The sequence below is a fragment of the Phyllobates terribilis genome, unplaced genomic scaffold (assembly GCF_046119375.1).
Source record: "Phyllobates terribilis strain yellow unplaced genomic scaffold, ASM4611937v1 Scaffold_3__8_contigs__length_932513732, whole genome shotgun sequence".
NCBI lineage: Eukaryota > Metazoa > Chordata > Amphibia > Anura > Dendrobatidae > Phyllobates > Phyllobates terribilis.
This window is the reverse complement of record NW_027362763.1, coordinates 585,923,199-585,995,287: the sequence shown is the minus strand read 5'-3', so window position 1 is coordinate 585,995,287 and position 72,089 is coordinate 585,923,199. Positions and strand designations below refer to the sequence as shown.

General features: G+C 44.2%; 1 protein-coding gene across 1 annotated transcript; it reads left to right on the top strand.

Moving 5' to 3' along the window:
- The first annotated feature begins 30,070 nt into the window (after window positions 1-30,070).
- IRF2BP2 (interferon regulatory factor 2 binding protein 2) lies at window positions 30,071-55,315 on the top strand. Its single transcript, XM_073671464.1, has 2 exons — window positions 30,071-31,284; window positions 54,199-55,315. The coding sequence occupies exons 1-2, from the start codon at window positions 30,435-30,437 to the stop codon at window positions 54,915-54,917; spliced, it is 1,569 nt and encodes a 522-aa protein (XP_073527565.1). The 5' UTR covers window positions 30,071-30,434; the 3' UTR covers window positions 54,918-55,315.
- The last annotated feature ends 16,774 nt before the right edge of the window (window positions 55,316-72,089 follow it).

Genomic DNA, 72,089 nt, shown 5'->3' with positions numbered 1-72,089 from the left:
TACAACCCATGGGACTGTAGCTAATTTCTCTGGATGTGGACTGCAGAGAAAACTTGATGAAAGGCTGCAATAAAGGATACTTTGAATGGTGGATAAGCAACCCTGATCAAGTCCCAAAGAAATTCAAGCTGTCCTGCAGGCTCAGGGTGTATGATTGTCAGCGCGAATTATCCATCAACATTTGAATGAAATGGAACGCTGTGGCAGGAGACTCAGGAGGACCCCACTGCTGACACAGAGACATAAAAAAGCTAGACTGCAGTTTGCCAAAATGTACGTGAGTAAGCCAAAAACCTTCTGAGAAAGTGGACAGATGACGCCAAGATATAGCTTTTTGGAAACTCACATCATTCTACTGTTTACAGAAAACTGAATGAGGCTTATAAAGAAAAGAACACAGTACGTACCGTCAAATATGGAGGAAGTTCAAAGATGTTTTGGGGTTGTTTTGCTTTCTCTGGAACTGGGTACCTTGACTGTGTGCAAGGCATCATGAAATCTGAAGATTACCAAAGGATTTTGGGTCGCAATGTGGTGCCCAGTGTCAGAAAGCTGGGTAGGTCATGGGTCTTCCAGCAGGATCCTCAATGACCTCAAACATACTTCAAGAAGCACCCAGAAATGGAAGGAAACAAAACACTTGAGAGTTCAGAAGTGGTCAGCAATTAGTCCGGATCTAAATCCCATTGAACATCTGTGGAGAGATCTTAAAATTGCTGCTGGGAGAAGTCACCCTCCAAATATGAGAGACCTGGACAGTTTGCAACAGAAGAGTTGCCCAAAATTCCAGTTGAGAGGTGTAAGAAGCTTGTTGATGGTTATAGGAAGCAATTGCAGTTATTTGTTTCAAAGGGTGTGCAACCGAATGTTAATCTACTAATCAGTCTCCCTCTTACTAAACTCTCCCCTCTACAATCTGTCCTGAATGCAGCAGCCAGGATCATATTCCTCGCCCACCTCTACACCGATGCCTCCACCCTGTGCCAGTCGTTGCATTGGTTACTCATCTGCTACAGAGTTCAATATAAACTCATATAAACTCATCACATTCACCCACAAAGCACTACATGCTTCAGCACCACCCTACAACTCCTCCCTCGTCTCAGTCTACCAACCTATCCGTGCCCTCCGTTCTGCTAATGATCGAAGCTTAACATCCTCAATAATCCGAACCTCCTACTCCCATCTCCGACTTCTCACCTGCTGCGCCACTCCTTTGGAACGCACTACCGAGAACAATTCGATTAATCCCCAATACCCACAGTTTAAAGTGTACCCTAAAAACGCATTTCTTTGGAGTGGCCTATCACCTTACCTCACTTATCTAACTATCACTGTTCTTCCCATACAAAATTTCCTTCCAAATCAGGACCCTCGTATCATCTGTTCACACTCTCCATATACTTCATAGACCTCTGTGTCTGTACTTGTTCATATATAGTTCATATATTGGTTGGCGACTGGTTCATTCAGCATTATGTGATTGCACTATTTATAATATTGATGGTTGACCATGTAATACAAGCAATTGTTACCATCCACCTTTTGTGACTCCCCTATTTCCTCATAGATTGCAATCTTGCGAGCAGGGTCCTCACCCCTCTCAGTATCTGTTAATTTATGTGACTATTGTTATTCTGTAATGTTTTTTATTGTCTGTACCCCCTCTAAAATGAAGTGCTGCGGAATATGTTGCCGCTATAGAAATAAAAATTATTATTATTATTAAATACACACAAAGGAAATAAAGATGTGTATAACAAAACATGTGTGATTGCAATAATTTATTGGGAGAACTACTTCATTTTCTGGAACAATTTCAAGGGTGCCAACACTTTCAGCCATGGCGCTTATATATATATATATATATATATATATATATAGTAGATCGGTTCACTCAGCTGCTCATAGAGGTAGACACAGGAATTCTGTGTGAATTTTCTATTGGTTTATTTAGGTACAGCATCCATGGATGGCCCACTGAGGGAATTGAACTCAGTAATTGACAAACCGCTGAACTCATTTTCTTAGACTCTCTTGTAACAGGGGTAGTGCCACAGGATTGGAGGATAGCCGATGTGGTACCGATATTTAAGAAAGGTAAGATCCAGGTAACTACCGTCCGGTAAGTCTGACATCAGTAGTGTGCAAAGTTTTTGAGGGCATCATAAGAGATGACCTACAGAGTTATATCACAGAGAATCTACTATATAATCGGCTTATCCCGTCTGTCTGTCCGTCCAGGAAATCCCGCGTCGCTGATTGGTCCGGCCGCGGCCAATCAGTGACGCGGGATTTCAGAACAAGTCGGGAGATAGCAGGGCTGACTCTGCCCATGTGGTCATGTGACTCACCAACTGCCCATGACGTACTGAACATGTTTTGTCAGTCACAGTGTGTGATGTACTTCTGTCATGTTTAATGAATACGTTCTGTCAGTCACAGTGCGACATAGTTCAGTCACGTTTACTAAACACGGTCAGTCAGAGTGTGATGTACTTCTGTCACGTTCAGTGAACACGTTCTGTCAGTCACAGTGTGACGTACTTCTGTCACGTTTCATTCACCGTGGTACGCAGAACAGGAGACCCCTGGCTGCAGCTGCAAAGAGTCGTGATGTAAGCGGAAGCAAGAGCCAGCTGCAGCCGGGGGAATTACGTGCTGGCTGTGCGTGGTCAGCGATGTTGTCACAAGCAGTAATGAAAACATGACGTAATTACAAAATTCATTAGGGGCCCCGGGGGGATACATTGTGGGGTTAATTTAAAGTAGTGCATAACCCATTTAAACACTGCTTCGCTGATTAGTCGCGCCCGGTCGGCCGCATACATATTCTAGAATACCCGATGCGTTAGAATCGGGCCACCATCTAGTAATATAATAAATGGGATATAGTCAGCAGGGGGTGCCACCGGAATCTGTGCTAGGACCGATTCTTTTCAACCTCTTTATTAATGACCTTGGGGATGGGATTGAGAGTAAAGTGTCAGTTTTTGCTGATGATACCAAACTATGTAGGATATTAAAATCTGATCCTGACATTACGATATTGCGGAATGATCTGGATAACATGACTGAATGGGCAAACACTTGGCAAATGAGGTTCAATGTAGATAAATGTAGAGTAATGCACCTAGGATGGAGTAATCCTATTGCTGCATATGCATTACATGGGAGTATACTCGGGACAACAGAACAGGAGAAGGACTTGGGTATTCTGGTTACAAGTAAACTGAGCAGCAGTACTCAATGTCAAGCAGCAGCCGCAAAAGCAAACGAGATTTTAGGATGTATAAAAAGAGAGATAAAATCCTGTGATCTCAACGTATTGTTACCCCTTTATAAATCACTGGTGAGGCCACATCTAGAATATTGGATCTAGTTTTGGGCTCCACATTTTAAAAAGGATTTTCAGAAGTTAGAGTCAGTTCAAAGGTGGGCAATGAGATTATTACAAGGGATGGAAGGCCTCTCATATGATGAGAGGTTGAAAAAGTTGAGATTGTTTAACTTAGAAAAACGAAGCCTCAGAAGGGATCTCATTTAAATGTATAAATATATGTGTGCTCAGTACAAAGGACTAGCACATGACTTATTCCTTTCAAAGACCATACTGTTACGGATCCGGGTGGTGGTACCTCTGTGCTGCGGTGCAAGGAGGACTTTCTCTATAAAAGGCACCTCCTCCAATATGGAGATGCCCGTGCAAGGTTGTTGCTCTGTTATACTTACTTTGCTTCAGCCGTCAGGTCCTCTGCAAGTCAGTCGTGTCCGCCAGTCTGTTCTTCAGTCCAGTCCGCCAGTCTGACTACTTTCCATCCCGACAGTCTGCCTGCCTGCTTACCTGGAAGCACCTGCCTGTTACCTGCCGTGTCTGCCCGCCTGCTTACCTGGAAGCACCTGCCTGTTACCTGCCGTGTCTGCCCGCCTGCTTACCTGGAAGCACCTGCCTTTACCTGCCGTGCCCGCTTGCCTGCTTACCTGGAAGCACCTGCCCCTTACCTGTTGTGCCCGCCAGCTTGCCTACCCGGAGCACCTGTCTGACTATCAGCCGAATCAGCCTGCCTGTCTACCCGGACCACCCGTCAGCCTGCCTCCTGTACTCATCTGCTATACCGGTCAGTCCCTGCCTTCTGACCCCTGGGAGTCACCTGCTCTCATACAAGGACTGGTCCAGAGTAGCACCTGGTCCCTCTGCTGTCGATTGAGCCGCCGTGCGACCTTGGTCAGTCCGAGTTCATACCTAGTTACGCCCCTCTGGTCTCTCCTTGCACCGCAGCACAGAGGTTCCACCACCCGGATCCGTAATAGTTTGCACGAGCCATGGAACCCGGTGGCCCCCAGGTTCCTTCGCTGGCTGACCTGTACCAGGAGGTTTATCGTCAGAGATCCCAACAGGAAACCATCCTGACCTACCTGCGGTCTGTCAACTCTCGCCTGGACACGTTGTCAGTCCCACAAGTGTCCGACTCGAGCTGAGCGACACCCGCTCCGGCGGCGCCTCAGCCTACCAGTACTACGGTATCCAGCTCAGGACCCCGGCTATCTGCGCCTCCTCGTTATGGGGGTGACCCCGTCTTATGTCGGGGTTTTCTGAACCAGTGCACGCTGCACTTTGAACTACTGGCACAACAGTTTCCCTCCGACTGGGCCAAGGTGGCGTTCATCATGTCTCACCTCACCGGGGAAGCATTGGCATGGCTAAACCCTCTATGGGAGAGAGGGGATCCCCTGGTATCCGATCTTCCGGCTTTCCTCACTGCCTTCCGGAAGGTCTTCGATGAGCCCGGACGAAGGACTTCTACTGCCTCCTCATTGCTCCGTCTCCGCCAAGGGAGTCTCACCATGGGCCAGTATTCCATACAGTTCCGTACCCTCGCTTCTGAGCTTGCCTGGAACAATGAGGCCCTGGTGTCCACCTTCTGGGAGGGTCTTTCCGGACGGATCAAGGACGAGATAGCCGGCCGGGACATTCCTACCACACTGGATGACCTGGTGTCACTAGCTACCCGGATTGATATCCGTTTCCTGGAACGAGCTAAGGAGACTACCCGGGAGAGAAGATTTCCTCGTCTTGCTCCTGCTTTCCAGAAACCTGCCTCCCAACCAGCAATTCCCCGGGCACGCTCGCCCGAACCCATGCAGATCGACCAGACCAAGATGGTCAAGTCTCGCCAAGAAACACGCCGTGCCGAGGGGAGCTGGTTCTACTGTGGTAGTAAGGAGCATCTGATACGTTCCTGCCCTGAGAAGCCGGGAAACTCCGGTGTCTAGGACCACTCGGAGAGGTCATCCTAGGCAAGAGTAAATCCTCTCCGTTCTTGACTCTATCCGTTTCTATTTCCTGTGGAGAGAACCGCTTTTTTGAAACCGCCCACCTGGATTCCGGAGCCGCTGGGAATCTCATTTCTCAGTCCCTTGTAGAGAAGTATCAGATTCCTACCAAACCTCTGGCTGAACCATTGGCAGTCGCTTCCGTGGATGGAAGACTCCTTCCGGTGACCATCTTGCTCGTCACAGAGCCTGTAACCCTTCAGGTAGGAATGTTGCACTCGGAGAGGATCTCCTTCCATGTGCTATCTGGACTCTCTCACTCCCTTTTGCTAGGTCTACCCTGGCTACAGAGACATGAACCCGTTCTGAATTGGCGATCTGGTGAGGTGCTCCGTTGGGGGCAGGATTGCCATGAGACCTGCCTGGTCCCGGCTCGCCCAGTTAGACCTCCGTCAACTCCGGCTAATTTACCTTGTCTACCGGCACCTTACTGGTCCTATGCAGATGTCTTCAACAAAATGGAAGCAGAGACACTGCCACCTCATAGGCCATATGATTGCCCTATCGACCTGGTACCCGGTGCCACTCCACCCCGTGGGCGTATCTACCCCTTGTCGCTGGCCGAAACCCGGGCCATGTCGGAGTACATCGAAGAAAATCTGGCTAGGGGATTCATCCAGAAATCTACCTCCCCGGCTGGAGCTGGATTCTTCTTCATAAAAAAGAAAGATGGTTCACTACGCCCCTGTATCGATTATAGGGGACTTATCCGGATAACTATCAAATATAAATACCCCCTGCCACTCATCTCAGAGCTGTCCGACAGCCTTAAAGGCGCGAAGATCTTCACCAAGCTCGATCTTCGTGGGGCGTATAACTTGGTCCGGATGTGCAAAGGAGACGAGTGGAAGACAGCATTCAATACCCAGGACGGCCACTATGAATACCGTGTGATGCCCTTCGGCCTCTGTAATGCTCCAGCGGTCTTCCAAGAACTAGTTAACGACATCTTCCGTGAACTCTTATATTCATGCGTGGTGGTGTACCTGGACGACATCTTGGTCTTCTCTCCGGATCTACCCACACACCGGAGGGATGTTCGTCAGGTCCTGCTTAGGCTCAGGCAGAATCACCTATACGCAAAATTTGAGAAATGCCTCTTCGAGCAGACCTCTCTTCCGTTCCAGGGCTATATTATCTCTAAGACTGGTCTACGGATGGGCCCTGAAAAGGTCTCTCCTGTCTTAAAGTGTCCCCGACCAGAGGGGTTGAAGGCGATTCAGCGATTCCTGGGCTTCGCTAACTATTACCGCCTCTTCATCCCGCATTTCTCTTCCAGAACTGCACCCATCTCTGCGCTCACCCGTAAGGGTGCTAATCCTAAGGAATTGACGTCCGAAGCGGAGGAGGCCTTCCTCTCCTTAAAACTAGCCTTCTCTTCTGCCCCGATGCTGCACCGTCCAGATTGCAACAAACAGTTCTTTCTGGAGGTTGATGCTTCCTCTTCCGGAGCCGGAGCGGTGCTCACCCAGAAATCTCCGTCCGGGAGAATGGTAACCTGCGGCTTCTTCTCCAAGCTCTTCTCCTCGTCCGAGCGCAAATATTCCATAGGAGACCGAGAACTGCTAGCCATCAAATTGGCGCTGGAGGAGTGGCGTTACCTGCTAGAGGGGGCTCTGCACCCGGTAGTCATCTACACTGACCACAAAAACCTGGCATATCTACAAAATGCCCAAAGACTCAATCCGCATCAGGCCTGGTGGTCTTTGTTCTTTGCCCGTTTCAACTTTACCCTACATTACCGCCCTGCAGACAAGAACGTTAAAGCCGACGCTTTGTCCTGATCCTTCCTGTCTTCCGATCAACAGGAGGAGGCAATGCATGTCACCGATCCCTCCAAAGTGATGAATGTGGCTCCCTTGGACCTGTCTCGTCTCCCACCCGGTAAGACGTTTGTAGCGGTTCCGGGTCGTAAGAAGGTTCTTCACTGGGGTCATTCATCTAAACTAGCTGGCCATGCTGGCCAGAGGGGGACCTTCCTGCTCATTACCCGGCATTACTGGTGGCCTTCCCTGTGCAAGGATGTTGTAGACTTCGCCACGGCCTGTTCATCCTGTGCCCGCAACAAGGTTCCAAGACGTCTTCCAGCCAGCCGTCTCCTGCCTCTTCCAGTACCTGCTGCCCCCTGGGAACACATTGCTATGGACTTTATTACTGATCTCCCTGTTTCTGCCGGTTGTACTGTCATTTGGGTGGTCGCTGACCGCTTTTCTAAAATGGCCCACCTTATCCCTCTGCCTGGTCTCCCTTCTGCATCTGTGCTGGCTAAGGACTTCATCCATCACAACTTTCGTCTCCACGGCCTACCCCTCCACATTGTGTCTGATCGAGGGGTCCAGTTCACTTCGCGCTTCTGGAGAGCTACGTGTAAGCTGTTGGATGTCACCCTGGATTTCTCCTCTGCTTATCATCCTCAGTCCAATGGCCAAGTGGAACGTATCAACCAGATCCTTACCAGCTTCCTCCAGCACTTCGTCAACGCTCACCATACCAATTGGGTAGAGCTCCTACCATGGGCCGAGTTCTCCTATAATAACCATGAGAGCGAATCTTCTTCCAAGTCCCCGTTCTTTGTGGTCTATGGTCAACACCCCCGGATTCCGTTTCCCGTCTCCGCTTCAGCGGACAATCCTGCCGCGGAGTCTCTGATCAGCAAATTTTCCACCATTTGGGAGGACACTAGATCCGCACTTCTTCAATCTTCCGAGCGGATGAAGAGACATGCTGATAAGAGACGTCTGGATCCGCCTCAATTCCATCCGGGAGACAAGGTTTGGCTCTCCTCCAAACATGTTCGTCTCAAAATACCCTCCTATAAGTTGGGTCCACGGTTCATTGGTCCATTTGAAGTCCTCAAGCAAATCAATCCAGTGGCCTACAAGTTAAAACTCCCGGCCACCTTACGGATTCCCAACTGCTTCCAAGTATCTCTCGTCAAACCGGTTGTTCTTAATTCTTTTTCCGACGATCCCGGTACCTCCCCAGCTCCGGTCTCCGCTGAGGACATCTATGAGGTAGAGAACATTCTGGCCACCAAGAGGGTAAGAGGAAAAACCTTTTTTCTGGTGGATTGGAAGGGGTTTGGCCCAGAGGAGAGAACTTGGGAACCCAGGGAGAACATCCATGCCCCGCTTCTTCTTAAATTTTTTTTTTCAGGCCTAAAAAGATGGGGCGTAAAGGGGGTGGTACTGTAGCATCGGCGTCTCTGCCCCCTGACAGTCAGAGACGCCGTCCCCCTTACCACCGCGCTCCTGGCAAGGCGTCTTCCGGTCCTCCTGCTGCTGCCGGCGCGCGCAGCTTCCCTCAGCACTATGCCGTCCTAAGGAGTCCCCGGCCAATGGCCGGAGGACTTCTCATATAAAAGGCACCTCCTCCAAAATGGAGGTGCCCGTGCATGGTTGTAGCTCTGTGTTCTAAACTCTGCTTCAGCCCTCAGGTCCCGCTGCTAGTCTGACTACCAGTCCAGCCCGCCAGCCTGACTACCAGTCCAGTCCGCCAGCCTGACTACCAGTCCGGTCCGCCAGCCTGACTACCAGTCCAGTCCGCCAGCCTGACTATCAGTCCAGTCCGCCAGCCTGACTACCAGTCCAGCCCACCAGCCTGACTACCAGTCCAGTCCACCAGCCTGTCTACCTGTCTCCGCCAGCCAAGTACACTCTCCAGCCTGACTGTCTGCCTACGGACCAACCCGCCAGTCTGTCTATGGGCCAGGCTTGCCTGCCTACCCGGAGAACATACCAGTTACCTGCCGTGCCTACCAGCCAGCCTACCTGGAGGCTCCTGCCAGTTACCCGTGGTGTCTGCCAGTCAGTCTTCCCGGATCACCCGTCATCTGCTATACCGGTCAGTCCCTGCCTTCTGACCCCTGGGAGTCACCTGCTCTCATACAAGGACTGGTCCAGAGTAGCACCTGGTCCCTCTGCTCAGTCCTTCCCTGGTTCACGGAGTCGATTGAGCTGCCGTGTTACCTTGGTCAGTCCGAGTTGATACCTAGTTACGCCCCTCTGGTCCCTCCTTGCACCGCAGCACAGAGGTTCCACCACCCGGATCCGTAACATTAAATTAGACAAAATATTACACCTATAGTAGTACATTTAATACACTAATAGTAATGACATAACTAGTACCATAATTAGGTTTGATCCAGGGTTCTTGGACTGATCGCCTTTTCTCGGGGTCAAAAAGGAATTTTTCCCCGTGATGCAAATTGGCTGAATGTGTCCTGGGGTTTTTGCCTTCTTCTGGATTAACAGATTTAGACATAGGGATTTTAGTAATACCATTATTAGAATCATAAGAGTAATACAAAATATAAAACTAATTAAAAAAATGATAAACGGGCTCATTTTTAATTGTAATAGTGCAGCAATATTACAAATGGTAATAATACATTTGTGAGGACTAGTCCCAGTAAGTTAGTAAGTTAGTGTAGTGTTAGTGTAGGGAGTACAACTGGGGGAGAAAAGTTGAACTCGATGGACCTAGGTCTTTATTCAACCTATGTTACTATGTTATAAACCAGGGCAGGGTTAGCAACTTAAACACAGCCTTTCTGGCATAATGGGAATACAAAACATAATGTGTACCACAGTCCATTTGGTTGCGGAGATCATTTTAACACAAACACTTCTATGGAGCTGTCGCATCCAGACCCACCGAACACATAATGACTAAAAAAGCTGGCTATTTATCCTCTAGATCCCACCCTGGGGTGGAGATATGGTGAACAGCCTCCCACCCGCTCTACAGCTGTTCACATAACACCTAGCCCATTAAAAAAAGGCTGAATAACGCCTCTCAGCACCTAGTGTGCTGGAGTAAACGTATAGGTTTCAAATCACTGAAAATAATAGCCTCAGTGAAACATATCTCCCCTCCAGTACTTTGCTAGTGACTTTGTCACAATATACTGGCCCACATGGAAGCAAGTGAATCCCCAGACGGGTCCCTGTGAAAGAGAACTAATGTTCAATATTAATGTACTTGATTCAATATTTACAGAGGAAGCCATCAACTAATCATTCATTATAAAAACTATTCAGTTTATAAAGATAGAAAGATTATATAGAAGCATATGTAAATCTTTGTACTAGGGTAAGGTTGTTTTTGCATGCAGCTGAACTGTGGACCTGTAGATTCAATGTTACTGGTGGACCCTTGCCACCCCAGTCCCACACTGTGTCTGTGTATATATATATATATATATATATATATATATATATATATATATATATATACAGTACAGACCAAAAGTTTGGACACACCTTCTCATTTAAAGATTTTTCTGTATTTTCTTGACTATGAAAATTGTAGATTCACACTGAAGGCATCAAAATGATGAATTAACACGTGTGGAATTATATACTTAATAAAAAAAGTGTGAAACAACTAAAAATATGTCTTATATTCTACAGTAGGTTCTTCAAAGTAGCCACCTTTTGCTTTGATGACTGCTTTGCACACTCTTGGCATTCTCTTGATGAGCTTCAAGAGGTAGTCACCGGAAATGGTCTTCCAACAATCTTGAAGGAGTTCCCAGAGATGCTTAGCACTTGTTGGCCCTTTTGCCTTCACTCTGCGGTCCAGCTCACCCCAAACCATCTTGATTGGGTTCAGGTCTGGTGACTGTGGAGGCCAGGTCATCTGGCGTAGCACCCCATCCCTCTCCTTCTTGGTCAAATAGCCCTTACACAGCCTGGAGGTGTCTTTGGGGTCATTGTCCTGTTGAAAAATAAATGATGGTCCAACTAAATGCAAACCGGATGGAATAGCATGCCGCTGCAAGATGCTGTGGTAGCCATGCTGGTTCAGTATGCCTTCAATTTTGAATAAATCCCCAACAGTGTCACCAGCAAAGCCCCCCACACCATCACACCTCCTACTCCATTCTTCACGGTTGGAACCTGGCATGTAGAGTCCATCCGTTCACCTTTTCTGCGTCGCACAAAGACACGGTGGTTGGAACCAAAGATCTCAAATTTGGACTCATCAGACCAAAGCACAGATTTCCACTGGTCTAATGTCCATTCCTTGTGTTCTTTAGCCCAAACAAGTCTCTTCTGCTTGTTGCCTATCCTTAGCAGTGGTTTCCTAGCAGCTATTTTACCATGAAGGCCTGCTGCACAAAGTCTCCTCTTAATAGTTGTTGAAGAGATGTGTCTGCTGCTGGAACTCTGTGTGGCATTGACCAGGTCTCTAATCTGAGCTGCTTTTAAACTGCTATTTCTGAGGCTGGTGACTCGGATAAACTTATCCTCAGAAGCAGAGGTGACTCTTGGTCTTCCTTTCCTGGGGCGGTCCTCATGTGAGCCAGTTTCTTTGTAGCGCTTGATGGTTTTTGCAACTGCACTTGGGGAAACTTTCAAAGTTTTCCCAATTTTTCGCACTGACTGACCTTCATTTCTTAAAGTAATGGTGGCCACTCGTTTTTCTTTACTTAGCTGCTTTTTTCTTTCCATAATACAAATTCTAACAGTCTATTCAATAGGACTATCAGCTGTGTTTCCACCAGACTTCTGCACAACACAACTGATGGTCCCAACCCCATTTATAAGGCAAGAAATCCCACTTATTAAACCTGACAGGGCACACCTGTGAAGTGAAAACCATTTCCGGTGACTACCTCTTGAAGCTCATCAAGAGAATGCCAAGAGTGTGCAAAGCAGTCATCGAAGCACAAGGTGGCTACTTTGAAGAACCTAGAATATAAGACATATTTTCAGTGTTTCACACTTTTTTGTTAACTATATAATTCCACATATGTTAATTCATAGTTTTGATGCCTTCAGTGTGAATGTACAATTTTCATAGTCATGAAAATACATAAAAATCTTTAAATGAGACGGTGTGTCCAAACTTTTGGTCTGTACTGTATATATATATATACAGTGGGTATGGAAAGTATTCAGACCCCTTTAAATTTTTCACTCTTTGTTTCATTGCAGCCATTTGGTAAATTCTAAAAAGTTCATTTTGTTTTCTCATTATAGTACACTCTGCACCCCATCTTGACTGAAAAAAAACAGAAATGTAGAAATTTTTGCAAATTTATTAAAAAAGAAAAACTGAAATATCACATGGTCATAAGTATTCAGACTCTTTGCTCAGTATTGAGTAGAAGCACCCTTTTGAGCTAGTACAGCCATGAGTCTTCTTGGGAAAAATGCAACAAGTTTTTCACACCTGGATTTGGGGATCCTCTGCCATTCTCCTTGCAGATCCTCTCCAGTTCCGAAAGGTTGGATGGTGAACGTTGGTGGACAGCCATCTTCAGGTATCTCCAGAGATGCTCAATTGGGTTTAGGTCAGGGCTCTGGCTGAGCCAGTCAAGAATGGTCACAGAGTTGTTCTGAAGCCACTCCTTTGTTATTTTAGCTGAGTGCTTAGGGTCATTGTCTTGTTGGAAGGTGAACCTTCGGCCAAGTCTGAGGTCCAGAGCACTCTGGAAGAGGTTTTCATCCACGATATCTCTGTACTTGGCCGCATTCATGTTTCCTTCAATTGCAACCAGTCATCCTGTCCCTGCAGTTGAAAAACACCCCCATAGCATGATGCTGCCACCACCACGTTTCACTGTTGGGATTGTATTGGGCAGGTGATGAGCAAAGCCAGGTTTTCTCCACACATACCGCTTAGAATTATCACCAAAAAGTTCTATGCTCGTCTCATCAGACCAGAGAATCTTATTTCTCATAGTGTGGGAGTCCTTCATTTGTTTTTGAGCAAACTCTGTGCGGGCTTTCATATGTTTTGCACTGAGGAAAGGCTTTCGTCGGGCCACTCTACCATAAAGGCCCGACTGGTGGAGGGCTGCAGTGATACTTGACTTTGTGGAACTTTCTCCCATCTCTCTACTGCATCTCTGGAGCTCAGCCACAGTGATCTTGGGGTTCTTCTTTACCTCTCTCACCAAGGCTCTTCTCCCACGATTGCTCAGTTTGGCTGGACGGCCAGGTCTAGGAAGACTTCTGGTGGTCCCAAACTTATTCCATTTAAGAATTATGGAGGCCACTGTGCACTTAGGAACCTTGAGTAATGCAGAAATTCTGTTGTAACCTTGGCCAGATCTGTGCCTTGCCACAATTCTGTCTCTGAGCTCCTTGGACAGTTCCTTTGAGCTCATGAGTCTCATTTGGTCTGACATGCACTGTGAGCTGTGAGGTCTTACATAGACAGGTGTGTGCCTTTCCAAATCAAGTCCTATCAGTTTAATTAAACACAGCTGGACTCCAATGAAAGAGTAGAACCATCTCAAGGAGGATCACAAGGAAATGGACAGCATGTGACTTAAATATGAGTGTCTGAACAAAGGGTCTGAATACTTATGACCATGTGATCTTTCAGTTTATGGTTTTTAAGAAATTTGCAAAAATTTCTACATTTCTGTTTTTTTTTTCAGTCAAGATGGGGTGCAGAGTGTACTTTAACGAGAAAAAAAAAGAACTTTTTAGAATTTACCAAATGGATGCAATGAAACAAGGAGTGAAAAATTTAAAGGAGTCTGAATACTTTCCGTACCCACTAATAAATGTGAACTGTAGTTTGAAAATATGAGTCATGGAAGTGATGATAAAAATCTTTCGTTATAGATTACATTAAGCTGAGTGACATAGCAAAATGACAGCAAAGTCTTTTAGAAGTATGAGTTGTTTGCTGCTTATGCACAGCCATGTTTGTATTACCCAAGGCTACAGTTTTTAAACAACCCCTCACAGTTGTAAAACTACATTCATTAACTCAGCCAGCCCATGGAAAATCTGGCTGCGGAGAAGAGGACAGAGTGTACGTGACTAAACCTTTAAACTTCCTCTTTCATAAGACATCACATGATAAACAGCAATTACAATTCCTGCCTTGTGTATTGCATCTGCACATTTCAGAGGCATTGCCTCACCCAGGAGCCTTGCTCATAAAGGCAGAGCTGCGACCTCTTTGGAAGGGATCCAATTTCATCTCACAGAGCTTGTTGTAACATAACAACAAAGGTCGTGTTTACCGCCTTTACATGATTAAATACTGCAAACTAGGCAGAGATGTCAAATTCCAATAACTTCAACCACACAGGGTCACTGCTTCTGGGTCAAAGAAAAGGATGAAGGAAAGTCAAACTGTGCACAAAATGTTAACTCCTTAACTACAATGAGGTCACTGGGAAGAAGGGTTGAGGAAATAAAATACATTTTAAAATAAATGAGTGTAAGGAAAAAAAATTGTATGTAAGAGTGAAATCTGTAGCGTTGCCGCCACGTAACAAGCATCCACAGCATGCTCATTTGCTCTTGATGATTTTGTCAGCTTCATGAAGATTTGGGTTAGAAAACCTTATTCATATGTATTGTACTGTAAATTACTGTGAATTTGTGGTATAGGATCAGAAGAGCAAATCTGCAGCAATGCGGCAGTGTCAGAACTGATAGTATAGAAAGATTCAGGTGTGCGAGTTACAACTATTGAAGCAAACTACTAGGTTAAAGGGTCATTAACCCCTTTATCCCCGAGTGTGGTTTGCACGTTAATGACCAGGCCAATTTTTACAATTCTGACCACTGTCACTTTATGAGGTAATTACTCTGAAACGCTTCAATGAATCCCACTGATTCTGAGACTGTTTTTTCGTGACATATTGTACTTCATGACAGTGGTAAAATTTCCTCAATATCACTTGCGTTTATTTGTGAAAAAATCAGAAATTTGGCAAAAAAATTTTAAATTTCGCAATTTTCAAACTTTGAATTTTCATGCCCTTAAATCAGAGAGCTATGTCACACAAAATAGTTAATAAATAATATTTCCCACATGTCTACTTTACATCAGCACAATTTTGGAACCAAAATTTATTTTTTGTTAGGAAGTTATAAGGGTTAAAAGTTGACCAGCGATTTCTAATTTTTCCAACAAAATTTACAAAAGGGGGCCACATGTGACGCCATTCTAAAAACTGCACCCCTCAAGGTGCTCAAAACCACATTCAAGAAGTTTATTAACCCTTCAGGTGCTTCACAGGAATTTTTGGAATGTAGAAGAAAAAAATTAACATTTAACTTTTTTCACAAAAATGTTTTTGAGCCCCCAATTTAGCATTTTCATAAGGGTAACAGGAGAAATTGCGCCATACCATTTGTTGTGCAATTTCTCCTGAGTAAGCCGTTACCCCATATATGGGAAAAAAACACTGTTTGGGCACACGGCATGGTTCGGAAGGGAAGGAGCTCCATTTGACTTTTTGAATGTAAAATTTGCTTGAATAATTAGCGGACGCCATGATGCGCTTGGAGAGCCCCTGATATGCCTAAACAATGGAAACCCACAAGTGACACCCTTTTGGAAACTAGACCCCTCAGGGTACTTATCTAGATGTGTAGTGAGCACCCTGAACCCCGAGGTGCTTCACAGAAATTTATAACATTGAGCCGTAAAAATAAAATTCTCACATTTTTCCCACAAAAATGTTTTTGAGCCCCCAATTTTGCATTTTCATAAGGGTAACAGGAGAAATTGCGCCATACCATTTGTTGTGCAATTTCTCCTGAGTAAGCCGTTACCCCATATGTGGGAAAAAAAACACTGTTTGGGCGCATGGCAGGGTTCGGAAGGGAAGGAGCGCCATTTGACTTTTTTAATGTAAAATTTGCTTGAATAATTAGCGGACACCATGCCATGTCGTGTTTGGAGAGACCCTGATGTGCCTAAACAGTGGAAACCCCCCACAAGTGACACCATTTTGGAAACTGACCCCTCAGGGAACTTATCTAGATGTGTGGTGAGCACCCTGAACCCCCAGGTGCTTCACAGAAGTTTACAACATGGAGCCGTGAAAATAAAAAAAATTAACTTTTTCCACAAAAATGATGTCTTAGCCCCAAATGTTTTATTTTCACAACGGTAAGAGGAGAAAATGGGCCGCAAAAACGTTATGCAATTTCTCCTGAGTACGCCGATACCCCATATGTGGGGAAAATACACTGTTTGGGCGCACGGCAGGTTTCAGAAGGGAAGGAGCACTGTGTGACTTTTTGACCGCAAAATTGGGTGGAATTAAGAGTGGACGCCATGTCGCGTTTGGAGAGCCCCTGATGTGTCCTAAACAGTGGCAAACAATTGGCCCCATTTTGGAAACTAGACCACTCAAGGATATTATCAAGGGGTATAGTGAACATTTTGAACCCAGAGGTACGACATGGAAATTGATAACATTAGGTCATCATACTGAATAAGTTGTCATTAGTCTTGAGCGCAAGTGCTCGCTACTTGAATTTGCATTGGGTACTCAGGTATGCACCATGTATCGCGGGTGCTTGAGTGACATGCTCGAGTCCCGACCCTGCATGTTTCACAGTTGTGAAAAAAAAAAATATGTGGGTATCGCCGGTGCATGGCAGGCAATCCACGCGAGTTTTTTTTGGCCGCGAAGCATATGGGGCGGAGATTTGAACATGTCACTCGAGCATCAGTGATACTCGGTGCATAACCCAGCACCCAAAGAAAACACAAGTAGCGAGCACTTGCGATCAACACTAGTCGCCATATCGTCATCATTTATTTTCTTTACTTTTGAAAAAATTCCAACCCCGACACAACCCTAACCCTAGCACAACCCTAACCCTAGCCCGCACACTAACCCTAGTATAATCCTAACCCTAGTACAACCCTAACCCTAGCACAACCCTAACCCTAGCGCAACCCTAACCCTAGCGCAACCCTAACCCTAGCACAACCCTAACCCTAACACAACACTAACACTAATACAACCTTAACCCTATCACAGCCCTAACCCTAACATAACCCTAACCCTAGCACAACCCTAACTCTAGCACAACTCTAACTTTAACCCTAGCACAACCCTAACCCTAGCACAGCCCTAATCCTAGCACAACCCTAACCCTGGCATAACCCTAACCCTAGAATTTATTTTTTACGCCGTTTCTCGTAAGGTATAAGTGATTAGATGTCTTTATTCTTCGGGTCGGTGCGATTACAGCAATGCCACATCCATATCGGGTTTTTATGATTGACAGCTGTCACACACTAAAAGGCGCTTTTTTTTGCAAAGACTAGTTTTTGCATCACCATATTTTGAGAGCTATAATTTTTGCATATTTTGGCCGACAGAGTCATGTGCTGGCTTGTTTTTTGCATGATGAGGTGACGTTTTTATTGGTACCATTTTCAGGCATGTGACATTTTTGATCGCTTTCTATTCCGATTTTTGGGAGGCAGAATAAACAAAAACCAACAATTCAGGAATTGTTTTTTGTTTTTTTTATGCCATTCTGCGTATGGTAAAATTCATAAGGTAGATTTATTCTTCGGATCAGTACGTTTACAGCGGTATCACATTTATATATTTTTTTATGTTTTGGCGCTTTTACACAATAAAAACTATTTTATAGAAAAAAAAAATTTTTTTGCATCGCTTTATTCTGAGAGTTATAACTTTTTTTTTTTTCGGCTGATGAAGCTGTATGGTGGCTTGATTTTGCGGTACAAGATGACGTTTTCAGCGGTACCATTTTTATTTACATTCGTCTTTTTGATCGCGTTTTATTTTTTGTTTGGCGGTATGATGATATAGCATCGTTTTTTGCTTCGTTCTTTATTTTTATTTTTTACCGTGTTCACTAAAGGGGTTAACTAGCAGGACAGTTTTATAGGTCAGGTCGTTCCGAACGCGGTGATACTAAATATGTGTACTTTTATGTTTTTTTTTTTTTCAGAATAATATTTATTCATGAGTAGAATATATATATATATATTTTTTTTATATTTTTACAATTTTATTTCATTTTTTCACTTTTTGATACTTTTCTTACTTTTACATATTGTCCCACTATGGGACTTTCACTTTTTGCAGTCTGATTGGCTGTATAGCATAGGGATGCAGCAGCATCCCTGCGCTATACAGCCTGTCAGCGCTGCACAGGGAGAAGCTACTTTGATCGCGCAGTGCGCATGATCAAAGCGACTTCTTGCTGTTTGCTGACCTGGATGTATTCAAGATGACATCCGGGTCACCATGACAACCATCGGGGCCAGGTAGAAACAGCGTGGGACGCCGGAGAGGAGGTAGGTATCGGCGCTTACCTCCCCTTGCTCCCGGAATGCTGCGATCGACTTCGATCACAGTATTTCGGGGGTTAATGTGCTGGGAGTGGTGCGGGACCGCTCCTAGCACTGGGTGTCAGCTAAAGGGTAAAGTGATTTTCATGCGACTATGCGACTTTTCAAATTTTGGTGTTGATATTATCCATATGTTTATACTGTAGATAAAATATAATAGGTATATACTGTATTTATATATGCTATTTCTTGAAGGGATAGCTTTCGAATTCAAAAATGTTAATGATTATTTTATGGCAGTCTGTAATCTATAATTTGACACCATTGCCCTGATTTTACAAAGCAATTGGCGTATATTGCTGTGAATGGTCGCAAAATTGTTGTGCCATGCAGAGTTGTGCAAAAAAAAATCTGACTTTTGACGTTTCACCTAGCTCACATCACTTGGCAAACGTTCCTGATTCATTAATAGACATACGCATCTTAATGAATCAGGAGCATCTGACTCCAACATGCCCCCTCATTAAGACCAGTGTCAAAATAACCAGTCTTGATGAATTAGGACCCATAGCTTTTTTTTTCTTTTTATATATAAATGCCTATTGAGGACTTGAAAAATGTCAGGAAAAAAATGCATGATAGCATGTTTAAAAAAAAGCACAATCAAGAATATCAAAGCTAGACATCATCAAAATAGTATGTAATCATAAAAAAAACAGTCTAAGGCCCCCTTCACATGTCCGTGTTTCTGGTATGTGTGGCATCCGTATTTACACGTACCGGAGACACGTACACACACACACCTATTGTAATCTATGGGGCTGCGCACATGTCCATGTGTCTGTGTGTCCATGCGACCCACAAGTAGACATGTCCGACTACTGCGGCAGATTCGGTGGACTACAGAGGACCTGTGTGGGATTTTTTTTCAACAAAGTGGTGAACCAGGGAAGTGTTTAGTTAAATAAAGTATTTTGAGTGTTTTTGTTTTTATTACTGTGTTAGTAATGGGGGTATCTGATAGACACCTCTCCATTACTAACACCAGGACTTGACAATTGGACAATTCACAGCTGAGATCAACCTCAAGCCCCATTACTCCTATTGCTAGGGCAATCAGGAAGAGCAAAGACAAAGAAACAGAATTGGAGAATCTCATGTGATGCTCCACTTCTGGGGTGGCTGCGGGCTGGTATTTTTAGGCTGGGAAGGACCCAATAACCAGGGACCTTCCTAGCCTAATAATATTATCTCACACCTGTCTGCTTTACCTTTGCTGGAGGGGGGACCCCACGTCATTTTTTTAAATTTATTTATTAGATTAATACATGTACAGAAAGCTACACATGCAAAGCATTAATTATAAATCTCACGGATATTTATCTATTCTCTTGTCTTTACACATTTTAACACCTCTGTAATTTCTATTCTGGTACGTTACACGAACGGCACGTGGATGTCACACAGATGGTACACACATACACATGGATGGCCAACAGAATACCACACAGACGTTTTTTTAATTAGACATGTGAAGGTCGAGTCCCGACCCTGCATGTTTCACAGTTGTGAAAAAAAAAAATATGTGGGTATCGCCAGTGCATGGCAGGCAATCCACGCGAGTTTTTTTTGGCCGCGAAGCATATGGGGCGGAGATTCGAACATGTCACTCGAGCATCAGTGATACTCGGTGCATAACCCAGCACCCAAAGAAAACACAAGTAGCGAGCACTTGCGATCAACACTAGTCGCCATATCGTCATCATTTATTTTCTTTACTTTTGAAAAAATTCCAACCCCGACACAACCCTAACCCTAGCACAACCCTAACCCTAGCACAACCCTAACTCTAGCACAACTCTAACTTTAACCCTAGCACAACCCTAACCCTAGCACAGCCCTAACCCTAGCACAACCCTAACCCTGGCATAACCCTAACCCTAGAATTTATTTTTTACGCCGTTTCTCGTAAGGTATAAGTGATTAGATGTCTTTATTCTTCGGGTCGGTGCGATTACAGCAATGCCACATCCATATCGGGTTTTTATGATTGACAGCTGTCACACACTAAAAGGCGCTTTTTTTTGCAAAGACTAGTTTTTGCATCACCATATTTTGAGAGCTATAATTTTTGCATATTTTGGCCGACAGAGTCATGTGCTGGCTTGTTTTTTGCATGATGAGGTGACGTTTTTATTGGTACCATTTTCAGGCATGTGACATTTTTGATCGCTTTCTATTCCGATTTTTGGGAGGCAGAATAAACAAAAACCAACAATTCAGGAATTGTTTTTTGTTTTTTTTATGCCATTCTGCGTATGGTAAAATTCATAAGGTAGATTTATTCTTCGGATCAGTACGTTTACAGCGGTATCACATTTATATATTTTTTTATGTTTTGGCGCTTTTACACAATAAAAACTATTTTATAGAAAAAAAAAATTTTTTTGCATCGCTTTATTCTGAGAGCTATAACTTTTTTTTTTTTTCGGCTGATGAAGCTGTATGGTGGCTTGATTTTGCGGTACAAGATGACGTTTTCAGCGGTACCATTTTTATTTACATTCGTCTTTTTGATCGCGTTTTATTTTTTGTTTGGCGGTATGATGATATAGCATCGTTTTTTGCTTCGTTCTTTATTTTTATTTTTTACCGTGTTCACTAAAGGGGTTAACTAGCAGGACAGTTTTATAGGTCAGGTCGTTCCGAACGCGGTGATACTAAATATGTGTACTTTTATGGGTTTTTTTTTTTCAGAATAATATTTATTCATGAGTAGAATATATATATATATTTTTTTTTTATATTTTTACAATTTTATTTCATTTTTTCACTTTTTGATACTTTTCTTACTTTTCCACATTGTCCCACTATGGGACTTTCACTTTTTGCAGTCTGATTGGCTGTATAGCATAGGGATGCAGCAGCATCCCTGCGCTATACAGCCTGTCAGCGCTGCACAGGGAGAAGCTACTTTGATCGCGCAGTGCGCATGATCAAAGCGACTTCTTGCTGTTTGCTGACCTGGATGTATTCAAGATGACATCCGGGTCACCATGACAACCATCGGGGCCAGGTAGAAACAGCATGGGACGCCGGAGAGGAGGTAGGTATCGGCGCTTACCTCCCCTTGCTCCCGGAATGCTGCGATCGACTTCGATCACAGTATTTCGGGGGTTAATGTGCTGGGAGTGGTGCGGGACCGCTCCTAGCACTGGGTGTCAGCTAAAGGGTAAAGTGATTTTCATGCGACTATGCGACTTTTCAAATTTTGGTGTTGATATTATCCATATGTTTATACTGTAGATAAAATATAATAGGTATATACTGTATTTATATATGCTATTTCTTGAAGGGATAGCTTTCGAATTCAAAAATGTTAATGATTATTTTATGGCAGTCTGTAATCTATAATTTGACACCATTGCCCTGATTTTACAAAGCAATTGGCGTATATTGCTGTGAATGGTCGCAAAATTGTTGTGCCATGCAGAGTTGTGCAAAAAAAAATCTGACTTTTGGCGTTTCACCTAGCTCACATCACTTGGCAAACGTTCCTGATTCATTAATAGACATACGCATCTTAATGAATCAGGAGCATCTGACTCCAACATGCCCCCTCATTAAGACCAGTGTCAAAATAACCAGTCTTGATGAATTAGGACCCATAGCTTTTTTTTTCTTTTTATATATAAATGCCTATTGAGGACTTGAAAAATGTCAGGAAAAAAATGCATGATAGCATGTTTAAAAAAAAGCACAATCAAGAATATCAAAGCTAGACATCATCAAAATAGTATGTAATCATAAAAAAAAACAGTCTAAGGCCCCCTTCACATGTCCGTGTTTCTGGTATGTGTGGCATCCGTATTTACACGTACCGGAGACACGTACACACACACACCTATTGTAATCTATGGGGCTGCGCACATGTCCATGTGTCTGTGTGTCCATGCGACCCACAAGTAGACATGTCCGACTACTGCGGCAGATTCGGTGGACTACAGAGGACCTGTGTGGGATTTTTTTTCAACAAAGTGGTGAACCAGGGAAGTGTTTAGTTAAATAAAGTATTTTGAGTGTTTTTGTTTTTATTACTGTGTTAGTAATGGGGGTATCTGATAGACACTTCTCCATTACTAACACCAGGACTTGACAATTGGACAATTCACAGCTGAGATCAACCTCAAGCCCCATTACTCCTATTGCTAGGGCAATCAGGAAGAGCAAAGACAAAGAAACAGAATTGGAGAATCTCATGTGATGCTCCACTTCTGGGGTGGCTGCGGGCTGGTATTTTTAGGCTGGGAAGGACCCAATAACCAGGGACCTTCCTAGCCTAATAATATTAGCTCACACCTGTCTGCTTTACCTTTGCTGGAGGGGGGACCCCACGTCATTTTTTTAAATTTATTTATTAGATTAATACATGTACAGAAAGCTACACATGCAAAGCATTAATTATAAATCTCACGGATATTTATCTATTCTCTTGTCTTTACACATTTTAACACCTCTGTAATTTCTATTCTGGTACGTTACACGAACGGCACGTGGATGTCACACAGATGGTACACACATACACATGGATGGCCAACAGAATACCACACAGACGTTTTTTTAATTAGACATGTGAAGGGGGCCTAAGGGTATTTCACACGTGTCATTTTTGCAGTGTTTTTTTTTTTCTGCAGCCAAAACCTTCAGGGTATGTACCCACGATCCTGTTATAGCAGCGCTTTGGACGCAGAGTATTTTTGCTGCGTCTAAAGCACTGCGTCCGATCCCGCATGTAACTCCGCATGTGTTAACACCGATATGTCACTCTCCACAAGGAGAAACATTACCCCTTAGACCTCAGTCCAGAGCCTCTCATCTAGCCAAATCAGTTCTCATACTTTGCACTGACGAGGGCCAAAAGCTCGAAACACCGTGTCTGCCAATTAAGATTCTGATTTGGCTTTTATCCTAAGTCATATTGCACGACTCGTTAAAGGGTTGATTGTGACTTGTAGGATTGCTGCTTCCAATAGGTGGCGCTATAGAGTACAAGTCCTCTTTTTATCTGAAAGAGGCAATTTGCATATTGACATGTTAATAAACTTAATTTTATTCATCAAAAATGCTGAAAATTAACCACAGCTGTATTTCAGCATTTTTGCATTGTCTCATTATTTTCAATGGGTAAAAACAATACAAAGACACTGAATTTACATGCTGCAGATTTTCAAACACATTGCAGTGCTCAAATTCAGACAGGAAAAAAAAGCTGCATGTGCCTGAGATTTCTAAAATTTCATTGCTTTTGCTGGTACTATAAAACGCAGCCTCATTTCCATCCGAAAAAAAGCTGCTGTGTGAACATAACCTAATCCTAAAAACATATTATTAATTACTTTGCCTATGTTAACATTGCTATCATGGCTTTCATCTGTAACAAATCTGGTTTTAGGAACCAGTCACCGATTGACCCATTGGGATTCTGGTATTTGTTTATAGCGTCAATAGCAATACAGTGTGCTACTTTGTGTTGCCAAAAATTCCAGAAAGCTTTTCCAACCCCCAAACTGAAGCTCAACACTGAGGTGTCTGGTGACATCAGTTGTGATGCAGAAGTCTCCTTATGTTGCAAACTAAAAGCTGCATGCTGCAATTTATGTCCAGCTATTGATGCTGGACCAATGTGGATAAGTGTCATCAGTTGTGCCTGGCTTAGGTTTCATTCAGATGTACATATGCACATATAGGGAGATAAGCAGCTGCTACGTTCCCTCATATAGAGCATAGGAACGTTCGGCTGAGCCAAGCATCCTTTGTATGGGATAGTCAGGGACAATAGTTCTGCCAACAACTATTTAATGTGTATGGTCGGCTTAATACTCATTGCACACTCTTACGTTCTTACTTTTTACATGTAACAATGCTGGTGAGTGCACTCTTCACCATTCATTGGTATAGATAAAAATGGAAGTAATCATTTTATTTCTATTGCACCAACACTTTATAATTAAGTGAGGACATATACAGACAATAAAGACATAACAAAGTAACATTAAGTTCAACAGTTACAGGAACGACCCCACTATCAGTATTTGGTCAGTATTCATTCTCAGGAGTGGGAGTCAAAAAACAGATGATAAATGCAGAATTAGTGCACTTGTTTCTATTAGGGGTATGTGCACACTGTCCGGAGCCGCCTGGGGTCCCGAAACGGCGGAATAGCCTCCGCCAGCTTCAGCTCATTTTATGCAAATGAGTGGCGCCATTTTTTTTTTCACCTGCGGACTTCCCTCGTAGAGGTTAGGTCTATGGGGAAAGCTCGCATGCGGACCCCCCAGAGAAATTGACATGCTGCGGTCTGGAAAGACGCGCCCCATGACATTTTCCACGTGTGAGCCGCAAACGCATAGTGGGCATGGGATTTCTAGAAATCCCATCCGCTATGCTGTAACATCTGGCAGCTGCGGGTTTGATGCTGCATAACACGCAGTATCAAACCTGCAGCGGATCCTAACCGTGTGCACATACCCTTATACCTTTTCTCTGGTTGTTCCTCACCTGGTTTTGGCTCCCACTCCTGAGAAAAAAATACTGACCGAATACTGACCAAATACTAGTGGGGCCATGGTCGAAGAGTGAGGGTCCTGCTCGCAACTTTACAATCGACATGAAAACAGGATGGACAAAATGGGTAAAAATTGCTTAAATATTGATCACTGGATGAAGAGGGAAAGCACTTGTTCGTCGGCTGATCACATCTTTTACGTGGTATAAAAAATAATTATCAGCAGCACATGATGTGAATAAACAAGTTTGCGGCCGACTGTACACAAACTATATGATGATCAAACTATTGAATTAATAATCTTTACCCTTTTATAGCTTACACTGGCCCATGTATAGGACCTTCAAACAAGCATCGATCGATTATTGCCCATTATATGCAGACATTTGCTGGCCTAAATGTGCCTTAACCTGTAGCATGGGTATGTCATTGTATGTAACAAAAAGATTTCCTAAAAGTTTTCTTATAATGAAGATGAAAAACTCCCTTCTGATTTATATTTAAATCTAAAATATTTTATTAAATAATATGGTGTGAAGATGTAGCAAGAAGCAAAATTGTATGAAAGTGACACAAAGGAGAAAATGGTGGGTGAAACTTCTTGCAGCCCTGAAAGAGTTAAAGGGAATAAACTAAATGTAAAGTGTAGTTCAGTCTGCAGCTCTTTGATCTGGTGAGTGCTGTGTTCCAATAGCTGTAACATGATCTGTTCTGAGAGCAGGATATTTAGTTTGCTTTTCTGGAAATTCCCAAGGACATATCCAAATGTAGAGCAAGTCAGTGATATGTCTGCAGCACAAGGGGAAAAAAATCCCTCATGTAAGGTGAGATCATATTTTTCTTCCTTCACAAGCGACTACCCTGCCTCCAGCCAAACCCACCAATCCTGTTGTTACACATGTCATAGAATGGCCTCTTTGTTCCTCAGTAGTATGTCTGCATGAACCTTACACTGCATTCATACACAGGGCCACATGGTGCAATATACGTGGACTTAGTACGTGTGCAAGCAACGAGACGTAACATGCACCAGATTAGTGGCCCTACAAATGCGCCATTTTCTATGCCAGCTTTCATAAATAGAAGCGGCCTTGGTGCAATCTCAGGCATGCCCTGCAATGGTTCTACCAGGTGGGCTACACACTGCATTGCACACCCGCTGCAGACAAATCGTCCCAGGTCACTAGGCCTTTGTAAACGCCAGCAACGATGAACAGGATTTACTGATTCAGATTTGGGGCACGATCCAAAAGCTGAAAGTTATATAAAGTTCTTATCAGAGAGAACTATATTAGGAGGGCACTGCTATTACTGTGCGAGCGGTGACGCAGCACTGACATTCTCTTTCTCCTTGGAATGTCAGGCTACCAGCACTACAGACACGCAGTGCTTTCAGAAAGGCGCAGGCGTACTAGCCAGTCCTCCAGCACAGGCAGGCAGCCCTCCAGCACTGGCAGGCAGCCCTCCAGCACTGGCAGGCAGCCAGCTCAGCAGCCCCTCCCTGCTGCCTTCCTGCTCTGTCCTCCCTCTCACATAAACAGCCTTATCTGCTCTATGTGGAAGGCCTTTCTGGGAGAGCTCTGCTTGAATGAAGATGTTTAACCCTTACAGAAACCCATCCTGAGAGCAGTTAGTGAATGTCCCGCGCCTGCGCTACTCAGTGTGTACAGCAGATTAACATCCCTGATGCGTGTGTAACTCCGACAGGCAAAATATTTCTAATAATTTAGATTTATAGTGCCAACATATTCCGCAGCGCTTTACATTTCCTCGCCTTGTTTTTTTGGGTAATCCTTCTGTTTTCACACACGGGTAGCTTTAGCCTAGCAGTTCTGACGCTGTTTTATGCAACTGTCCTAAAAGCAGGCACCTTGGTGTTCAGTAACATGCCCAGCATTCAGCTAGGGCGACACTGAAGTCACAGTGACACTTTGTGTCTAATGATGTTCTACGGCGTCATCCTGCGACCTATGTGGACACACAGTAACGTGGATTTTCTGTCAGTGATCACAAGCTGCCATAGATTTCAATACAAGTTGAATGCTACTGCGACTTGTGTGTGACTTATTTGCAATTTGGCCATTTTTACTGCAAAATCAGAGCTCTAAAATAGTCTCACAGATGTTTTTGACTTGTCTGAGAATTGCTGCCATGCGAGACATGTAGCCCGGACTTTTTTTTTTTTACAGATGAGCAGCTAGTAATGGTAGGGGAATAAGGTGCATGCCACACTAGGCCATTCTTATAAGGCCACGTTCACACGTTCAGTATTTGGTCAATATTTTACATTAGTATATGTAAGCCAAAACCAGAAGTGATAAAGTCTCAGGAAAAGTATAATAGAAACATGTGCATCACCATTTTCCACCCACTCCTGGTTTTGGCTTACAAATACTGAGGTAAAAAACTCACCAAATACTGAACGTGTGCACGTGGCCTTAATATGTTGGTGCCTTCATAACTGACCAGCCAAGTTTCTCAACCCCGTAACCAGTCCCACAATGCTGTAGACTTTGGCTATTCTGTAATATTTCCCCATCTGTACTGAGTGGCAATGTCTGTAAAAAGGATGAGTATGTCATGTGTTGCTACAAGGCAATGGGAAAAACCTGGTGCAAAGACCAATACAGCAACTGTCTACAGCACCTTCCATTTCTCAATGGCCCATTGAAAGATATAAGCAATGAGATGTGTGACAGTTCTACAAAATCGTAGCCATTAGGTGTTCTACTGCTTTCCTAAGACACGTGCGCACGTCACATCAACTGCAGTCTTCTAAAGGTATGTTCACACAGGTTTTTAACATGGATTTTTCTGGCTGAAATTAACTGAGACTTTTGTTTATTTTTTGCTTCAGTTGATTCAGTGGCCAAATTTTGGAATTGATGTTGCCTATTTGTATACTGTAAAAAGTAAAAACAAAAGTGGAAAAAAAAACACAGCACCATGGGCAACAATGAGCATTTTCCCATTAAAAATCAATAGTAAGCTTTTTAAGAGTATATGAAAGTTTTTTATGTTGAATTTGGAGAGGAATGATCCATATAAAAACTATATGACCATACCCAAAGGCTGTTTTAGAATAATGGAATTCATGGCTGTTTTCAGTTATGTATTACAGGCTTCTCTGAGATTATGATTTAGGGTGCAAGAACATATCAGCATCACGGCTGTGTTCTAGAGCTTATCCAGCGCCTCTGACTACAAACACACCGTAATTCGGCTGCTTCCCAGGTATCAGACACATGCCCAACTCTAATAGGTTGGGTTCAGGATACCGACCAGACACATGCCCTACTCTAATAGGTTGGGTTCGCGATACCTACCAGACACATGCCCTAGTCTAATAGGTTGGTTTCGCGATACCTACCAGACACATGCCCTACTCTAATAGGTTGGGTTCGAGATACCTACCAGACACATGCCCTACTCTAATAGGTTGGGTTCGCGATACCTACCAGACACATGCCCTACTCTAATAGGTTGGGTTCGAGATACCTACCAGACACATGCCCTACTCTAATAGGTTGGGTTCGCGATACCTACCAGACACATGCCCTACTCTAATAGGTTGGGTTCGCGATACCTACCAGACACATGCCCTACTCTAATAGGTTGGGTTCGCGATACCTACCAGACACATGCCCTACTCTAATAGGTTGGGTTCGAGATACCTACCAGACACATGCCCTACTCTAATAGGTTGGGTTCGCGATACCTACCAGACACATGCCCTACTCTAATAGGTTGGGTTCGCGATACCTACCAGACACATGCCCTACTCTAATAGGTTGGGTTCACGATACCTACCAGACACATGCCCTACTCTAATAGATTGGATTCACGATATCTACCAGCCGCGCATTATACTTTGCTGGTGGCCAATAGAAGACTATGTCAGCAGGTAGCCAACAGAAAGCCAATATCAAAGGTCAATATCACCTCTAAGGAACATGAGGACCTACTGCGCTTCCATAGAAAGAATTGCGGCACAATCCATCAGATGTCATATAACATTGCTATCCTCCATGAGAATAACCCAGTCCCCCAGCACAATAGATGGAAGCTCACAGCTTCTTAGAGCACACGTCTCAGATGCCTTTTCTGAGGGGATGTGACACTGCGCTACATGGGGCTTTTTCAGTTTTGTGGGTTACACAAGCAGTTCCTTGTCTGCACAGAACATGCAGGAATATACGCCGTGTGTGAATATATGCCGTGTGTGAATATACGCCGTGTGTGAATATATGCAGTGTGTGAATATACGCCGTGTGTGAACGCCAGCTGCAGCTTGCTGGGCTTTTGACCTCTCTTCTTTCCTGCTAACGCAAGCGCCTTTGGCGAAGTGATTCAGCAGCATTACACAAGGGCGCGGGAGGGGGAGAACAACACGAGGCCATTTCCTACCCAGTACAAGCCGTGGCGGCAGAGAACACGTGAACTAGCTGGGAATGGGGACAAGTAACGTCCTGTGGGAGAGGGCGGCCCTGCCTGTGAGGAGAGATATTTCTGGAAGGACTTGGCTTTCCGCCATGCTTCTCACTAATTATTAACCCCTCTAGTTTCCAGTCACAGTGACCCACCCTAACCTTCACATGCTTGTAGCAGTGTCCACACAGATGGGGCATTGTGCAGTAGTTGCACTGACACTATATAGTAACATGGCGGCTAGCAGTACACTAATGCTGCACCCCAGACAGGGCTAGAGAGGTAAGGTCACCTAGCCGTGCCTAATTATACGAGAGAGAAATGTGCTTGCATCACACCCAGAGCTGCCCTCCCCCTCCTGCTAGCGGCCATAGTAACTGAGTCAGTCAGCAGTGGCTCTTGTTTGTTGTCTTGGCAGCAGTTCAAAGAATGAGGGGGAGGAAGCGTGGGCGTGCTCGCCGAGTGGCAGTTACTGCGCCTGCGCAGAGAGGAGGCGGTGGCGGCTGGACAGGGACTGTCGAAGAATCAAGTAAATAGAGAACTTGGAATCACAACGGTTGGCTCGGCCGTGACGTCACCAGCTTTCGCTGGGAGCCTGTGGGAGAGGCGGGAAGCCGGTGTACGGGAAAGGCGGCTGAAAGTAACTAGCGGCGGGATACTACAGACGGTACAGCTCCGCGCACATCCATGCTCTGCCAGGACTATCCCGGCCGGCACAGCAAGGGGTTAAAGCTGGAGTTGTTGTGAGCTTTTGGCTGTCTAGAGGGGGGGGGGGCTCCTCTGGTGACTGAGGCCGCAGCCAATCGGCAGGCTCCTTCCCTTCCCCCTCTCCTCCTCCTCCTCCCTCTCCAGCAGCGGTGCAGCCGAGGAAGGCGAGAGCAGGAGCGCTGCACGGAGAAGAATTCCTCCGCCCGCTCCCGGGATCCTGGGCGTAGTGTGCATGTCTCTGGCCGGAGCTCGCCATAGCGGAGGGCGCCGCCGCCCAGCTCCCCGGGGCTGAGTCCCCCTGTCATTCCCTAGCCTTTGGATCGGAGTGGCTTTCTTTATTGCTATGTCATCCGCCACGGTGGCCGCCTCCCGGAGACAGTCGTGCTACCTGTGTGACCTGCCTCGCATGCCATGGGCCATGATCTGGGACTTCACGGAGCCCGTGTGCCGGGGCTGTGTCAACTACGAGGGCGCCGACCGCATCGAGTTTGTTATCGAAACGGCCCGACATCTGAAGAGGGCGCACGGCTTCCAGGACGGCCGGTCCCCGGGGCCGCCGAGCTCGTCGTCCTCCTCCACGTCATCGTCGGTGAAGCCGCAGCTTACCGCCAAGGAGATGGCGCAGATCGGCCACCCGGTGGGGGCCCCTGAGGGCGTCCCGAGGAGCTCGCAGCAGCCCCCTCCCCCGCAGTGCCTGGACCGCTACCCGCTGGTGTCGGAGAGGCCGCCGCCCCGCCTGGCCTCGGATTATGGGCGGCAGGTCAACGGCATTCTTCTACCCAACGGTTTCCCCAAACCCGACGAGCCGCCCGAACTGAACCGCCAGAGCCCGAACCTGCGCAGGACTAGCGCCGTGCCCACCTCGCTGGGGGCCCTGATGAACGGACGGGCGCCGCCTCTGGGGATCTCGCTGGTAGCTGCCACCACCTCCGCGGACATGGGCAGCAAGCGGCCGGGCTCGGTGTCCAGCAGCGAGCACGACGCCAAGGACAAGCACCGGGCGGATAGCTACTCCGACCTGGGAGAGAACCACAAGGGCAGGGCGGAGGAGTGGCTCAGCAAGCCCAGGACGGTCAGGGACACGCTGATGGCCCTGCAGCACAATCACTCGCCCTATGAAGGCAAATTCAAGAAGGATTCGGCCACAGGGAGGGTTCTGGGCTTTGATGCCAGCAACCCGGCTTCGAAATCGGGTATGAGCCTTTTTACCGTATGATTAACCCCCGACATGCTGATGTGCACAGGGAGCTAGAATAGGAGGACCGGGAGCGGCCTGTCATGGCTGCTGTCTGCCAACCAGCAACGCGGGCTTGTGCTGAGGCAGCGGCTCCTGGCTGCCTGTCACTCAGGCCATAGTGCCCCATACCTGCCTGCACCCACGCTGCGCGGCTGCCAATTGTGCCTGATCCTGGCACAGCACGACTGCTTTCACTTTTGTGATGGGGTGTGGACATGGAGCAGAGCGTCAGGCCTGGCACTGATCGTTTCATAAGGTAGTACACGGTGTGTACGGAGCTGTGGTGGTGTGTGTGGTGCCGTGCGTTCCAGGTGGTGTGTGTGTGGTGCCGTGCGTTCCAGGTGGTGTGTGTGTGGTGCCGTGCGTTCCAGGTGGTGTGTGTGTGGTGCCGTGCGTTCCAGGTGGTGTGTGTGTGGTGCCGTGCGTTCCAGGTGGTGTGTGTGTGGTGCCGTGCGTTCCAGGTGGTGTGTGTGTGGTGCCGTGCGTTCCAGGTGGTGTGTGTGTGGTGCCGTGCGTTCCAGGTGGTGTGTGTGTGGTGCCGTGCGTTCCAGGTGGTGTGTGTGTGGTGCCGTGCGTTCCAGGTGGTGTGTGTGTGGTGCCGTGCGTTCCAGGTGGTGTGTGTGTGGTGCCGTGCGTTCCAGGTGGTGTGTGTGTGGTGCCGTGCGTTCCAGGTGGTGTGTGTGTGGTGCCGTGCGTTCCAGGTGGTGTGTGTGTGTGTGGTGCCGTGCGTTCCAGGTGGTGTGTGTGGTGCCGTGCGTTCCAGGTGGTGTGTGTGGTGCCGTGCGTTCCAGGTGGTGTGTGTGGTGCCGTGCGTTCCAGGTGGTGTGTGTGTGTGTGGTGCCGTGCGTTCCAGGTGGTGTGTGTGTGTGTGGTGCCGTGCGTTCCAGGTGGTGTGTGTGTGTGTGGTGCCGTGCGTTCCAGGTGGTGTGTGTGTGTGTGGTGCCGTGCGTTCCAGGTGGTGTGTGTGTGTGTGTGGTGCCGTGCGTTCCAGGTGGTGTGTGTGTGTGTGGTGCCGTGCGTTCCAGGTGGTGTGTGTGTGTGTGGTGCCGTGCGTTCCAGGTGGTGTGTGTGTGTGTGTGGTGCCGTGCGTTCCAGGTGGTGTGTGTGTGTGGTGCCGTGCGTTCCAGGTGGTGTGTGTGTGTGTGGTGCCGTGCGTTCCAGGTGGTGTGTGTGTGTGTGGTGCCGTGCGTTCCAGGTGGTGTGTGTGTGTGTGTGGTGCCGTGCGTTCCAGGTGGTGTGTGTGTGTGTGGTGCCGTGCGTTCCAGGTGGTGTGTGTGTGTGTGGTGCCGTGCGTTCCAGGTGGTGTGTGTGTGTGTGTGGTGCCGTGCGTTCCAGGTGGTGTGTGTGTGGTGCCGTGCGTTCCAGGTGGTGTGTGTGTGGTGCCGTGCGTTCCAGGTGGTGTGTGTGTGGTGCCGTGCGTTCCAGGTGGTGTGTGTGTGTGTGGTGCCGTGCGTTCCAGGTGGTGTGTGTGTGTGTGTGGTGCCGTGCGTTCCAGGTGGTGTGTGGTGCCGTGCGTTCCAGGTGGTGTGTGGTGCCGTGCGTTCCAGGTGGTGTGTGTGTGTGTGGTGCCGTGCGTTCCAGGTGGTGTGTGTGTGGTGCCGTGCGTTCCAGGTGGTGTGTGTGTGGTGCCGTGCGTTCCAGGTGGTGTGTGTGTGGTGCCGTGCGTTCCAGGTGGTGTGTGTGTGGTGCCGTGCGTTCCAGGTGGTGTGTGTGTGGTGCCGTGCGTTCCAGGTGGTGTGTGTGTGTGTGTGTGGTGCCGTGCGTTCCAGGTGGTGTGTGTGTGTGTGGTGCCGTGCTTTCCAGGTGGTGTGTGGTGCCGTGCGTTCCAGGTGGTGTGTGGTGCCGTGCGTTCCAGGTGGTGTGTGTGTGTGGTGCCGTGCGTTCCAGGTGGTGTGTGTGTGTGTGGTGCCGTGCGTTCCAGGTGGTGTGTGTGTGTGTGGTGCCGTGCGTTCCAGGTGGTGTGTGTGTGGTGCCGTGCGTTCCAGGTGGTGTGTGTGTGGTGCCGTGCGTTCCAGGTGGTGTGTGTGTGTGTGGTGCCGTGCGTTCCAGGTGGTGTGTGTGTGTGTGGTGCCGTGCGTTCCAGGTGGTGTGTGGTGCCGTGCGTTCCAGGTGGTGTGTGGTGCCGTGCGTTCCAGGTGGTGTGTGTGTGTGGTGCCGTGCGTTCCAGGTGGTGTGTGTGTGTGTGGTGCCGTGCGTTCCAGGTGGTGTGTGTGTGGTGCCGTGCGTTCCAGGTGGTGTGTGTGTGGTGCCGTGCGTTCCAGGTGGTGTGTGTGTGGTGCCGTGCGTTCCAGGTGGTGTGTGTGTGGTGCCGTGCGTTCCAGGTGGTGTGTGTGTGTGTGTGTGGTGCCGTGCGTTCCAGGTGGTGTGTGTGGTGCCGTGCGTTCCAGGTGGTGTGTGTGTGTGTGGTGCCGTGCTTTCCAGGTGGTGTGTGGTGCCGTGCGTTCCAGGTGGTGTGTGGTGCCGTGCGTTCCAGGTGGTGTGTGTGTGTGGTGCCGTGCGTTCCAGGTGGTGTGTGTGTGTGGTGCCTTGCGTTTCAGGTGATGTGTGTGTGTGTGTGGTGCCTTGCGTTCCAGGTGGTGTGTGTGTGGTGCCTTGCGTTCCAGGTGGTGTGTGTGTGTGGTGCCTTGCGTTCCAGGTGGTGTGTGTGTGTGGTGCCTTGCGTTCCAGGTGGTGTGTGTGTGTGTGTGTGGTGCCTTGCGTTCCAGGTGGTGTGTGTGTGTGGTGCCGTGCGTTCCAGGTGGTGTGTGTGTGTGTGTGTGTGTGGTGCCTTGCGTTCCAGGTGGTGTGTGTGTGTGTGTGGTGCCTTGCGTTCCAGGTGGTGTGTGTGTGTGTGTGGTGCCGTGCGTTCCAGGTGGTGTGTGTGTGGTGCCGTGCGTTCCAGGTGGTGTGTGTGTGTGTGTGTGTGTGTGTGTGTGTGTGTGTGTGTGGTGCCGTGCGTTCCAGGTGGTGTGTGTGTGTGGTGCCGTGCGTTCCAGGTGGTGTGTGTGTGTGTGTGTGTGTGGTGCCGTGCTTTCCAGGTGGTGTGTGTGTGTGTGGTGCCGTGCTTTCCAGGTGGTGTGTGTGTGTGTGGTGCCGTGCTTTCCAGGTGGTGTGTGTGTGTGTGTGGTGCCGTGCTTTCCAGGTGGTGTGTGTGTGTGTGGTGCCGTGCTTTCCAGGTGGTGTGTGTGTGTGGTGCCGTGCGTTCCAGGTGGTGTGTGTGTGTGTGTGGTGCCGTGCGTTCCAGGTGGTGTGTGTGTGTGTGTGGTGCCGTGCGTTCCAGGTGGTGTGTGTGTGTGTGTGTGTGTGGTGCCTTGCGTTCCAGGTGGTGTGTGTGTGTGTGTGTGGTGCCGTGCGTTCCAGGTGGTGTGTGTGTGGTGCCGTGCGTTCCAGGTGGTGTGTGTGTGGTGCTGTGCCGCGCGTTCCCGCTGGGGTGCTGCGCGTGCGTGGAGCCGCTGGGGTATGTGTGTTGCTGGGCTTGCGTGTTCCTGCTGGGGGGGGGGGGATTTCCATGAATGCCCTCTGCAGGTCTTGTGCTCCGCCATGTACAGGGGGCTGGTACCACTCTTGCTGCTTTTCTCCTGTGATATTTGTACAGTAGTGATATTGTAGCTGTTATCCGGCTCATTGTTGGTCTCCATGTGGGGCACAGGGTAGGGGCAGAGACGTACGTAGCATTAGGGATTATTGGAATCCTGCATTTACAGACAATGGTAGTCCCAGCTGAATATGATGGGTGCAGTGCGCACATGTATGCAGCAAACAGCCCATGCTGCGAAATAAAAGGCAATGTCACCTATCTGTACACAGAAAGGACTCCCAGTGCACAAGCACAGCTATATAGTGCCCTGATGTGTCTGGCACATATGCCCAGTATGAGGGCATCACAGCATTGGGTTGTGGGTCTGCTGATAAATTGGTGCTAATAGCACCTTGACTTTTAGAATAAAAAGCAGCACATTGCATAATCCTGCCTAAGGTCTTCTATCTCATGTAGACTTGATTCATTTCATTCTCAGTCCATGGTCTTGCCTCTTGACATGTATGGATTTGTATTTTTCCTCTTTATGGTGCTAAATTGGAATAAATCTGATAAATTGGAATAAATCTGCAAACCATGCCCTAAGGTACAGAGCTTCTGTAACGTACAGAGAAACCTCAAGTGTTGTGAAATGTGTGGCTGTTGTGTGTCATCAGTCTAGCTGCAGAAGGCGGACATGGATCTTACTACGTAGAATGACGCTACACTAGGTGATGAAACATGCTGGGCGTGTATGGCCAACGGTGCTCCGTGTTACTATACAGTATCTCGATCTTCTAATCCTAGTATTACTAATGATTACACTGAATGGTGCTGCTTGTAAGCATTGAAGGAAACGTTCTGTCACTGAGCTCCCTGCTACTGAGCATGCATTCTCTGCACATGTAGATATTTCTGGTACATAGAGGGCACATGCCATCACATCCCTTATCTTGATTTTAAAGCGCACCTGTCAGCAGGATTGTGCTCAGTAAACTACATACACTGTCAGGTGGGTGACATTACACTGATTAAAGTGATTTCTTGGTTGATGAAATCTGTGCTGTTGTTCTTGTTTAAAGTTTACTTTCAGTTTGGAGATGATATGCTTGTGCTCTGGGGCGGCCTGTGGGGGGCGCTCTATCTGGTGCTCTGCTTACATATTCATCTATATGATCTTATGACGGCTTACTGTGCCTCTACTTACCTGCCTCCTATTTTACCTAGCCCCGCACTACTAGATTCATTATGTAAAATAGGAGTAAGGTCCGTGAACGATCAGTGAGCTGTCATAAGAGCATACAAATGAATATGTAAGTAGAGCGCCCCCCACAGGCCACCCTGAAGCATGTGCATATCATTATCTCCAAGCTGAAAGTAAAGATTACACAAGAACGACAAGACGGATTTAATAAATCAAGGTATCCTTTTAATCAGTGTAATGTCACCCACCTGACTGTATGTAGTTTACTGAGCACAATCCTGCTGACAGGTGAGCTTTAAATTGGAACACATAAGTATTTTTATTCTATTAAACTTTAAATGATTCTTTCTGAGTAGCCTCGACCTGTTAACGGTGTAAGGTAAGGAGTGCGTGGCACAAAAGTTAAAGGACTTGCCAGGTCAAAAGTAATGTGTGCAGTCCCCCGCCCCCAACCCACCTGTTAGCATACTCCTTGCAAATTTGACATTTTATACAGACTCCCCAGCCCTGCGAGGGCAGAGATGGAAACTGGATGTCAATGTAGTATAGTAATGTTTTGATGCAGAGTTTTTTGGTTGGACATAGAAACGCACCCCTTTACTTCCTAATCTGCTTTTTTGTAACACCCTCTCTAGGGTATGTGCAGACGACCTGGAGCCGACTGCGGCCCCTGAGGCTGCGAAGAAGAAGCTACTTATAAGCAGCAGCCGGGGTTTTTTTTTCTCACATGCAGACTTTCCCCATAGAGTTTAGGTCTATGTGGAAAGCCCACATGTGGACCCGCAGAAGGAAATAGTCATGCTGCGGTCTGGAAAGATGCGCCTCATGTCAGTTTCTGCGGGTGTACCGCAGACGCATAGTGGACATGGGATTTGTATATTAATTTATATTTAATGCAGCCCTAATTCCCAAAAAGTTGGACACCTGTAAAATGTAAAGAAAACAAGAATGCAATGATTTGGGAATCTTATAGCCATGTTTTATTCACAACATCTCAGAAGATGATTAGAAATAGCTAAATTAGAAACTGATAGCAGCAAGACATCCCCAAAACAGTTGAGCCAAGGCTATGTTTACCATTGTGTAGCATTCTCTTCTTTTTACAACAATCTGTAAATGTTTAGGAAATGAGATTAATTTCTGGAGTTTTGGGAGAGGAATGTTATCCCATTCTTATGTTAGACTCTAGCTGCTTTTATCCTTTTTGCCCAATTTTTTGTTTCATAATGAGCCAAATGGTTATTGGTGAAAGGTCTGGATTGTAGACAGCAAGTTTATCATCCGATCTCTTCTTCTGTGAAGCCACGCTGTTGTGATGGATGCAGTATATGGTTTAGCATTGTCCTGCTGAAATATACAAGGCATTCCCTGAAATAGAGGTAGCCTGGATGGGAGCATATATTATTCTAAAACCCCTATATAATCCTCAGCATTGATAGTGACTCTCTAGATGTGTTACCTGCCCATGCCATAGGCACTAATGCAGCTCCATACCATCAGCGATGAAGGATTCTGAACTGTGCACCTGATAACAAGCTGGATGATCCCACTCCTCGGGTCCACAGGACACAGCGTCAGTGGTTTCTATAAAGAATTTCAACATCTGACTACAGAACAGATTTCCATTTTGGCTGTCTACTTTAATGAGCTTTGCACAGAGAAGATGGCCGAGTTTCTGGATTGTGTAGACATACGGCTTCTTCATTGCATGATAGAGCTTTAACTTACATTTGTGCTTTGCACGGCAAGCTGTGTTCAGACAATGATCTGTACAATGACCATGTACTTTCTAGAAGTACTCCTGAGCGATGTAGTGATTTGTCTGCCTGGTATTGCTGCCTGAGGAGGGCCCATAGGCTGCAAGCATCCAATATTGACTGTCGGGCTTCTCCCTTGTTTACTTGGATTTTTCCAGGATCTTTTGGTGATATTATGTAATGTAGATGGTGGGATAGTCAGTCTTTGCACTTTTACATTGAGGAAATGTTTTTCTGAAATTATTCCACAATTTTTAGATGCAGTTGATCACAGATTGGTTGAGCCTCTGATCATCTTTACTTCTGAGTCAGCCTCTAGCATGCTCTCTTTATACACAGACATGTAACTTAGTTTAAAGTTGACCCTCCAGCTAATTTTCATTGGTACTCCTTTTCTAGTCTTTTGTTAACCCTGTCCCAACCTTTGAGATTTGTTGCTGCCATCAACCTTTAAATAAGTTGAACATTTTTCAAATGAAATGGGAAATTGTCTGTCCTCATCTGATACGTGGTCTGTTCTGTTGTGAATAAAATATGGCTACAAGAGATTCCTAAATCATTGCATTCTTCTTTATATTTTTCACAGCATCAGACTTTTTTTGGAAATGTTGTAGAATACTTCTATTTTGTCAGCAATTTGAATGATTTAAAATAAAAGGCAGTATGGCTGGGGGTGGCTTGAAGGGACTTCTGTTGTATGTTTCTACACTGTGCACAGTTGGGCAATTTGTATTTTTATTATTAAACAGTGTTGTCCGTTTATCTAATAGAATAAAAAAACCTGAACATTTAAGAAAGTGAGGTTTTGTCTTTGTAAGGCTGGAAACAGACCAGCGTACGGTATCCGATGCGAGAGCAATGGATGCGATCTGCTATCCCTCGACTCCTGCTCTGCTGTGAGCGGGAGCCGAGTGTCATGCTACTGTGCTCCGATATACGCATGAGAGAATCGCAGCACAGGCGCGGAGGAGACAGAGAAAGTAAACCTCCATGACATGACTCTGCGTATATCTGAGTGCAGTCCTGTGTTTCACACGCACCCATAGCCTTGTATGGATGTGAGCGAGCAGAGTGCCATGTTTTATCGCATAGCAATCGGGCCATGTTGCATATGGTAGTGTGACTGGCCTTAAAAGAATTTCTGTGTACATAGCCTGACAGTTGTCCAATAACTATGTTCACACCATGTTTTTTTCAGTGTTTTTAGATGCATTTTTTAATGCAAATTTTCAGCTGTGTTTTACAGTACCAGCAAAGTCTGAGATTCCAGAAATCTCATGCACACCATGGGTTTTTTTTTGTGCTTTTCATATTTTTTGGCAAAACAGAGCAGGTCACTTCTTTCAGTATTTTTTCACCCATTGGAAATAATGGGAGGTGAAACAACACTCCAGAATTACAGGTGTCAATTTTTCCACCTAAACCAGAATGAGACTTTTTTCACTGAATTTTATGTACATGCATAAGAGACAAAAGGACTGTGAAAAAACAAAACGGCAACAAAAATCCCAAACCACCTGGCAAGAGATCAGGTTTTGCTGCAGAAAATTGATGCTGAAAAAAACATGTGTGAACATAGTCTAAGTGTGCAGAATTATTATGCAACTAAATGAAAAATGACCATTGTCCCATCTCAATTGTTTATTTTCCTCTATTAAAGTGAAAATAACCAATGTACAAAAGTACATTTGACATTTCCAAAAAAATACCTGAGCAATATAGCCACCCTTCTTTTCAATAAATCATAAGCCTTCCATTCATGAAGCTTGTCAGTTTCTTAATTCGTTCAGTTAAGGAAGGGGGACATGTCCTTAATCTGTCATCTAAGGCCTTTCCTGGCTAGCCAAGCGGTGGAGACTTCAATGGATGCGATGGAGCATTGTCCTACATAAAAATCATGGTTTTCTTGAAAGACGACAACTTTTTTTCTGTACCAAAAAAAGAAAGTGTCTTCTAAAAACTGGCAGTAGGTTTGGGAGGTAATGGAGTCCATCTTCAACCAGAAAAGGTCTAATAACTCATCTTTAATACCGCCCATAGAAGTACTCCACCATGTTGGCATCTGAGTCTAAGTGAAGGTCTGTGCCCATTACTGATCCAGCCATCTGGTCCATCAAGAGTCACTCTAATCTAATCAGTCCGTACAAAGTTTTCACTTCTGTGCCTTGCTCATTGGTTGTGTTTCAGCCTTCCTTACCTCGGCCATGTCTCTGGGCACTCCAGGGATATTGCAGATCTGAAATATGATTTGCAGTAAACTTTTGATGGTTCTGTGATCACACCCTAATATCTCAGCAATTTCAAGAGTGCTGCATTCCTCTAAGGCTTTACACATCATGTTTTTTTTGCGTCAATTTTCTGCGGCAAAAACTGATACTCAAGGGCATTTTGTTCTAGATTTTTTTTTTGTGCGTTTTTTTTTTCACTGTCCTTTTGTCTCTTCATGCATGTACATAAAGTTCTGTGAAAAAAAAAAAAAAAGAACCCCATTCTATTTTGGCATCAAATGCTGAAACAAATTTTGATATGTCTTTTTAGCTTTTCAGTTTTTTTTTTGTTTTTTTTCACCTCCCATTACTTCCTATGGGTGAAAAAATGCTGAAAGAAGTGACATGCTCTATTTTCCAAAAACCCAACCAATGCACAAAATCCTGAACACACAAACCATGATGTGTGAACAGAGCATTCTGGTTTCAGACTTTGCTGGCACTGCAAAAGGCTGCTGAAAATTTGCATAAAAACTGCATCAAAAGAACATGATGTGTGAACATAGCCATAGACTTGTGACATTTAGTGACTTTTCAGTCAGTTCAATTTTTTTATTTATTTTTTGGCCCATTTTGCCTGCAGGAACCTAGTTGCCTAATAATTCTCTACACCTTGATAAAGGGTGTTTGCAGCTTTAGGCCTCACCCTCCCTCACTACATAAATCCACATCACCTGATCTGCTTCATACATTAAGCATTCACATTTATACAGCTTGGAGTTGGATGACATGCATAAAAATGATACGGTGAAAATACTGGTCTAGTAATTCTGCACACAGTTTACATTCTGAACACTGTATTTTAGCTGTGTTAAAGCTGTTGCTACCACTTGCTGCTACGTATGTGCACACGATCGGTAACCGCTGCGGATTGGATGCAGCGCTCTTGCACTGCGTGCAATCCACAGCGGCCAGCTGTTACAGCATAGAAATCCCATGCCCACTATGCGTCTGCGGCGCGTTTTTCCAGACCGCAGCATGTCACTTTCTCCGGCGGGTCCACATGCTTTCCCTGTAAACCTAACCTCTGAGGGAAGTCCGCATGTGTTAAAATGGGTGCCGCTCATTGGCATATTGAGCAGAAGCCGCCGGCAGCTTCTCCGCAGCGTCGGGGCTCCGGATGGTGGGAGCGTAGCCTTACCATTGCATGCATTCTTAGGAATTACAATGGACGATCCTAGTTAGTAATTGATGTGAAATTGATTATGTAGGTTGACGTGTTTCTGGCGATGGCATATTTTTAGTTATGGAGAAAAACAAAGTTGTAACTATTTTATATTCCCATCAACAACAGTGCCTGATTTTAGCAGGGCATATTGTACCTTTCGTTGCTGTCCTTTTAGGGTATATTATGTCATTTTATCATTTTATATTCAATTTATTGGGAAGTTTTAAAGAAACATGTCAGCTTCAAAATTACCATCCGATATAGGGTTAATCTGCAGGTTAATAGTGTTGTGAAGGTGTCCAACCTTTCTACTGTAAGTGTGGTACCTGAGAGCAAATGAACTTAAGTCAGCAGCTCCTATGAGAAATTATTAAGTCATGCAGGTTTGACCAGAGCAATTGGTCACCATTCACAACTCTGAGAGTGACTGTAAACTCACATTGCCAATTACTGATGGCTGGCTCAGCAGTGCATCAGTACAGACACTGCTCCCGGGAGGGGCTTACTGCCGCCGCTCTCTGTGCTGTGAGCAGTGTCTGGAATTGCTTCGAACACGCCTGCATGACTGAAAGCCGGTGGCTCTTGTGAGAAATCGTTAATTTTCTCCTGAGTGCCACACTTTCAGTACAGCGGTCGGCATGTTTTAGAATGCGGCTGTCCAGCAGGCTTACCATACTGTATATCTGCAGGTTGATAGCCTTGTCAAACCTGACAGGTTCAATTTAAGGCTATGTTCACACATCATGGTGTTTTTTTTTGTTTTTTTTTTTTTAGCGTTTTTTATTCTTTATGTCAATTTTCAGCAGTGTTTTGCAGTACCAGCAAAGTCTGAGATTCCAGAAATCTCATGCACACATCATGGTTTTTTTGTTCAGGATTTTGTGCTTTGCATGTTTTTTTTTTCATAATGGAGCATTGTCACTACTTTCAGCATTTTTTCAGTGTTTTTTTCACCCATTGGAAGTAATGAGCGGTGAAAAAAAACGCAGGTGTCAAGTTTTCAGCGTTTGTTTGTGTTTTTTGTGCCTAAACCAGAATGAGATTTTTTTTTTTCACTGAACTTCATGTACATGCATATCAGAGACAAAAGGACTGTGGGAAAAAAATGCTGAAAAAATGCACCAAAAAAAAACTAGAAAGCGGCAACAAAAATCCTGAACAACCTCCTGGCAAGAGATCAGGTTTTACTGCAGAAAAATCCATAATGTGTGAACATAGTTCATTTAGGCTAAGATCAGCAATTTGAACTTGTCAAACTGCTGTGGCTTGGGGGGTTTTTTTGGAGGGGGGAGATTATAATCAAAACTGGCATTTCTGTGTGGGTTTTTTTTTTTTTTTTTTATAAAGCTTTTAATGGTCACCTTTTTTTGGTTAAATACTTTTTAGTTCCAGCCATTATATTATGGTATGGATATGTCTCTACCAATTATGTGTTGTTGTTTTTTATATATATAAGGCAAAAAGGGGAGCTTTTGAGACACCCCCCCCCACTTTAATCTTCTTTTGTCTGACTAGGATTTCTATCTCGTGTCCGAATGTTGGGTTCTCTGTAGGCCACTCCATGCTTTCCTGTTTCCGATGGCTTGTTTGAATTGCTTGATTGCCTGGTCACTCTTGATTGTAACCTGCCAGCAAGCCTTCAGTCTAACGTTTCCTTTCATCGCTGACCCTTCTGAGTAGCATCTCCTTTCTAGTGAATATGTATTCACCACATGTCCAACATAACTACGTTTCTGTCTGGTCACTGCCTTTCAGGGACAACTCTGGTTTTGTGTGTTCAAGAACATATTTGTTGGTGATCCTAGCTGCCCGTAGGATTCGTAAAAGACTTGGCTCCAAGGCAACAATTCTTCTTCTGTCAGTTTTCATGAGTGTCCATGTCTCATAAACCATGTCGCAACTGGGAACACAATTGCAGTGATCAGTCCTGTTTGGTGACTGAGACGTCCTTATACCTCCATATTCCATCCACGCTCACCATGGCTGCATGCTCCAGTGCTAATAAACGTTTCATATCTATCAAATCGCCATTGTGATCAATGAGGGACTTGAGAAAAACAAAGCTGTCAACTACTTCTATTTATTCATTGCTGATCTTTCAGTGGAATTCCGTGTTTGTGGTGGTCACCATTTTGGTTTTCTTTATGTTGAGGTAAAGTCCCATCTTGTTGCTGTCTTTTTTCAAATTCAGGATTAGCTTTACGTCCTTACTCTGCCAGCAGGGTTATATCACCTGCATATCTCAGATTGCTGATGGTTCTTTCACCTATTTTCACCGCAACACTCAAATCATCTAAGACCAGCTTCCTTGTCTGCATAGAGGTTGAAATGGTGAGAGGATGTATCCTTACGAAAAATATATAAGACCCAGCACCACCTTATGATAAGACATACACCTGTGCCAAAGTCCCTGAGAAATAAATGAGAGAGAAAAAGCAAAGGGTAGAGCAGGCACCAAGCATAGTAAATAATCAAGTATAGAGGCAGTGTATTGAAAACATTGTAGAAATTTTATTATAGAAAAGACATACAGCACCACTTAGTTAAAAAGTACAATTAAAAAACATATAAGACAAGAAAAAAACGCATGGACAAAAATAACCCTCTAGAAAGTTCTAACATGTGAATCCAATATAATGTGCATACAGATATATACATCAGAGAATATATGGCACAAATATGAGATCCAATGATCCTGGTAGTACAAACAAACTGCTATAATAAGCCCTCTGGATGATCTGTATGACGTAGGTATAGTATAATATAAGATTCAATGCGAACAGATTACTATGATGAGCCCTCTAAATAATAAATAGAAATGTCACTATAATAATGAATTCTATCCTCAGGGAAGAATATATCCTCCCAAAAATAAGTGCATATCTATCAGAAAAAAATCTAACAGAGGCTACATGAATCAATCAAAAAGTATGATACTAACCATGTGGGTTCACACTGGAATACAGGGGATGTCACCGATGTGTAACCCTACGCGTTACGCCATTAGGTCCTGGCTTCCTTGTCTGCATAGAGGTTGAAATGGTGAGAGGATGTATCCTTACCTTATGTCCGTTCTTGAAGCATTTTGTACCTCCATATGTCATTCATTCGTCAAGGGCATTCAGGAAGTTGTGGTCTTTCCTGGCTTCTCTATGGAAGTCTACATTGTGTCGTCTTGCCTCATTCAACCTGCTCTTGGTCTTGACTCTTACTTGCGATCTGCAGGGTAGTTGCAAATAACCAATTCTAACCACATATTGGCTTCTTGTAAGGCATATGCTCTTGAGTAGTTTCAGTAATGGTTCCTTTTGATCTGTCTACAACTCATCAGGCCACCCTTCTTCATGCCTGAGCAGGTTGAACATATTACGTCAACTGTATACTGTAGGAAGATCTTACTGACATCAGACTGTCGCTGCATGCTTAATCTCACATTGTCTAATCCTGACTTTGGCTATGGGGAGTTGACTCAGTCTGCATCTTTGTAATGTTTTTGCCTAGAGAATTGATCCCTTCCATTTTTGCTGACAGAGGTCGTAGTTGATCTGATTGCGATGCTGTCCTTTTGGTGATGTGAAGGTGTTGGCGATTCAAAGTTTTTCATGACAGAACAGTACAATGAGTCTGCAAGTTCATTACTATTCCCTAGGATGTGTCTGCCAACCACTCCATCCTCTACGTCTCCCAACTTTAGCATTGAATTCGCCCTTAAAGGGAAACTGTCAGGTCCCCCATGCCCTCCAACCCAGCAGCATTCACCTATGTATGATTAATTTCCCTTCCTAACCAGCCCTGCATAATGTAATTCAGTTAAATAAATGCTTTGAATAAGCATTTATAATGTCCCGGTTTCCTATGCTAATGAGGACTTTGACTAAGTCGATGGGGCGTTAGTTGCCCCCGACTATTCAGCCCTTTTTCCATGTTATCACACCCCTGTGGGCGTGATAACAATTTGCACTAGCTGGCCTCATTGCCGCCTCTTGCTAATGTATCTCATGCACGCTTCTGCAGTCACTGCATCTCTGATCTGGGTGTACGCTTTCTGGCTTCAGAGACATACTGCACATGACCGGAAGTTCAGAAGATGGCATACACCCTGCTTCAGAGACGGATTGACACAGCGGCGTGAATGTGCTAGATTTGCATGGACTGACAATGACTCCGCTCGTGCAAATTGTTATCACGCCCATGTGGGCATGATAACACAAAGATGTTGTTGCAAGCGCTCATTTTGCCAATTTTGAGCCCTTGTTAGGCCATGTCCACATTATGCAATTGTGCTGCATTTTTATTTTGCCATGTTTTTGCCAAACTGGTAAAATTGTTGAGTTTTTACAGCGATTTAGAGAAATGGCAGCGTGATCGCATTGTGTAAACATGACCTTAAAGTTGGAAGAGAATCTGCCTGAGACGTCACATACTCGTTCTTAATAATGGTACATCAGTATGTGTCCGAAACATGTTGGTTAATGCAGTGATTTCTATCTGCACCAATTTGTATATGGGTTATTTTCTGGTTTTTACAAAGGCTGCTAAAGTAAAATGTTAGAGGTTTTTAACCGTAGAGGCTGGACTATTTGTCTTAACCTATCCTATGAGTAGCCATCAATATGTCAGTATGACATTGGTTGGGGTCTAACAACCAGAACCTTTATTGATCAGCTGGAAGTAAGTTGTGTGCATGGTCTGTTCAGAGTAATTCCGTTTATCTCCCATTCACTTAAATGGGGGATGATCTGCCGTTCTCAGTAGTGATGACGAAGCAATGTATGTAGCTGAGGTGTTCTGGCCGCTGCCAGCTGATCAACTGATCTCATGTTGATGACCTATTCTATAGGCTGCGTTCAGTGCCAGTATTGGCATCCGATCATATTGGGTATTTTAGAAAAGGTTTCTTTTGCTTTATACTGTCAACATCCCATCCAAAGTTTCACAGACAAAACTATGACCCCGGATGCTTCCTTGCATCCCTTACATTTGCAAACACATTGTCACTTAACAAATGGGGCCCGGAGGAAAGGGGATTTACGACTACGATTGACTGCTGGAACATGTATTATTTATTTGCACCCTGGTACAATATCTAATTGATGTGAGTGGGAGATGCAGACACAAAACTATAGCCTTTTATGAATATATGCAAAGTAGCTTAACTTTTCATACTGAAACAATAATGAAGTTGTGGAGTAGACTTTTCCTTTAACTTAGTTCCTGCTTTGTTTTGCTATGCAATTTTAAAATTTTCGTATGCTCATTTAAATAGCAAATTATCCTTAACGTACATGTTAGATAAATTGTCTGCAGCAGCCAGTCATCTGATGTGTAATCCTGATTCTTCCCCTGACACCACTGAGTTTGCTGAATTTCAACCTCTGATCCTTCTGTTCACACTGGAGATGATCTTCACCTGCTTCGTACCTTTTGCTCCACTTTCCCCTGTGAATACACGTATCTTCTCCGAGTATGCATGTGTATAGGGAAGTTGGGAGCGATGGCTTTCAGCTGACAATTATATTCAGGTGTTTGAACACCTTACCTGACAGGGAAGTTTTGTACTCTGTTGCGATTTTGTGTTAAATAATGTAATCCCTTAAGGGTGGCTCTTGTGGTGCAGTAGCATGAGCTTTGTGCTAAAAACACTAAAGTCTAAAGGGTCTTTAAACACTTCAGTTTAAAGCACCACTCCAGTGGGGTTTTTTTTTTGTTTTCTGCGCTGAAAGTGGTATCCCTAATGCATGTTTCCTTCCCTCTACCAATATACTGACCTGCCGCCGTGTTCTACTCTTCCCGGTTCAGCTTCAGTCCTGATCTGCCATCTTGTGACTGTAGTTCCTGACTGACTGGAAGTCAGAGGTAACAATCATAAGCTCTCAGTGTAAGTGCATGAGAACCTTGTCTGGCTCTCATACACTTACCTTGAGAAGTGACCTCTGCCTCACCCAACAAACACTGGAGCCATCTGGCAGGACACAAGCTGCAGAAGACGACCAGAGTGGCACCGAGAACAGTAGAAGACTGTGGCTGGTGAGTATAAGTGAAAAATATTTGAAAAGCAACTATATCACCAGATGTCCTTAGAATAGGTGTTAACTTATAGACTGGTGGTCTGAATATTGTGCCCCCCCCCCCCCCGATCCACAGAACAGGTGCTTTTATCCCCATCAGAATGGAGTAGCAGTGTGCATCCCTCACCAGCCCTCCATTTTTGATGTTGCTGCCAGACAAAACGGCGTGCTAACCATTTTAACGAGTAAAGCTACATCCCCACGATCAGGAATTGGCAGTGTTTTGGATGCAACGTATTTTCACTGTTTCCAAAATGCTGCGTTCTAATCACGCAGGTAAATCCACATATGTTCATTGAACCATGCGGATTTACAGCATGTAATGAATGGCAATGGGTGAAACTACGAAGCAGAGACCACTGCAGACAATTACGCTGAGGATCGTAAACTGCCCTGCGGGTGAGTTTGCGCAGCGTTAAATAGAAGCACAGTGGGCTTGGGATTTCTATAAATCCATCCACTGTGCTTGTAATGTAGAACACAGCGTTTTGGAAGCAGCGCAGGTGAGCTGCGTCCAAAATGCTGCTATTCCTGATATGGGCATCTTTTAGGGTATGTGCCCATTACGATCAGTGGGGGATTCCAGTTATTGTACCCACAGCGATGTATGTGCTGTCACCTGTCCTATGGATAGGTGATAACTACTTTTTACTAGATGACCTCTCTAAAAATTCTCATTATGTTTTGGGGCTATAAGATCTCAACCCCCTATCAAGGATTATAAAACATATTTGTTCCTTCTAATAAAAGAATAGTACATGGGTATAATACAAAATACCTTGTTTATGCTATTAAGAGTTGAGAAACCCTTTAAGAGATTATCTAGGCCTTTTTTCCCCATATGGGGTGAAGAAATTATGGGCAAGTAGTTGTACATTACCTGGCTGTTCTGCCTGATGACTATCTCAGCCAGTGCATAGCAGTGACTGACAACTCCTGCTGCGATTTTCTTGCTACCAGTCAGGTTACGCCGAAGTCCTTCTCAGGCATCACTGCTGATATCATGCATAGACAGCCAGCTCCCCTCTGCCTAACTGCGGGGAGTCGGCTGTCAATTGGCATTATTTCGGCAGTGACACCCGTCAGCAGAACAGAAGAGGAAGAGCTGCTCTGTGGATGCTAGGTCAAATGAAGCAGGAGAGTCGGCTCCTGAGGCGGAAGAAATCGTCACAGGATCTTCTTACTCCCATATGAAAAAGTAATCAAAGTCCCAGATAACCCCTTTTAAAGAAACTAAACTTTTATGCATTTTTAATTTCAGGCACTTTTCATGCCTGTAGGTTGGCGGGGGTCTCCCTAGACTGCCTCCAATTGCTCAAAAGGCGACAGATGTACTCAACTCGAGAGCAAATAGAAATACTCTAGAAAACCTGACTTTTCTATTGTATCTGTACTCAGCTCTGTATGCGCTCCTGCCTCCCGAGATGCACCCTTTTCTACTGTCATTTGAGCTATTGGTGGCATAGGAAGCATACACGTCAAACTCTCCGGCCTGTGGGCCAAATCTGGCCCTTAGGGTGGTTATATTTGGGCAACGACATCAGAACCGCTACCTCTATGTGGGGCCCATTATTCTGTATGGAGGACTATGGGGGGCCCATTATACTGTATACTAGTTGGCCCGCGGCTTGGTCTACGTTTGATATTCCTGCTCTAGAGCATTGTGAAGGGGTGAGAGGTGACCATCACCTATCAAGAATAGTGTGATTCTAGGTTACCTATATTTGTTGCTTATGATAATGGCTGCTGAAAATGGATCTCTACAAAACAGGGTTTGTCAGCATATTCTGGGACTCAGTGGTCAGTGAGAACTACAGGATTTCAAGAATCTTTCAATTAAAAATAAACAACTTGGATCTTAACAGTGTCTGTTTTGATGACGCAATCCCTTTTTATAGTAGGTTTTGGATAACCATGTCAAAGCAGAAAAGTGTCAGTTAATGGATTTGCCCCATTGCAGTGTTGGAATTGTGAGCATATACGTACTTTCTGCTTTAGGAAGCACTTCTGCGTCTGTAAAATGGGTTGCAGGTAAAGGGGTTTTCCATCTTTGAAATGTTTTTCATTCCATTGTCTCGCCCTTTGTAAAAATTATTAATCAGTTGTACTAGTGTTCTCTTGTTCCTGCACTGGCTTTCCGCCACTGAGGTGGTGATGTCACGACTGCCATCGTCATATGCACTTTAGTTGTGATGTCACTACAAACACCTGTAGGAGCAAGCAAAGGAACATGTTATTTTATTACTTAGCGTAAACCTTTTGGTGTGAGATCTTGAATATGGAAAACCCATATAACAGCAATATGAGAAAGGTGGTGATCAGTTGTTGGTGGTTTCCTGTAATTTTAGTGTTCATTTACCGTATAAACCGACCCGAGTATAAGCCAAGGCACCTAATTTTACCACAAAAAACTGGGAAAACCTATTGACTCGAGTATAAGCCTAGGGTGGGTATTGCAGCAGCTACTGGTAAATTTCTCCAATCCTGGGATGCAAGGCCCCCCATCATTGTACACATGAAAATAATAAACACTCCTACTCACCTTTCTTCCCTCTGCTCCAGCGCTGTGTCCTGTTCTGCCAGCAGCTGATCTCAGCATCTGAGCAGCGCATGACGTCACTGCCATGTGCCCTCAGACGCTGAGATGAGCTGCGGACTATGGGCGTGGAGAGTAGTGAATTTTCATTTTCTTTAATAGCGCACACTGTAGCCTCAGCCTCAGCTTCCTGCTGCGGCTCAGCGATCCTGTGTTCCCGCTACTAAAGAGACTGAATATTCACTCTTCTACACGCCCATGGGAGTGGGGACGAGTGAATATTTATTTTCTCTAATATCGGGCACACAGGATTGCTGAGCCTCAGCAGGAAGGTGATGGCTGCGAATGATAGTATGCGCTATTAAAGAATATTCACTCCCACGGGCGTGGAGAAAAGTGAATATTCATTTTTTTTTTTACCAGCAGGCACACGTGGTAGCTCCTTCAGTCGGTTACTGCCTGTGTACTGCTCCTCCGCCACCGCAACACCCCACCACCAGCCTCCACAGCCAGAATGTAAGTATATACTAGAGTATAAGCCGAGGGGGCCTTTTTCAGCATAAAAAATGTGCTGAAAAAGTTGGCTTATACACGAGTATATACAGTGCTAAAATTGTAGTATTTGCTACAATCGTGCGTATTACTTCAAGCCTTGCCTTATTGACAGTGTAAATTTTAAAGCATGGCTAACTTGTCAAAGTACTAAATGTACACTTGTCAGGATGAAAAGTTAAAATGTCTTTTCATAAGTATTTATTTTCCCTCATGCTAGCATCCACTTCGGGTTTTGACAAACCTCTTAGCAAAACTTCAAACTGTGGTTTCAATTGGTTACTGGTTGTCAGGTTCTAATTAAATTTTTCCTTTTTAGTTTCTTTTCAGCTGGTTTTCATGGATTAAAAAAATGTTAAGGAGGTGTTGACTTTAAAGGAAATCTTTCAGCAGCCTTTTGCTATGTAATCTGAGAAGAGCATGATGGGGGTTAAAACGGATTACAATAATATGTCACTTATCAGGTTGTGTGCTGTTTACTTACAATGAAGGTTTTATCACTAGGACATTATCGTTGCTGTGACCAGCTGCCACGTGAGCACTAGTCCGGCTCCGCCCACGGTCTATAGACAAGAGACCGGTTTTGGAGGGGTTGGCTTTCTCAGCTCTGCTGCATTGCTAAATCTAATAACTGTCACAACTGCTGTACCAAGTAAACAAAGTGATACATTGTTGGATTCAGGGTCTCTCTGCCTGTATCATGTTGCTCTCAGATGAGGTAGCAAAAAGCTGCTGACTGATTCCCTTTGCCATGACAAAAAACAGTACTAAGAAATCCTGCTCCCGGCTTATGTTTGTTGACAGGGCTGAAAGATTGGACATATTCTATTTCAACATGCCCAATCCTTTGTGGAATAAGTTGCTTCCAGAGGGGTGTGGAGAGCAGCTTATATACATCTTCTCATTGAAAACATGTGCATGCTCAGCCAAGCCGAATCTGCATAGAGAGGAAGTGTGATATAGGTGTTGATCAATAAACCTAAAATAATTATGTGACGTTAAAGGGGTTTTTCCCACGAACAAAAGTTCATTTTAAAAATTGTCTGTCTGACTCTGTACGGAACATACCACGGCTCCTGGGCAGGGGAGGAAGCAAAAGACAATACAGACATTACAGCAGGGGATCGCAGAGGAGTCATTTTCTGGGGTAAAACATTGTTTAAAAACAGGCAGTGAAATGTTTTGCCTCACAAAATGACTCCTCTGCGATCCCCTGCTGTAATGTCGGTATTGTCTATTGCTTCCTCCCCTGCCCAGGAGCTGTGGTATGTTCCATACACGGTCAGACAGACAATTTTTAAAATGAACTTTTGTTCGTGGGAAAATGCCTTTAAAGCTATGTTCCCACGGTCAGGAGCCACTGCGTGTTATGCGGCATCAAGCCCACAGGGGCCAGATGTTACAGCATAGGGGATGGGATTTGTAGAAAGCCCATGTCCACTATGTGTCTCCGTGTTACTGCGGATCACTCACGGACATGCAGAGTCTTTCCAGACCGCAGCATGGCAATTTCTCTTGGAGAGTCGCCAGTCTCCGCTAGAGAAGTTGGATCCCTGCAATGTATAGGATGCGGTGAATCCGCATGGTTTAATGAACACGTGGATTCACCTGCGTGCAGCGCTCTGGACGTGTACTGCGTTCAAAACGCTGCCTCTACGGATGGTCTGCACATACCCTAAGACGGCTGGACAGTGGGACCCCTTGAACAATCTTTTTTTATAACTATTTAGAAAAATTCATGAGGATTAGTTAATGCATGAACTGGTGCAAAATGTATTTTAGTTCCTCTGCCAAATGCCTCCTTTTGGTGATAACTTTAAAGCAATGGTGTACTTATTTACCTGTAGATTAACCCTATATGTGCAGGCTAAACGGAATCTGTCATCTGTCAGCAGGTTTTTGCTACCTCATCTGCGAGCAGCATGATATAGGGAACGAAGCTGAATCCAGCGATGTATCACTTAGATTACTGGGTGCCACCGTTCTGACACAATCAGAGCATTTAGATTTAGAATGAAGCAGAGCCAAGAAATGTAACCCACCCACACCAGGCTCTGTATAAAGTCCACAGACCATGAGGTGCTTAGCACAGGGGAGGGGCATTGCCAGATTAATCTCTTAAATCCTTCACAGTTATTTAGCAGGAGCTTTGACAAGTGACACATCCCTGAAATCTGTGTCTAGGCCTCTGTCTCATGCTGTCTTCAGATTACATAGCAAAAACCTGCTAAACGACGCCTTTTCACGGTGGTCGTTAAGGGTACTTATTCCTCAGCCTCGCTGTTTAACGACGCTGAAGAATAAGTGTAGCGCCTCCCAGCTTCGGTAAATCGAGTAGCTGAGACCCTGGAGAACATGATCAGGGCCAATTTTTCCGGTACTATATCATGCAGTGTGCCTGCTAAGATCTGCCGGCCGGTACCGGGCAACAATAGGGAATTTACCCTATTGGTTCCTTTTGATCACTGTGATACACCCCATCAAAAGCAAAAAATAGTAAATCAAATCCCTTTTGTCGCTCCCTTAGTTAGATAAAAATTATAAAATACATTTTTTTTTTTTCCATGGGTTGGGATTTTTTCAAAAGTAAAGGAAAAAAAAATGTACTATATGACCATTAGTGTTGAGTGCAAGTGCTCACTACTTGAGTTTGCATTGGGTACTCGGGTATGCACTGAGTATCGCGGGTGCTCAAGTCTCCACCCCATATGTTTTGCCGCTGTTATACAGCCCAAAAAAAAACACACGGGGATTGCCTGCCATACACGGGCAATCCACGCATGTTGTCTTTTGGTTGTCTAACAGCTGCAAAATATGCAGGGCAGGGTCTCTGGCACCCCCGATACTTGGTGCGTACCCGAGCAGCCGATGCAAACTCAAGTAGCGAGCACTTGCCCTCAAGACTAATGACAACTTATTCAATATGATGACCTAATGTTATCAAATTCTGTGTCGCACCTCGGGGTTCAAAATGTTCACTATACACCTTGATAAAATTCTTGAGGGGTCTAGTTTCCAAAATAGGGTCACTTGTGGGGGGTTTCCACTGATTAGGCACATCAGGGTCTCCCCAAATGCAATATGGTTTCCGTTCTTGATTCCAGACAATTTTTCGTTCAAAAGACATAGTGCTCCTTTCCTTCGAAACTGCCGTGCGCCCAGTGTTTTTCCCCCACATATAGGGTATCTGCATGCTTAGGAGAAATTACAGAACAAATTTTGTGGTCCATTTTTTTTCTTGTTCCGCTTGTGAAAATAAAAAATTGGGGTCTGAAGTAAAATTTTTGTGACAAAAGGGGTTAATCATGTTTGGCATAACAAGTTCCCTTTAATGATGTAATACCATTGTCAGTGATCCACTACTAGTTTGAATAATCTGCACCAGACATTTATGGCTTTAACCCCTTACCAACATGATTTACAGTTGCATCATATGTTGGCTCCCTTACGGCATATGGTTGTGATAATTGGCCATCACCTGCCTCTAACAGCCTGGAGTAGAGAGGAGCTCTGCTTGTGGCTATTAGTGCTGCTGTCAATCTTCGACCATGGCATTTACACAGTACTGGTGCGCGTGGGGGTGGTGGTTCTATGCACCCACCAGCAATTTCAAGATGCCGATGGGTTAACATGACTGGGGATGTGCTAGTCAAATAATACAAATCAGAGGCATCCAACGTTCACAGGTCTTCTATTGATTACCTATCCCAAGAATATAGCAATCTAATTGTAGTAGAGAACCAATTTTATGCGGATAGCGATAGTCCATACATGCCTTCTATGTTTATGCACTAAAACCATTTATTTTTCTGTTAATTTTAGGTGCTCGTGCACGGAAGAGGAAGCCTTCTCCAGAGCCAGAAGGGGAAAGCGGTTCTGTTAAGATAAATGGTGATGGACAGTCATGGCTGCCAGCACCTGATGGTCTTAAAATTTCTCCAATGACTAGTACTTCTTTCATTTCTCCTCCATCTACTGTCTCTCCTCATTCCAACCGTACCACACCACCAGAAGCTGCACAAAATGGCCAGTCCCCAATGGCTGCTTTAATATTGGTGGCAGATAATGCTGGTGGCAATCATGCTTCAAAGGATGCTAACCAAGTTCACTCTACAACAAGGCGAAACAGTAACAGTCCACCATCCCCTTCCTCTATGAACCAAAGAAGAATGGCTGCAAGGGATGTGCCAAGCCAACTTTCTAGTGGAGGAACTTCATCCCATGCAGGAATGGAACAGGTGCACCCCGCAAGCATTCCTGATTCTTCCATACCAAACAGTATACCATTGTGCTGCACTCTTTGTCATGAGCGTCTTGAGGACACCCACTTTGTACAGTGCCCTTCAGTACCTACTCACAAATTTTGTTTCCCATGTTCAAGGCAAAGTATTAAACAGCAAGGATCATCTGGAGAAGTTTATTGCCCTAGTGGAGAAAAATGTCCCCTGGTGGGATCAAATGTACCGTGGGCCTTCATGCAGGGAGAAATTGCAACAATTCTTGCTGGGGATGTAAAAGTGAAGAAGGAAAGAGACTCTTGACTTTTTTTTACACTTTTTTTTTTTTGCTTTGTAGCCACCATAATCTTACTAAACTTCTTACAGTGGGGATGTGTGTGTGTGTGAGATACGTTGAAAAAAAAATATATATAATATATATACACACACAGGATAAATGTAGACTGCATAAACATGGCTGTATAATTTTTAATTTTTGAATACATTGTGTTTCTATTTTTGAAAACAAAGGTATGTACTGATCAGAAAGGTATTCTTTGTTCTTGTTCTTTGCAAGTATTTGTTCCTATCCAGTGACAGTTACTGTTCCGTGTAGGCTGTGACTTGAGATGCTTTTTAGAGCACTTGGAAAACTGAAATGCTTTTAGCTGTATTTGTATGCACTTGTTTAAAATGCCAAATACATTTTATGACATTGTTAATTGTCTCTGGTTACTCATTTTCTTTGAGATTAAGCTTTTTTAATTGTAAAATTTATTGATGTAATTTGAACCACTGGGTGATGATGTTTATTAAAAAAAAAAAAAAAAAAAATCTTGTTCACCAAAGCAATACTTTGAGTGGGAGATTTATTTTAAGTATTGATCAACAAAGAGCAATCGTAGCTTGAAAAGACTCAGTTGGAAGGTAATGTCTTCTCATATGCGAGTTAATGCTGTATTCACGTCCTCCCAGATGGAGGGTGCGGAGGAGCTGGGCTCCAGCCATACAAGAGGCGGATAGCCGACATCTGTCTCTAACAGCGAGGCTGGTGCGGAGTTCTAGCAACAGCTGTTAAACATTTAAATGCCGCTGTCAATCTCCAACAGCAGCACTTAAAAAGTAACCTTTTTTTTTTTTTATATCATAAATCAATAGTAGACATGAAAATCAGAAACGTTGTAATATATTTTATCAGAGAAATCTGCTTTTATCTCCTCCTGATCTTCCATTTTCACAATTCTTAATTCTCAGATTAAATCTGTATTTGGTGAATACAGATTTTTACATTACTTAGGAGATGACAGTTGCTACTGATAAGATTCTATGTAGACGGAAGGTGTTGATGGGGGGCGGAGGAGCTAGAGGCAAAGATCCTCTCCACTCTGGTCTTCATAGAATATTATCAGTGCCTTCCCCTAGCTCAGTAATGTATATTCAGTCAAGTCAGAATGTTACATTATACCCTAGAATAAAAGATCAGTTCTGACAGAGAAAGATGGATTTCTCTGATAACAAGAAACTTTGTAATCTCTCATCACATGCAGGGCTGTGGAGTCGGTAAGCCAAACCTCCGACTTCCCAATTTCCATGACACAGGCTCCATGACTCCCTCATACATGGCTCATGTTTAAAGGGAATGTGTCACCCCCCCTGGGAGATATCAGACCTCTACTATGGGCATACAGGGTATAGAAATGTAACTCTATACCTACCTGTATGGCCATAGTAGAGGTCTGATGGGAATCTGTCCCCCCTGGGAGATATCTGACCTCTACTATGGGCATACAGGGTATAGAAATGTAACTCTATACCTACCTGTATGGCCATAGTAGAGGTCTGATGGGAATCTGTCCCCCCTGGAGATATCAGACCTCTACTATGGGCATACAGGTGATAGAAATGTAACTCTATACCTACCTGTATGGCCATAGTAGAGGTCTGATGGGAATCTGTCCCCCCTGGGAGATATCTGACCTCTACTATGGCCATACAGGTTATAGAAAAGTAAATCTATACTTACCTGTATGGCCCATAGTAGAGGTCTGATTGCAGAGAAATGTGTTTTTATCAACTCCGTTTTGCACAGGCTTGGCATCCTCTGGACGCCAAGCAATCCCAGCCTAACTGTTCATTATTCCCCGAAATCCCCGCCTATATGCTTAGTTACCATATCCCCCCCCCCCCCCCCCCCCCTCCCCGCATATCACAGGGCCCTGTGACATGCACTGTGCTCCCTGACCTACTGGGCATGCGCAAAGCACCACTCACATACAGCGCGCCTTGCTTCATCCCGGCCCCGTCTGTGTGCTCTGCGCTGCACTCTGCAAAACAGAGTTGATAAAAACACATTTCTCTGCAATCAGACCTCTACTATGGCCATACAGGTAAGTATAGATTTACTTTTCTATAACCTGTAAGCACATAGTAGAGATCTCGTATCTCACAGGGGGGTGACACATTCCCTTTAAGTAATAAATTTACTGTAGCACAGATTAATCTCCGCTAAAAGTCTAGACCCTTAGATCAGGAATAGGACAGACATTTCTAGGACTGCATTGAACTACTGTACCCAATTTATTATATACTGTTGGAGTCGGTCTATCTTATAATAACAACTCCGATTCCGACACAGACTCCACCAAAATGGACACACGACTACAACTCCACAGCCTTGATTACATGTACTATTGATTTTATGAAAAAAAAAGTAAAATAAAAGTTACACATTAAATGTAACATGGCACCTTACGATGCAATCAGAGGGAATCAATGGGTTACTATGACAGCTGAGGGTCTTCTGAAGACCCTCATCGCTGTCATCTCAGTCCTGTGAAGCTCAGCCATAGGAGGCCAAGATTTTCACTATATACTGCAATATTGTGGTATTGCAGTATATAGAATAAGTAATCAAATGATCGCAGGTTGTTCCCCTAACAGGACTAAAATATCTGAGAAGTTTTTAAGATATAAAAAATGTATAACAGTTCTTTTCACCCCCTTATTTTCCCTATTAAAAATGAAGAGAAAAAATTAAACCTATTGTCGCTGCTGTCTTAAAAGTTCGATCTATTAAAATATGGAATTAACCCAATCTGTCACTATTGCAAAGCGAAACAAAATACAGATGCTAGAATTGTTTCTTGCTTCCCTTGGGGGGGGGGAACAAAAGGTAATCAAAATTGGTATCAATAAATAAGTCAGCGCACCATGCAAAAAAACAATCCGCACAAGCAACAAAAAAATGTTACAGGTCTCAGAAAATGGCAATAAAGCAAAAACATTTTTTTGCCATATTGGTGGAATTGCATTCATTTTCAGACAACTTGAAATTTTTTCCCATTTCAGAACATTTATATTTTGTAAAACAAATAATGCAATTCAAAAGTACATCTTGTCCTGCAATGAAAAAGGTAACAAAAAAAGCTGTCAAATGGCTATGTCAACAGACAAGTGATGGTTCTTGAAAGAAGTCAAGGAAAAGACGAAAGCTGAAAAACCAAAAATTCCCTGGGCCTTAAGGGGTTAAAGAGTAACTCATTTTTAATTTTTATGTCAAATCAATAGTACCCTTGAAAATGAGCAAATGTTTTGATATCCGAGAGATTTGCTTCTTTCACTTCTGAGTCATGGGTAACATTTTCCCATTACTGAAATTGGACATTCTGCTGCAAGTTCTCATAAAAAATGGTTACGTCTGTCTTCACTGAATACAGATTTCACTGTAGAGTCAAGAATTGTAATAATGACTGATCCATTCTGGCTGAGAAAGAAGCAGATTTCTCTGATAAGGTATATTACCAAGTTGCTTCTTTTCATGTGTACTAATGATTTATGGAAAAGAATGTAAAAGTTATTCTTTAAGCAATTTTCAGTTGTCTGTAAAAACATTAGATTCCTGATGCAGTATATTGTGATCTCTGAAATCATTCTCAATGTGTGGGGGGATATAATCCGTATACTACAGTCCTTTTAAATGATGACACCCCTGTGCAACTTACAATTGTGTGACCATCTGTAAGTCCCTGTAAGGACTGACGATTAAAAATATTTGTCTGTGAATCACTTTCTTTTATATTCTTTTTTTTTTTTTTTTTTGGAAATGGTGAACATGTAGTAGCATGTCACAACTGGTGTCTCAAATACATTTATGAAGGTCACGGCACTTTGCAGAGTGCTTATTCAATGTGTTAGCAAAGTACGCTATATATTCAGATGCAACCTCAGTAGTTGTAATCTGGACTCTCCATGTACTGACTGTATGATGTCGAGAGAACAATGATTCCACGTATGAGCACGGACCTGGATTAGGAGGAGTAAATATGGAAAAGCGAAAATATATTTTCTATCTTTACCTGATCAAATGGTTTCTTCGTTTTGGATTTGGTCAGACATCTCATGTTTCACCTGTGTTTATGTATCCAGTCCTGGTTTTGGCTTACAAATATTGATCCAAGTATACACTCTGTGGATGAGGCCTTCTAAAGCTATGAGCGCCAACCACTAGGTGGTGCTCATAGCATTCTTTACATGACAAACACTGGGGTCTGCTGCAGACCCAGGGTTGTCATGCCCACCCATCAGTGACCCGCGATCACGTGACTGGATCACCAATGGGCAGGGTAAGTGACGCGCTTCCGGCACGGCGCTGTTAAATGCCGCTGTCAGAGATTGACAGCAGCATTTAACGTGTTAATAGCTGCGGGTGGCTTGTGATTCCACCCGTGCTTGTTGCGAACACATGTCAGCCTCCGCTGAACTGGCCTTTCCCACATGGTGCGTACTATTACTGACCACGTCAGAAAGGGGTTACATGTACTGAGCTGGTGATATTCCACTCACATTGCTGTAGCCAAAGAGGGGATTAACATGCCCAATCATTTTATTATGGAGAGAAGTTGCCACAAGATGTGTCTGCCAGCAGCCTAATTCATATGTCATGGTCTGCATGCGGAATGCAATGGCTGGACTGACCGAGGGTCTACCAGATCTAACTTAAGGAATCTTAGACACATAAGGCAATGCGGCCTGTACACGGACCGTGGAATACGCTCGTGTGAGCCCGGCTGTGTTCAGTACCGATGCACTCTTCTGTCAACAAAGTGCACATGTATTCGAGCATAGCTGTTAGACAAATAAATGCTATTGAAAGTGTATGGCCAGCTTTTATTAGGGACTCGTTCCCCATGCTGTAAACTCAAGTGTATGGAAAGTTTAGAGGAGTTGGTTTTGTTGTTGGCTTGAATCTATTCTCTATGGGAAAAAGAGTTTAATGCAGATTTTCTACATCAATTTCAGTTTTAAATGCCATGATGTTTCTATTTATTATTTAGATGCATTGATGTCTGAATTGTAAACGCGTCATTAAATGATTTTTCTAGCTGCCTTGACAGTAACATTCCAGGCTTTTTATTAAAGGGAGTCTTGTCCATAGGATCATCACTCCTAAGCCGTCTACATGGACATGTAGGTCATAGAAACGTCAATCAAATAATACTTTATGTGCAATCTGATGTCTTATTCCAGAAAAATACATGTTTTCTTCTATGCAAATGAGCTAAGATCTATGGGCCGGCCAGACCAGATCTTCCCGAGAATCTGCCTCCAGCAATAATTTTAAATGATGTGGCGCTTGACCAGTGTGAGACATGTAGATCAGGAGAGCAGACTGTCACTCATTACATGTCTCATAGTGGTAACACCTCCTTTAATTTAAAATAAGCTCAGGAGGAAGATTCTCCGGAAGAACTGTATCCGACCTATAGATCTTAATGGCTCATTTCAATATTAAGAAAAACACGGATTTCCCTTCAACAAGACATTGGCAGATATCAAGATATTTTTATTGACCTTTCTATGACCTGCATGTCCATGTAGCTTAGGGAGGGTTGATCTGACTTACAGATTCCCTTTAACCCCTTTCCGGCCCAAGGCATACTAATACGTATCTGGGCCTTATGGGCCTGATATGTATTAGTACGCCCTGGCGATCTCGCCCGCACAGCTTGTGTGCGGACAAGATCGCTGCTGGGTGTCAGCTGATTGTTACAGCTGACACCCAGTGCTATGTGCAGGGAAGGGTCCGCACCCGGCACATTAACCCCTGAAATCCTGCGATTGAAATCGATCGCAGGATTCCGGTGGCAAGAGGATGTAAGCGCTATACTTCTCTGCCGGCGTCCCATGACGTCTGAGTCCGGTGCCGGATGTTGCCATGGTGACCTGACCAGGCAACATCTGCCAGGAGGCAGTGCGCGACCAAAGTAACTTCTCCCTGTGCAGAGCTGACAGCCTGCATGGCATAGGGATGGTGCTGCATTCTTGTGCTATGCAGGCGATCAGGCTGCAAAAAGTGAAAGTCCCATAGTGGGACATAGCATAAAAGTAACAAAAGTGTCAGAAAGTGAAAAAAAAATAAAAAATTGTAAAGATATTTAAAAAAAATATATACCAATAAATAATCTTCTGAAAAAAAAAATAAACCAATAAAATTACACATATTTGGTATCGCCGTGTCCGGAACAACCTGACCTATAAAACTGTCCCCCTAGTGAACACGGTAAAAATTAAAAATTAAACAACACAAAACAATGTTTTATCATACCGCCAAACAAAAAATGGAATAAAACGCGATAAAAAAGACGAATGTAAATAAAAATGGTACCGCTGAAAACGTCATCTTGTCCCACAAAAAACAAGCCGCCATACAGCTCCATCAGCCGAAAAATAAAAAAGCTATAGCTCTCAGAATAAAGCGATGCAAAAACAATTCTTTTTCTATAAAATAGTTTGTGTAAAAGCGCCAATATATAAAAAAATATATATAATATATATAAATGCATTACCGCTGTAAACATACCCGAAGAATAAAGCTGCCTTATCATAAAAAAAAAAACAACCAAAAAAAAATCCCTGAATTGTTGGTTTTTGTTCATTCTGCCTTCTAAAAATCAGAATAGAAAGCAATCACAAAATGTCACGTACCTGAAAATGGTACCAACAAAAATGTCAACTTGTGCCGCAAAAAACAAGCCGTCACATGACTGCCGGCCGAAATATGGAAAAATGATAGCTCTCAAAATATGGCGATGCAAAAACTAGTCTTTGCAAAAACAAATGCGTCTTTCACTTGAGCACCCGTGATACATGGTGCGTACCTGAGCACCCGATGCAAACTCAAATAGCGAAAACTTGCACTCAAGACTAATGACAACTTATTCAATATGATGACCTAATGTTATCAAATTCCGTGTCGTATCTCTGGGTTCAAAATGTTCACTATACCCCTTGATAAAAATCTTTGAGGGGTGTAGTTTCCAAAATAGTCACTGGGGGGAGGGGGGATGGTTTCCACTGTTTAGGCACATCAGGGGCTCCCCAAATGCAACATGGTGTCCGCTAATTATTCAAGCAAATTTTACATTCAAAAAGTCACATAGTGCTCCTTCCCTTCTGAACCCTGTCGTGCGCCTAAACAGTGGTTTTTCCCCACATATGGAGTATCTGCGTGCCCAGGGGAAATTGCACAACAAATTTTGGGGTCCATTTTTTCCTGTTACCCCTGCGAAAATAAAAAAAAAAATTGGGTCTAAAGTAACATTTTTGTGAAAAAAGTTAAATGTTCATTTTTTTCTTCCACATTCCAAAAATTCCTGTGAAGCACCTGAAGGGTTAATAAAGTTCTTGAATGTGGTTTTGAGCACCTTGAGGGGTGCAGTTTTTAGAATGGTGTCACTTTTGTGTATTTTCTATCATAAAGACCCCTCAAAGTGACTTCAAATGTGATATGGTCCCTAAAAAAATGGTTTTGTAAATTTTGTAAAAATGAGAAATCGCTGGTCAACTTTTAACCTTTATAGCAAAAGGGTACCCTTAACAAAAAAAAATGTTGGTTCCGAACCTGTGCTGATGTAAAGATAGACATGTGGGAAATGTTATTTATTAACTATTTTGTGTGACATATCGCTCTGATTTAAGGGAATAAAAATTTTGAAAGTTGTAACATTTTCAAAATTTTTGCCAAATTTCCGATTTTTTCACAAATAAACTCAAGTGATATCGAAGAAATTTTACCACAATCATGAAGTACAATATGTCACGAAAAAACAATCTCAGAATCAGGGGGATCCGTTGAAGCGTTCCTGAGTAATTACCTCATAAAGTGATAGTGGTCAGAATTGTAAAAATTGGCCTGGTCATTAACGTGCAAACCACACTCGGGGGTAAAGGGGTTAATTCCCCCGGTCACAAGCTTTCAAATTTATTTCAGCTAGTTTAACCTTTATGTTCGCTGAAACTGTTGGAAATGCCACAATCTCTGTTAGGAGAACTGTCTGTATGATGAAATTACATGGACTGTACCACCGAAGGTCTAAAAAGAAGACTGAAACTCCTATCACCGATAATTACTGTATTATGACTGCACAGCTCCTCTCACAATTTATGCTATAGTATATGACTGCTCAGCCTCCTGACTATATATTTGCTTATTTAGGAAAAAATAGAAGAAAGGATAATCAGTGTTATCCTAGTAGTCAGACGTGACACTGGCTGTAGCTGATCATGTAGTGCTGTACTGATGTATCATTGGATTTATATAGCATGGGGGAATAAAATGAAGGCTAAGAGCTAGAAAGTGCACTATACATCAAAGTGCAGAATAATAGGTAATCAGGTTAGGGGTGCAGTCATCGTCATTCTTTAACCCTTTCATGACCTATGAGGTGTAGGTATGTCATAGGTCGAGTCGCTCCCTTTTGATGTGGACTCCAGTGCTGATCCCGCATTTTTCCCGGCTGATTCGATCAGCTGTCATGTGCCCCTAAAAGCTGCGGGTGGAATTGCGATCCACCGCAGCTGTTAACATGCTAAATGCCGCTGTCAATCACTGATGGCAGCATTTAACATGAACACATCACAAACGCCGCCCATCAGTGCCTCTGTCATATGATCACGGGGGATGAACCCCGTGCTTGTCATTGTAAATCCCCTATGAACGCTGGCCTGTGGCCAGTGGGCATAGGAGATGATGATTTTTGCTATGTGTAGCACAAGCAATCAGATAATTGCAGCTTTAAGGCGCCTAAGGAGACTATTGAAACAAGTAAAAAGTAGAAAAAAATGTTTTAAAAAATATATAAAAGTTCAAATCACCACCTCTTGCCCTATTCAAAATAAAGCAATAAAAAAAGCATTTGGTATCGCTGCATTCAGAAACACCCACACTATCAAAAAAAATAGATAAAAATACCAAAATTAGGTTTTTTTTCCCGTTGCTGCAACTTTTCAATAAAATGGAATAATAGGCATCAAAACACTGTATCTGCCCCGAAATGCTATCAATAAAAACATCAACTCGGCAGGCAAAAAATAAGCCCTCACCCAGCCCCGGATCACGAAAAATGTAGACGCTACAGGTCTCGGAAAATGCCGCCATTGGATAATTTTTTCATCACTTAAATAAAAAAGAACCTGTACATGTTTGGTATCTGTGAACTCGTAATGACCTGGAGAATAATAATGGCAGGTCAGTTTTAGCATTTAGTGAACATGTTAAATTAAAAAAAAAAAAAAAAAAAACACAATTGTGGAATGGCACTTTTTTTTTGCAATTTCACCGCACTTTGGAATTTTTTCCCCATATTCCAGTACACTATGTGGTAAAATCATATAGTTCAAAACCTGCAAGAAAACAAGCCCCCACATGGCCATATTGAGGGAAAAATAAAAAAGGTGTGGCTCTGGGAAGAAGAGCGAAAAACAAAAATGGAAAATCCCAAGGTTGTGAAGAGGTTAATAGGGTTGTCCTACAAACTAAAATGCTCTTCAATCAATAGATGGAAAATAAAGCATTTTCAGTTAATGTGTTTTTTTTTAATGTTCTGTAGAGAGAAACTGATAGAGCTGCATCCTGTGTAAAGGCCCCGTCACACATAACGAGATCGCTAGCGAGATCGTTGATACGTCACGGTTTTTGTGATGCAATAGCGATCTCGCTAGCGATCTCATTATATCTGACAGGTGGCAACAATCAGGCCCCTGCTGTGAGATCGCTGATCGTTACAAAGCTTCCTGGTCCATTCCTGGGTCGTTGCGCTCCCGCTGGGCAGTGTGCATCGCTGTATTTGACACCTTATCAACGACCTCGTTAGCGATTCAGAACTGAGACACGTAGGCGTGCATAAATTGGACTTTTCCGCGCCCCTCATCCCCGATTGGTGGTCGCTACAGCGTTCTCATTTTCCGCCGTGCATAAAGAAGGCAACAGAATAGCGATTCCATCCTTTGTTTCTGACCTCGTGCTGGATTGCAGATCCTAGCAGAATTCTCCGGGCTGTTGATATCCGTTCATTCGACTGAGTCCTGATTTTGCAGAGATGAGGGGGCGCGGAAAAGTAATTTTATGCACGCCTTTGTGACACAGTACAGTCCCTATCAAGGTGTGGATCGTTGAAATAGCTGCTGTGTGAAAGCGTCCCAACGACCGCTGAGATAAGGCTTGTGTTCAACCAAGTAGTTGTAATTTAGCTGGTAGTCAACACCTGCTGTTTGAATTGATCCCACAGAAGGAGATAAGTAGATCTTCTCTACTGATTGCGCTGGCAGGGGCTTTTCTATGTTTCTGATGTTACTCCTTGCCTCAAGTACCAATGGTATCGGCTATAGCAGAGGAACTTTGAGCTCATCTGAATAAATCACACCAGTCAATACATATATAGTGGCTTGCGAAAATATTCACCCCCTTGGCATTTTTTCTGTTTTGCTATCTCACACCACCCGGAATTTCACAGTTTTTTTTGAGGATTTGCATCAGTCCATGTAAAGAACATTTGTACAATTGTGAATATTTGGGGTTTTTTTTTGTGAAGCACACAACAGATATGCACACTGAAGTTTTTAGTTATTTTGTCCTAACAATTCACCCCCTTAAAGTCAGTGCTTTGTAGACCCTCCTTTTGCAGCAATAACAGCTGCAAGTCACTTTGGATAAGTTCCACATCTTGCCACTGAGATTTTTGCCCATTCCTCAAGTGAAAACTGATCCAGCTCCTTCAAGTTGCATGGTTTCTTCTGATGAACAGCAATCTTCAAATCTGACCACAGATTTTCAATTGGATTAACCCCTTCACCTCCAAGTCATTTTCCGCTTTTGTTTTTTGCTCCCTTTCTTCCCAGAACCCTAACTTTTTTATTTTTTGTTCAATATGCCCATGTGAGGGCTTATTTCTTGCGGGGCAAGTTGTACTTTTGATCGACACCATTGGTTTTACCATTTCGTGTACTGGAAAATGGGGAAAAAAATTCAAAGTTCGGTGACATTGCAAAAAAAAGTGCAACTCCACTGTTGTTGTTTTTTTTACTTTTTTTTTAATCATGTTCACTAAATGCTAAAACTGACCTGCCATTATGATTCTCCAGGTCATTACGAGTTCATAGATACCAAATATGTATAGGTTATTTTTTATTTAAGCGGTGAAAAAAAATCCAAAGTTTGTTATAAAAAAGAAAAAATAGTTGCCATTTTCCAAGACCCGTAGCGTCTCAATTTTTCGTGATCTGGGGCTGAGTGAGGGCTTATTTGTTGTGCGCAGAGCTGACGTTTTATTGATACTATTTGGGATAGATACGCCCGTTGTTGCATTTCATTGCAATGTTGCAGCGACCAAAAAAAAACGTAATTCTGGCGTTTTGATTCTTTTTCTCATTATGCTGTTTACCGATTGGATTAATTATTTTTATACATTGATAGATCGGACGACACTGAAAGCGGCGATACCAAATATGTGTATTTTTTTTTTTTTATTATTGAATGGGGCAAAATGGGGGTGATTTAACCCCTTAAGCCCCGCGGGTGGTTTGCACGTTAATGACCGGGCCAATTTTTACAATTCTGACCACTGTCACTTTATGAGGTAATTACTCTGGAACGCTTCAACGGATCCCCCTGATTCTGAGATTGTTTTTTTGTGACATATTGTACTTCATGATTGTGGAAAAATTTCTTCGATATCACTTGCGTTTATTTGTGAAAAAAATGGAAATTTGGCGAAAATTTTCAAAATTTGAATTTTTAAGCCCTGAAATCAGAGCGATATGTCACACAAAAGAGTTAATAAATAACATTTCCCACATGTCTACTTTACATCAGCACAATTTTGGAACCAAAATTTTTTTTTTTGTTAGGGAGCTATAAGGGTTAAAAGTTGACCAGCGATTTCTCATTTTTCCAACAAAATTTACAAAACCATTTTTTTAGGGACCACATCACATTTGAAGTCACTTTGAGAGGTCTTTATGACAGAAAATACCCAAAAGTGACACCATTCTAAAAACTGCACCCCTCAAGGTGCTCAAAACCACATTCAAGAACTTTATTAACCCTTCAGGTGCTTCATAGGAATTTTTTGAATGTGGAAGAAAAAAATGAACATTTAACTTTTTTCACAAAAATGTTACTTTAGACCCAATTTTTTTTATTTTCACAGGGGTAAAAAGAAAAAATGGACCGCAAAATTTGTTGTGCAATTTCCCCTGGGCACACAGATACCCAATATTTGGGGAAAAAACACTGTTTGGGCGCACTGTAGGGCTCGGAAGGGAAGGAGCGCCATTTGACTTTTTGATTGTAAAATTTGCTTGAATAATTAGCGGACACCATGTTGCGTTTAGAGAGCCCCTGTGTGCCCAAACATTGGAGCTCCCCCACAAGTGACCCCATTTTGGAAACTAGACCCCCCAAGGCACCTATCTAGATGCATAGTGAGCAGTTGCAACCCCCAGGTGCTTCACAAATTGATTCGTAAAAATGAAAAAGTGAAAAAAAAAACACTTTTTCATTGTTACGAATCAATTTGTGAAGCACCTGGGGGTTCCAACTGCTCACTATGCATCTAGATAGGTGCCTTGGGGGGTCTAGTTTCCAAAATGGGGTCACTTGTGGGGGAGCTCCAATGTTTGGGCACACAGGGACTCTCTAAATGCAACATGGTATCCGCTAACAAATTGAATGGAAAATCGGCTCAAATTGTTAGCGGACACCACATTGCGTTTGGAGAGCCCCTCTGTGCCCAAACTTTGGAGCTCCCCCACAAGTGACCCCATTTTGGAAACTAGACCCCCCAAGGCACCTTTCTAGATGCATAGTGAGCACTTGGAACCCCCAGGTGCTTCACAAATTGATTCGTAATAATGAAAAAGTGAAAAAAAAAACACTTTTTCATTTTTACGAATCAATTTGTGAAGCACCTAGGGGTTCCAAGTGCTCACTATGCATCTAGATAGGTGCCTTGGGGGGTCTAGTTTCCAAAATGGGGTCACTTGTGGGGGAGCTCCAATGTTTGGGCACACAGGGACTCTCCAAATGCAACATGATATCCGCTAACAATTTGAGCCGACAATTTGTTAGCGGATATCATGTTGCATTTGGAGAGTCCCTGTGTGCCCAAACATTGGAGCTCCCCCACAAGTGACCCCATTTTGGAAACTAGACCCCCCAAGGCACCTATCTAGATTCATAGTGAGCACTTGGAACCCCAGGTGCTTCACAAATTGATTCATAAAAATGAAAAAGTGTTTTTTTTTTCACTTTTTCATTATTACGAATCAATTTGTGAAGCACCTGGGGGTTCCAAGTGCTCACTATGCATCTAGAAAGGTGCCTTGGGGGGTCTAGTTTCCAAAATGGGGTCACTTGTGGGGGAGCTCCAAAGTTTGGGCACAGAGGGGCTCTCCAAACGCAATGTGGTGTCCGCTAACAATTTGAGCCGATTTTCCATTCAATTTGTTAGCGGACACCATGTCGCGTTTGGAGAGCCCGTGATGTGCCTAAACAGTGGAGCTCCCCCACAAGTGTCCAAACTATACCCCTCAAGGATTTTATTAAGGTGTATAGTGAACATTTTGAACCCAGAGGTACGGCACAGAATTTGTTTACATTAGGTCATCATATTGAATAAGTTGTCATTATTCTTGAGCGCAAGTGCTCTCTACTTGAGTTTGCATCAGGTACTCAGGTATGCACCATGTACAGCGTGTGCTCGAGTGACATGCTCGAGTCCCTGCTCCGCATGTTTCACGGTTATTAGACACCCAAAAAAAAAACATGCGGGGATCGCTCGTGCATGGCAGGCAATCCCCGTAAAGTTTTTTAGCCGCGAAGCATATGGGGCAGAGACTCGAGCATGTCACTCAAATACCCACGATACTCAATGCATACCAGTGCACCCGATGCAAACTCAAGTAGCGAGCACTTGCTCTCAACACTAGTCGCCATATCGTCATCTTTTTTTCTTACTTTTGAAAAAAATCCCAACCCCAGCCCTAACCCTAGCACAACCCTAGCCCCAGCACAACCCTAGCCCCAGCACAACCCTAGCCCCAGCACAACCCTAGCCCCAAACCCAGCCCTAACCCTAGCCCAATCCTAACCCAAGAGTTTATTTTTGACGCCGTTCCTTGTGCGGTATAAGTGATTAGACGACTTTATTCTTCGGGTCGGTGTGATTACAGCAATGCCAGAATCATATGGGGTTTTTATGACTGACAGCTGTCACACACTAAAAGACGCATTTTTTGTAAAATCTAGTTTTTGCATCGCCATATTTTGAGAGCTATAATTTTTCCAGATTTTGGCAGACAGTCATGTGACGGCTCGTTTTTTGCGGGATGACTTGACGTTGTTATTGGTGCCATTTTCAGGCACGTGACATTTTTTGATCGCTTTCTATTCCGATTTTTGGGAGGCAGAATAAACAAAAACCAACAATTCAGGAATTGTTTTTTTTTTGTTTTTTTTTTATTCTGTTCCGCGTGTGGTAAAATTGATGAGGTAGCTTTATTCTTCGGGTCAGTACGTTTACAGCGGTACCACATTTGTATCATTTTCCTATGTTTTGGCGCTTATACACAATAAAAGCTATTTTCTAGAAAAAAATATTTTTTAGTATCGCTTTATTCTGAGAGCTATAACTTTTTTATTTTTCGGCTGATGGAGCTGTATGGCGGCTTGTTTTTTGCGGGACGAGATGACGTTTTCAGCGGTATCATTTTTATTTATATGCGTCTTTTTGATCGCGTGTTATTCCACTTTTTGTTTGACGGTATGGTGATAAAGCATTGTTTTTTGCTTCGTTTTTTTTTTTTTTTTTTTTTTTTTACCGTGTTCACTGAAGGGGTTAACTAGTGGGACAGTTTTATAGGTCAGGTTGTTCCGGACGTGGCGATACCAAATATGTGTACTTTTATTGTTTTTTTTTTATTTTTTTTATAATAATATTTATTGATGGGTACATTATATTTTTATTTTTGGTGTATTATTTTTTTTATTTTTTTATAATATTTTTGCACTTTTTTTTTTCCACTTTCACACAGTTTATACACTTTATTACTTTGTCCCACTCTGGGACTTTCACTTTTTTTTTTCTGATCGCCTGCATGGCACAGGAATGGAGCACCATCCCTATGCCATGAAGGCTGTCAGCGGTGCACAGTGTGAAGATTGTTTGGAGATGCACTGCGCATGTCCAAGCAATCTTCCTGCTCTCTGGTGACCCGGATGTTGTCATGACGACATCGGGTCGTCATGGCAACACCCGGGAAGCCTTTGCAGACTGCGCTGGAAGCCGGAAGAGGAGGTGAGTATCGGCGATCACCTCCCCTTGCCCCCGCAATGCCGCGATCGACTTCGATCGACTTCGATCGCAGCATCGCGGGGGTTAATGTGCTGGGAGCGGTGCAGGACCGCTCCCTGCACATAGTACCGGGTGTCAACTGTGACAATCAGCTGACACCCGGCGGCGATCGCGCCCGCACAGCCTGTGTGCGCGCGCGATCGCGATGACGTACTAATACGGGTCTGGCTCTTAAGTCCCAGGGCACAGACGCGTATTAGTACGTCAGATATTATTAAGGGGTTAAACATTAATTTTTAAAATATTTTTTAACATTTTTACATGCTTCAATAGTCTCCGTGGGAGACTAGAATCTGCGATCATCTGATCACCAGATTGCCTATGTGTAGCAGAAATGCTCACTTGGTATGAGAACCGACCGCTTGGCGGCGCTCATAGCATCCAGGCAGTGACAACCGCAGGGCTCTCCTGCAGACCCCAGGTTGTCATGCCAACCCATTGGCGAGCCCTGGTCCTGTGACACCAGTGCCAATGGGTGAGACTAATGACGTCCTTCCGCCACGGCCATGTTAAATGCCGCTGTCATAGATTGACCGTGGCATTTAACATGTTAACAGCCGCAGGTGGATCGCGATTCCATACGCGGCTGTTAGGGGCACATGACAGCTGATCAGATCAAGGTGCGGGCTCATCGGCAGAGCATGTGCGCATGCGCCGGCTCGGGCAGCCATTTTCCTGTAGATCACAGCTCTAGGAAGATGGCCGCGCATACCGGAAACCTGCGCAGGCCGCACTGCTTCGCCACCCGACGCCGCTCACTGCCCGACACCGGCCCCAGTACCGGTCAGGCACAGGTCCCGGCCCCAGCCACTCTGCCTCTCCTCTGACGCCGCTGCCACCACCACATTCCTGGAAGGCCCTGTGATCCCACTTCACCACCACCGCAGGTAACGTTCGGACCATAAGACGCACCCCCCATTTTCCTCCCAAATATTGGGGAAAAAAAGTGTGTCTTAAGGTCAAAAAAATACGGTAATATCTTGACTTTGACTAGGTCACTCCAAAACATTTATACGTTTCTCCTTAAACTACTAAGGTGTTGCTTTAGCAACATGCTTTGGGTCACTGTCTTGGAAGATGAACCTCCGTGTCAGTCTCAAATCACTGACAGACTGAAACAGGATTTGCTCAAGAATATCCCTGTATTTTGCACCATCCATCTTCCCCTTGACTCGGACCATTTTCCCTGACCATGCTTCCGAAAACATCCGCACAGCATGATGCTGCCACCAGCATGTTTCACTTTAGGGATGGTGTTCTTAGGGTGATGAGCTGTGTTGGTTTGGCGCCAAGCATAGCGTTTACCTTGGTGTCCAAAAAGTTCAATTTTGGGCTCAACTGACCACAGCACCTTCCTCCATACATTTGGGGAGTCTCCCACATGTCGAAACGAGCCTTACAATTTTTGTGTGAAAGTAAAGGCTTTTTTCTGCCCACGCTTCCATAAAAGCCCCCTTTATGGAGTGTTCGGCTTATTGTGCTCGTATGGACAGATACTCTAGTCTCTGCTTGGGAACTCTAAAACTCCTTCTGGGTTACCTTTGGTCTCTGTGCTGCCTCCCTGATTAATGCCCTCAATGCCCGGGCTGAGAGTTTTGGTGGGTGGCCATGTCTTGGCAGGTTTGTTGTTTTACCTTGTTCTTTCCATTTGATGATAATGGATTTGATGGTGCTTCGAGGGATCATCAGAGATTGGGAAGTTTTTTTTATACCTGAACCCAGACTTGTACTTCTCAACAACTTTGTCTCTGACTTGTTTGGAAATCTTCTAGATCTTCATGGTGTTGTTTGGTTAGTAGTATCTCTT

What these genes read in the sequence shown, in the direction of transcription:
- IRF2BP2 (XM_073671464.1), top strand. Translation starts at nt 30,435, where the DNA reads ATGTCATCCGCCACGGTGGCCGCCTCCCGGAGACAGTCGTGCTACCTG. An exon ending in CAACCCGGCTTCGAAATCGG is followed by an intron (nt 31,285 to 54,198) that starts GTATGAGCCTTT and finishes TGTTAATTTTAG; the next exon opens with GTGCTCGTGCACGGAAGAGG.